Source organism: Pseudophryne corroboree, chromosome 1 (assembly GCF_028390025.1).
Source record: "Pseudophryne corroboree isolate aPseCor3 chromosome 1, aPseCor3.hap2, whole genome shotgun sequence".
Classification (NCBI taxonomy): domain Eukaryota; kingdom Metazoa; phylum Chordata; class Amphibia; order Anura; family Myobatrachidae; genus Pseudophryne; species Pseudophryne corroboree.
In genome coordinates, this window is record NC_086444.1 from 913,522,622 (window position 1) to 913,594,710 (window position 72,089).

A 72,089-nucleotide genomic window follows, 5' to 3' on the forward strand; every position below is an offset into this window, starting at 1 on the left:
GAAATTGACAAGGAGGATTCTGATGGTGAGGTGGTTTGTTTAAGTCAGGCACCCGGGGAGACACCTGTTGTCCGTGGGAGGAATAGGGCCGTTGACATGCCTGGTGAAAATACCAAAAAAATCAGCTCTTCGGTGTGGAAGTATTTCAACAGAAATGCGGACAACATTTGTCAAGCCGTGTGTTGCCTTTGTCAAGCTGTAATAAGTAGGGGTAAGGACGTTAACCACCTCGGAACATCCTCCCTTATACGTCACCTGCAGCGCATTCATAATAAGTCAGTGACAAGTTCAAAAACTTTGGGCGACAGCGGAAGCAGTCCACTGACCAGTAAATCCCTTCCTCTTGTTACCAAGCTCACGCAAACCACCCCACCAACTCCCTCAGTGTCAATTTCCTCCTTCCCCAGGAATGCCAATAGTCCTGCAGGCCATGTCACTGGCAATTCTGACGAGTCCTCTCCTGCCTGGGATTCCTCCGATGCATCCTTGCGTGTAACGCCTACTGCTGCTGGCGCTGCTGTTGTTGCTGCTGGGAGTCGATGGTCATCCCAGAGGGGAAGTCGTAAGCCCACTTTTACTACTTCCACCAAGCAATTGACTGTCCAACAGTCCTTTGCGAGGAAGATGAAATATCACAGCAGTCATCCTGTTGCAAAGTGGATAACTGAGGCCTTGACAACTATGTTGGTGTTAGACGTGCGTCCGGTATCCGCCGTTAGTTCACAGGGAACTAGACAATTTCTTGAGGTAGTGTGCCCCCGTTACCAAATACCATCTAGGTTCCACTTCTCTAGGCAGGCGATACCGATAATGTACACGGACGTCAGAAAAAGACTCACCAGTGTCCTAAAAAATGCAGTTGTACCCAATGTCCACTTAACCACGGACATGTGGACAAGTGGAGCAGGGCAGGGTCAGGACTATATGACTGTGACAGCCCACTGGGTAGATGTATGGACTCCCGCCGCAAGAACAGCAGCGGCGGCACCAGTAGCAGCATCTCGCAAACGCCAACTCTTTCCTAGGCAGGCTACGCTTTGTATCACCGGTTTCCAGAATACGCACACAGCTGAAAACCTCTTATGGCAACTGAGGAAGATCATCGCGGAATCGCTTACCCCAATTGGACTCTCCTGTGGATTTGTGGCATCGGACAACGACAGCAATATTGTGTGTGCATTAAATATGGGCAAATTCCAGCACGTCCCATGTTTTGCACATACCTTGAATTTGGTGGTGCAGAATTTTTTTAAAAATGACAGGGGCGTGCAAGAGATGCTGTCGGTGGCCAGAAGAATTGCGGGACACTTTCGGCGTACAGGCACCACGTACAGAAGACTGGAGCACCACCAAAAACGCCTGAACCTGCCCTGCCATCATCTGAAGCAAGAAGTGGTAACGAGGTGGAATTCAACCCTATATATGCTTCAGAGGTTGGAGGAGCAGCAAAAGGCCATTCAAGCCTATACAATTGAGCACGATATAAGAGGTGGAATGTACCTGTCTCAAGCGCAGTGGAGATTTCAACATTGTGCAAGGTTCTGCAACCTTTTGAACTTGCCACACGTGAAGTCAGTTCAGACACTGCCAGCCTGAGTCAGGTCATTCCCCTCATCAGGCTTTTGCAGAAGAAGCTGGAGGCATTGAAGGAGGAGCTAAAAGGGAGCGATTCCGCTAGGCTTGTGGGACTTGTGGATGGAGCCCTTAATTCGCTTAACAAGGATTCACGGGTGGTCAATCTGTTGAAATCAGAGCACTACATTTTGGCCACCGTGCTCGATCCTAGATTTAAAACCTACCTTGGATCTCTCTTTCCGGCAGACACAAGTCTGCTGGGGTTCAAAGACCTGCTGGTGACAAAATTGTCAAGTCAAGCGGAACGCGACCTGTCAACATCTCCTCCTTCACATTCTCCCGCAACTGGGGGTGCGAGGAAAAGGCTCAGAATTCCGAGCCCACCCGCTGGCGGTGATGCAGGGCAGTCTGGAGCGACTGCTGATGCTGACATCTGGTCCGGACTGAAGGACCTGACAACTATTACGGACATGTCGTCTACTGTCACTGCATATGATTCTCTCCCCATTGAAAGAATGGTTGAGGATTATATGAGTGACCGCATCCAAGTAGGCACGTCAGACAGTCCGTACTTATACTGGCAGGAAAAAGAGGCAATTTGGAGGCCCTTGCACAAACTGGCTTTATTCTACCTAAGTTGCCCTCCCACAAGTGTGTACTCCGAAAGAGTGTTTAGTGCCGCCGCTCACCTTGTCAGCAATCGGCGTACGAGGTTACTTCCAGAAAATGTGGAGAAGATGATGTTCATTAAAATGAATTATAATCAATTCCTCCGTGGAGACATTGACCAGCAGCAATTGCCTCCACAAAGTACACAGGGAGCTGAGATGGTGGATTCCAGTGGGGACGAATTGATAATCTGTGAGAAGCGGGATGTACACGGTGATATATCGGAGGATGATGATGAGGTGGACATCTTGCCTCTGTAGAGCCAGTTTGTGCAAGGAGAGATTAATTGCTTCTTTTTTGGTGGGGGTCCAAACCAACCCGTCATTTCAGTCACAGTCGTGTGGCAGACCCTGTCACTGAAATGATGGGTTGGTTAAAGTGTGCATGTCCTGTTTATACAACATAAGGGTGGGTGGGAGGGCCCAAGGACAATTCCATCTTGCACCTCTTTTTTCTTTCATTTTTATTTGCGTCATGTGCTGTTTGGGGAGTGTTTTTTGGAAGGGCCATCCTGCGTGACACTGCAGTGCCACTCCTAGATGGGCCAGGTGTTTGTGTCGGCCGCTAGGGTCGCTTATCTTACTCACACAGCTACCTCATTGCGCCTCTTTTTTTCTTCTTTGCGTCATGTGCTGTTTGGGGAGTGTTTTTTGGAAGGGCCATCCTGCGTGACACTGCAGTGCCACTCCTAGATGGGCCAGGTGTTTGTGTCGGCCACTAGGGTCACTTAGCTTACTCACACAGCTACCTCATTGCGCCTCTTTTTTTCTTCTTTGCGTCATGTGCTGTTTGGGGAGTGTTTTTTGGAAGGGCCATCCTGCGTGACACTGCAGTGCCACTCAAAGATGGGCCAGGTGTTTGTGTCGGCCACTAGGGTCGCTTATCTTACTCACACAGCTACCTCATTGCGACTCTTTTTTTCTTCTTTGCGTCATGTGCTGTTTGGGGAGTGTTTTTTGGAAGGGCCATCCTGCGTGACACTGCAGTGCCACTCCTAGATGGGCCAGGTGTTTGTGTCGGCCACTAGGGTCGCTTATCTTACTCACACAGCTACCTCATTGCGCCTCTTTTTTTCTTCTTTGCGTCATGTGCTGTTTGGGGAGTGTTTTTTGGAAGGGCCATCCTGCGTGACACTGCAGTGCCACTCCTAGATGGGCCAGGTGTTTGTGTCGGCCACTAGGGTCGCTTATCTTACTCACACAGCTACCTCATTGCGCCTCTTTTTTTCTTCTTTGCGTCATGTGCTGTTTGGGGAGTGTTTTTTGGAAGGGCCATCCTGCGTGACACTGCAGTGCCACTCCTAGATGGGCCAGGTGTTTGTGTCGGCCACTAGGGTCGCTTAGCTTACTCACACAGCTTCCTCATTGCGCCTCTTTTTTTCTTCTTTGCGTCATGTGCTGTTTGGGGAGTGTTTTTTGGAAGGGCCATCCTGCGTGACACTGCAGTGCCACTCCTAGATGGGCCAGGTGTTTGTGTCGGCCACTAGGGTCGCTTATCTTACTCACACAGCTACCTCATTGCGCCTCTTTTTTTCTTCTTTGCGTCATGTGCTGTTTGGGGAGTGTTTTTTGGAAGGGCCATCCTGCGTGACACTGCAGTGCCACTCCTAGATGGGCCAGGTGTTTGTGTCGGCCACTAGGGTCGCTTATCTTACTCACACAGCTACCTCATTGCGCCTCTTTTTTTCTTCTTTGCGTCATGTGCTGTTTGGGGAGTGTTTTTTGGAAGGGCCATCCTGCGTGACACTGCAGTGCCACTCCTAGATGGGCCAGGTGTTTGTGTCGGCCACTAGGGTCGCTTAGCTTACTCACACAGCTACCTCATTGCGCCTCTTTTTTTCTTCTTTGCGTCATGTGCTGTTTGGGGAGTGTTTTTTGGAAGGGCCATCCTGCGTGACACTGCAGTGCCACTCCTAGATGGGCCAGGTGTTTGTGTCGGCCACTAGGGTCGCTTATCTTACTCACACAGCTACCTCATTGCGCCTCTTTTTTTCTTCTTTGCGTCATGTGCTGTTTGGGGAGTGTTTTTTGGAAGGGCCATCCTGCGTGACACTGCAGTGCCACTCCTAGATGGGCCAGGTGTTTGTGTCGGCCACTAGGGTCGCTTAGCTTAATCACACAGCTACCTCATTGCGCCTCTTTTTTTCTTCTTTGCGTCATGTGCTGTTTGGGGAGTGTTTTTTGGAAGGGCCATCCTGCGTGACACTGCAGTGCCACTCCTAGATGGGCCAGGTGTTTGTGTCGGCCACTAGGGTCGCTTATCTTACTCACACAGCTACCTCATTGCGCCTCTTTTCTTCTTCTTTGCGTCATGTGCTGTTTGGGGAGTGTTTTTTGGAAGGGCCATCCTGCGTGATACTGCAGTGCCACTCCTGGATGGGCCAGGTGTTTGTGTCGGCCACTAGGGTCGCTTAGCTTAGTCATCCAGCGACCTCAGTGCAAATTTTAGGACTAAAAATAATATTGTGAGGTGTGAGGTATTCAGAATAGACTGAAAATGAGTGGAAATTATGGTTTTTGAGGTTAATAATACTTTGGGATCAAAATGACCCCCAAATTCTATGATTTAAGCTGTTTTTTAGTGTTTTTTGAAAAAAACACCCGAATCCAAAACACACCCGAATCCGACAAAAAAAATTTGGTGAGGTTTTGCCAAAACGCGGTCGAACCCAAAACACGGCCGCGGAACCGAACACAAAACCAAAACACAAAACCCGAAAAATTTCAAGTGCACATCTCTAATAATTACAGTGGTACTGCCGTATAAGTCCAGGAGTACTGCCGTATATGTCCTGTCCAGTGGTGCTGTCTTGTGCTGCATCAGTCCAGTGGTGGTGTCTTGTGCTGCCATAAGTCCAGTGGTGGTGTGCTGTGCTGTATATTATTTACTCCAAATAAAAGGGTTATAGGCATTACTTATATTATTATCCAAATAATTTTTACAGGGTTTGCTCTGTGTGGTGTAGGGGTACACTCGCCTGTGCTGCATATTATTATAATAGCTTCAAATAAAAGGGTTATTATTATCCAAATTAATTTTACAGGCTTTGCCATGTGTGTTTGGTTTAGGGGTATGCTATCCTGTGCCACCAATATTGTGCATGTATTACATCTGGGCAAATTCCAGCATGTCCCATATTGTTTGTGCCACACACTTGTGTCGCTTAGCTTAGTCATACAGCTACTCATTGCACTTTTTTTTCTTCTTTGCATGATGTGCTGTTTGGGGCCTAGTTTTTAAAAGTGCCATCCTGTCTGACACTGCAGCGCCACTCCTAGATGGGCCAGGTGTTTGTGCCGCACACTTGTGTCGCTTAACTTAGTCATCCAGCTACCTCATTGCACCTCTTTTTCTTCTTTGCATCATGTGCTGTTTGGGGCCTATTTTTTAAATCTGCCATCCTGTCTGCCACTGCAGTGCCACTCCTAGATGGGCCAGGTGTTTGTGCCGCACACTTGTGTCACTTAGCTTAGTCATATAACTTTTAGGCCTAAAAACAATATTGTGAAGTGTGAGGTGTTCAGAATAGAGTGGAACTGAGTGGAAATTAATGTTATTGAGGTTAATAATACCGTAGGATCAAAATTACCACCAAATTCTGTTATTTTAGCTGTTTTTATGTTTTTTTCAAAAATCATCCAGATCCAAAACCAAAACCCGAAAGGGTGGTTTTGGCAAAATCAAGCTAAAACCAAAACACGAGCGGGGAATTAGAACCAAAACCAAAACATAAAACATGAAAAGTGCCCGCCGCACATATCTATAAATAACCTTCTTCTTCTTCTTCTTCTTCTTCTTCTTCTTCTTCTTCTGCTTCTTCTTTTTCTTCTTCTTATTTTTATTATTTGGGACAATCAACCAGTACACTAAGATACGTAAGACTAAGCCAAGTTTGCTGGCATTTTAAAGAAAAAAATAATACAATTTTTTTGATCAACTTAGCATTAGTCTCTCAATGTTAAGTTATGTAGAACAAGATGATGTGGTGATTTAAATAAAAAATGTTTTATCTGCTCTTTTAAAAATTTTTTTTCTATATAACATGTGATAAAGATGTATAGCATATTCATTAAATACATAAAAAGAGAAGCATGTTTGCAGCAGTCTTAAACAGACTCAAGATGTTTATATTTGCCTTAAGGTCAAGTGATACCGTCTGTTCAAGTCTAGAACATGGAACGTAGTAAACTACATTATCACTTGCTCCTTATGCTTCACATATTTTTTAGCAATTCTTTAAGCATATAATCTAACATTTAATTCCCTTCGAGTATACGTTTTGTCTGTCAGTATTGACGTCATTCTCCTTGCATTTACGAACATTTTTGTGATAATATATATCTTCTTATTCTCCTGTTCAGCTCGTTTCAATTTGCTCTTGCCTGCAATGGTGTATTAGTTTAAAATATAGTTTCTTTTTTTTTCCTTTTTCTGTCACTATTAATGATAATTTAGTTTGGAAACTTTGACATGCGAGAATTCCACTTTACTTGTCATATTGCCTGGGTATCTGTTTCTCATTGATGATTTGGGTTTGGTGATGTCATCTTTTATTGGACACGTGATACCGCTCTTAGAAAAACAGCCTGATTTCTAGACCTGGCTTTTAGAATTTCCAAAGGGATTGATGATGGAAATGGAACTTTCCATTAGTCTCCTTGAGTAAAAAAATAAAATAAACAGTGCAAAGCAACCCTTAACCTATCACTAATTTAAGTCAATTTAACAAAACATTTAAAAATTGATTACAACTGAAACGTTAGCTGTTGGAAAAGAAGTACTGTATCTAGAGATTTGTCCAAGATTTACACAATGTTTATAGAGTCTAAAGATAAAACTTGGAGTTAGACGTAGCGGAGAGAAAGAAGTATTGTGCATATCATGTAAAGCCGCAAACGCTAATGTCACAAACAATTAGGATCATGTTTTCTCTAAACAAAACCAGTAGGACTGATCATATAAGTGGTTTATTTTCTATTGGACACCAGATGACTACTGAATTTTATGCTTGAACTTTTAACCCATCTGTAAACGTGACTTGAGTCCTCCGGTGATGTTCTGTCATTTGATAGCTTTTTGCTTTCAGGGACTGCCAAGTTCAATGTAACCCTTTACCCCATAATAGGACTGTAACAAGTTAATATTTTGTAACATACTATATTTAATTGCAATCACATGATCAATAGAGCCACAGAGAAAGAAATGAAACAAAATCATATACAGTGTATTATGGTGTAATTATATGAAACATACTGTCTTTCTTCTTAATCATTATCCTTGCGGTGAAATCATGGTCTGCTTGTCAATAGATGTTTCTCAAAAAATGAACCCAGCTTGCTTAGAATGTTGTGATGCGACCTAAGTTTCCATCTACTTTATATAATTTGAAGTGAACTTGTGTGTGCAGAGGCTAAATATTCTCCTATGACTCATTCTTAAAAAGTGCTGACATAACATTAAAGTACAATCTCTGAAGTTTGAACAACACTTTCAATAACATAAACTTTTCAATTGTTCTTCTAAAATTTTGCTCAGTTTAGCCTGGTTTATGGCTTCAATTAATCATAAATATTTAAATATAGATAGACTGAGAAATAAAGCCTTAAGCCAACTTCTGACCAACCACAACTAATGTGGTTGGTCAGAAGATGGTTCCTATGTATTTTCTCACCTCTGTTTGAGATTACTATGGCCAATTTATTTCCTTCTCCCTACCCAAATATAATGGGTAAATCCTCTTCCCAATGAGCTCAAACACTATTATTCAAAGTTTTGTGCCACTGCAAGAAGAGTGGGATGTAAGCTTTTGGGGAGAAGAAGTCAATCTATGTCTTTTCCATGGAGATTTATGGCAGGCCATACCGAGTGCCCGTCAACTGACACTGGCCCTCAGGGTATGAGGATGAGTAGGTGCCATTGCTGAATATTGCTTGTTCCAGTGGCTGTGGTCCCTGGTTCATTAAGTGGCTCTCTGCTTTAAGTTCTGCACATGTGAAGTCATGATTCCAAGATGCTGTCCTCAAAGAGTAGTGAGAGAAGAATAGTAACTGAGTAAAACCATAAGGTATGCACAACCCGGTGGTTGCCTAGGTTTTTTTTTTTTTGTTATATGGGTGCAGGGAACTGGGTGAAGGGATGGTGATGCATGGTCTGCCCAGGGAACACAAATGTACAGATACAGTACTAAGCAGAGCGATTAGCAGATAGCATCTGAACAGCTTGTTCAAGCTGGACTTCGAATAATGTGCAGTGTTTCCCAGAACAGGGGGATTGATATGCAGTGCAGTTGTTGTTGTTGTTGTGTGTGAATAAAATAGGCAGGACAGTGGACATGTAGGTTAATGAGTATCTTAACAGATGTGTATTTTTACAGTTTTTCAACCTTTACCTTTACAATGAATCATAACAAAGAATAGCAAAATGCATAAGGTAAACACTGTGGCGCTTGGAGTTGAAGCAAAAAACATCCTTGCACATGGACACCATGATCCTCATTCCGAGTTGTTCGCTCGTTCTTTTTCTTCGCATCGGTGCGATTTTCCGCTAGCTGCGCATGCGCAATGTTCGCACTGCGGCTGCGCCAAGTAAATTTGCTAAGAAGTTTGGTATTTTACTCACGGCATTACAAGGTTTTTTCTTCGTTCTGCTGATCGTAGTGTGATTGACAGGAAGTGGGTGTTTCTGGGCGGAAAATGGCCGTTTTATGGGAGTGTGTGAAAAAACGCTGCCGTTTCTGGGAAAAACGCGGGAGTGGCTGGAGAAACGGGGGAGTGTCTGGGCGAACGCTGGGTGTGTTTGTGACGTCAAACCAGGAACGACAAGCACTGAACTGATCGCACTGGAAGAGTAAGCCTCGAGCTACTCAGAAACTGCAAAGAAAAATCTTTTCGCAATATTGCGAATACTTCGTTTGCAATTCTGCTAAGCTAAGATTCACTCCCAGAGGGCGGCGGCTTAGCGTGTGCACTGCTGCGAAAAGCGGCTAGCGAGCGAACAACTCGGAATGAGGGCCTATGTTTCAATACAAGGGGTGTATATACTTTGTTTTGTTTTTTGCATGCAGGTTAAATACTGGCTGCTTTTGCATTTAGGGCCTTCTGTAATTCAGATTTGATCACAGCAGCAAATTTGTTAGCATTTTTGCAAAACCATGTGCACTGCAGGTAAAAAAAACTGAAATCTAAACTGCAGTGTAAAAATAAAGCAGCCAGTATTTACCATGTACAAAAACAATATAACCCACCAAAATCTAAATCTCTCTGCACATGTTACATCTGACCCCCCTGCAGTGCTACATGGTATTGCCCAATTGTTAACTTGCTAGCAAACCTGTCCATAAATAACTTTTTTCTGTACTGAAATTTAGAGTTCGGCTAGGACTCCAACCTCCCAATTCTAAATCTTTCTGCACAGTTTAAATCTGACCCTCTTGCAGTGCAACATTTTTTTCTCCAAGGTGCAGATGTGCTTCTTTTTGCTTTGCTCCCATCCCTGACTTAGCCCCTGTATGTAAAAAATCTGTTTAAAATAATTTTGATCTCATTACATAATCCTGTTTAAACATAAAATAACCTGTCACAAAGTAAAATCATATTGATCTTATAACATGATAATAATTGGACATGAGATCACCTGTCACAATAAGCAGGTTAGTATGCTATTTAAGGACCATCACTACTATTTTTGTAAGCCTATGAAGTAAACTATGCTTCTAAGAAAATATTCAGATTGGCTGATATCATTAACTCTTATATTTCAGATTATCCTTTCACTTTATAGAAATGTGAGTTCCCCGGATTTCTTAAGCATTCTGTTTATCCAAAATGTACTGTATAGTTGTATAGGTGACATGTTCAGACATATTTAAAGGGGTTATCCACTGTTTACAATATTTGTCAGTATTTATGTAACACAAAAAAAAAAGACGTTAGGAGGATGACATAAAAAAAAGCCGCCATGTGATAGGTCAAAATACATGTTTTTTGAAGATGTACTTTTTTAATCATTTAGTTGAAATCACAATAACTTCAAATCATCCTTCCACCCTCAGAATGATAAATGTATGCATTATTTTAATCATTGTACGCAACTGTCAAGGCATGGCAGCATTGTAATTCCTGGTGAAGCAAAAATTATTGTTACAAATAGAAATTTATGGGACTAATTTTGAATCACATGTAATGGGAATGCAGCTCCGGATGCTTGCTGCAAATGGAATGTTAATAAAATGATATGCATGTTCCAAACCGTATGCATCTACAGTATGTGAACAGACCGCAGACCCTTCCATCTTCAACAGTAGTCATCATCACTATGGCTAGCACTTACACCTACCCCATGCTACTGTAGGTGCAGGAGATGCAAATGAATTTGGCCTCCACATTGCATACATCCAACTTAGAATAGCATGGAACTATAGGTAGATGCCAACACCACACACATGAAGCGGTTCTTTTGCATGCATTCCTATTTTTGCCATCCAGAAAAGCTCATTTAGAGGCAGCAGAGAAATTGATCAGACTTGTACGTCTATAGAGTATATCATAGGTACAGTCAAAAAGAGGCATATTCAGCGTAGCTTGTAAAAAAATTGCTTGATGTAGATGTATTCGGTCTCTTATGTAACTCAGAATCAGGGTATATCTATGGCTCACTCACACCAATTTTGTTTAAAAAATTATACTTTTCCATGTTTTCTATGTGAATTTATCTGCAGTTTGAGACTATGTTACTAGATGATGACATAATACTAGGGGCTGTAACAAATCTGCATCCCCTTGTCTTTTCATTATGGCCTGGGACCCTGTTAGTGGACATTATTCAGTAGCGCCAGAATTGCTACACCCAGCACGAAGGACCATACTTTCAAAAATCCAGCTGACTTTCTGTGAACCAGGACTCCGACAGTGTTGGTTGCCATTGCCATATGAACCACTTTTCCATCTGGATTGGAACACAGACCTGGTAAAAAACTATATCTAGCTGGATGATTTGATATGAACTGCTTTATTTAAAAGGTCCAAATGATTATCCATATGCCTACTTAATAAGTGATGCCATTTCATCATCTGGACGCTATATACTAATATCCACACCGGGTCCCCGTCCCTTGTTTTTATTAAGACTGCCACATACAACTATGTTTGTTGGTATTGATGAAATTTCTATTAATGCGTTTTCAATGAATTTTAATTGCATGATATTAAATGTATGAATTTTTATGCCAGTCTGTATCATAGCGCTGTATATACATTTCTCGTGTGTTTACAATTTCTGCAGAGGGACTAACTATCCCTCAATTATTACAGCTGCTGGGAGAAACCGCAAATCAATAGCGCCTGAATATATACTTTGCATATTCCCTTCCTCTGCTCTTTTCATTATGTATTTAATATGAATTAGCATTGCTGTACTGTATGTAACATTTCTTTTAGCAATGCTGCATTGTCAGCACTGATAAGTGCATGGGTCAGAATGAACACCATTGAGTTTGATAAATTTTAAAAATAATGCAATCTTAATATACTGAGCTTGCATTGTTCTGATCATGCCCTTATTTTTATGAACCAATATAAAGTTATAGTATGCGTCCAAAGAACAAAAACAAACAGAACCATCTTAGTACAGCATGTATTTTTTATTTTTTTTAAACATTGCACAATTACTACACCTGACTGCACAACACCTGTAGGGTTATTACATACTGTATCATCATCTTCAAAAGATTAAAGGAAGCATCATGACAGAGTAAAGGGGGGTACGCTAGGCCGCCGCCCTTGACAGAGTAAAGGGCGGCGGCCTAGCGTGTGCAATGCTGCTAAAAGCAGCTAGCGAGCGAACAACTCGGAATGAGGGCCAATGTGCAATACTGTACCACAAATATTCTAATACTGCAGCAGAGCTGAAGATGCAGCATTGGATCACAATCGAGATTGTCGCAGCCTTCGGTCAGCCCCAGTGTTTGTAACTGAGTTAAGAGTTGTGAAATTCCAACCTATTTTACCCCAACAGCACAAGCTCCAGAGTTCCTGCTAAATAAACAGTAATATCTTTTGAAGGCTATCCAGTCTCTTGGTCAACCACACTTAGGTTGACAATGTCTATGTAGACCATTATTGGTCGACAGTAACTAGGTCGACAGGGTCTCTAAGTCACCATGTTCTAGGTCGACAGGTCAAAAGGTCGACGTGAGTTTTTAATTTTTTCTTTTTTTTGAACTTTTGCATACTTTACGATCCATGTGGACTATGATTGGGAATAGTAACCTGAGAAGTGAGCCATGCGAGGGGACACAGTGCACTAATTGGGGTTCCCGGTCACTGTACGGAGAAAACTACACCAATATTTTTTTTAAACGTGTCGACCTTTTGACCTGTCAACATAGACCATGTCGACCTAGACACCCTCTCGACCTAGTTACTGTCGACCGATAGTGGTCGACCAAGACACTGTCGACTTAAGTGTGGTCAACCCTCCATACCACACCCCTTTTGAAGGGTATGTATCAATTTAATGCTATTGTGAAGGTTTAGCTTTTGAAAATTTTGTAAATGGAAAAGTTGATTACATGTACTGTATTTGCCGACTTTGCTTATCAATGAGATATTTTTTTTTAATGAAGAAAATGATGTTATAAAAAGGTATAATTATTCATGTCCTTTCCTCTCTGGTGGAATAAGATGATAAAGTGAACTGAAACAACATGGAGGAAAACCAACCAACCCAGTAAAATGTGTGAACAATTCATATGCACTTTTACATTGCCAGTCGGGCTACAATAGAGGGATCTTCTGATCCCTTTCCTGTAGCCTCTATGTGGCACACTGTTAGATTCCCCAGAGGAATTCACAAATTTAAAATGGGTGCAGAGTGCACAATGTACTTCTCTAAAGTCCCTAGTCATAGAGCAGCAGAAATGACAGGGAAAATGTTGCGGCAACCATTTTCACAGTGATTTTCACATATGCAATAGAGACATCTCTATGTTTCTGGAGACCTGCACATGTGCAGTAGACTCTTGTACACAGCTTGAGTCTACTGCGCTGTCAGAGAGGGAGCCTTCATAGAGGCAGCACACAGGCCATCTCTTCTCTTGAGCCATCTCTGTCTCAAGCGAAGAGATTAAACACTTTTGATATTAAAGGCAAAAGACATTTGTATCAAAAGTGTTAGGAAAAACACAAGGAAAAGGAAGCCAGTGTGGTTTGAAAAAAAGAAATAGCAGGTATTGTGACAGCAAAAAAGATGGTGTCACGATCCGGGTAATTAGTCACCACTTCTTACCTTCGAAGTGTCCCCCGAGTCTGGCCAAGCGCTCCAAGCCTGCGGTTGCCTCAGTCTTCTCTCCGTGATCCCGGCAGCACTATCATGGCAGCTACACAGTTAATCCCATCTATTATAGTGAATGGCATCTCCTGTTCCCCGCGGCCTCCGCCGCCATCTCCACTGATTTCCACATGCTAAAGTTCAAACAGACTTTCCCTCCAGATTCAAACATGGGCGCAGCTATGTTTTATTTCATCACATGTCATTCTACAGCCTATCCACTGCACTTTGGACTCTGCCTGATTGCCCACCCAATACCTGTTTCCCAACTGGTATCAATATCCTGCATCAAGGCTGCCTAATCATCAGTGCTTTGATTGTCTAACCCAGTTACACATGTCTCTTCTGTTTGTGGATTCTACAGCTTGTGTTTCCAGGTATTCCAGCTCCTGTGATCTCGCTCCACTAAGAGACCCGCACCAGTTACCATCCTGTTGTGCAGCCTGACTTCTGCAGTGTTCCAGCATTGCCTCTGATCATCTGCAGTGATCCAGCTTCCAGCGTTGGTCCTGCATCGCCCCCAGTTCCCACAGTGTTCAGATAAAACTCCCAGCTTACATTGCCTACAGCATCGCTGTTTGTGCTCCATAGTGAATTCGTCACTGGCTTCCAGCGTTGCTCCAACATCGCTTCCTGCAGTGCTCCTGTGTCACTATCAGCCTACAGCGGTGTTCTTCATCATCACCAGTACCACTCTCCATTTCCAGCAGTATTCCAGTATCGCTCTGCATCATCTACCACACAACATCGAACCACAGTCCCCATCGATACTCACCATCGGACTCTAAACTTCAGCGGTGAGTTCAGCACACCTTCCGTTTGCACCGGTTCCATCTGGTAGTCTCTGGCAGTTCTTCCAAGTACCACTTCAACCTCTGTGCCCTGTGCCTATCCCAGCTTCCTGTTTATCACCTGCTGGGTAGTACCAGCTCGTTCCTCATTACAATGGTTAGCTGTGGCCTACGGACTTTCCTACTCCGGGTCTTTCAAGGACTTTGTCATCTTGTTCTGCATAGCTACAGCACTCATTACCATTGTGCTCCTAGGAACTGTGCTGTTATATCATTCTGCACATCTACAGTTGAAGTAATTGAATAACCAAGGTGTCAATACTGTGTGTTCAATGAACTGACTTTGTTTTTACATACTCCATTGTTGTGGGCACGCCTTCGGGCAGATGGTGCTTAGATCTCCTGTATGCCCAGGAACCCTATCCTACATTCACAGTTCACATACACATCAGCCCCCACATCTGAGGCTTCCCCAGGTCAGCCTCAGCCCTCAGTTGTGACAGATGGCTCTTAGGATATATAAACAGATACAAAATAATTGTCACGACAAGCTGTTTTTGTGAATCCGTTGGACTCAGACCAACCGAAGAAGCAAGAGCTCTGGAAGGAAGGAAACAAGGAGGATGAAGGAACTAACTTTTCATATATTTATTAATGGTAACAGAGCAAAATTAAACTGTAGGGATACTGGGACTGACCAGTTCTGGGTTGAAAACTGTAGAGAATGTCCACTGACTGATACAAGGCCAAAACAGGAGTATTGTGAAGAATAAGCTTTAGATGGTACAAAGATGTGGCAGAAGGGCTGGGAAGACTGTTTGGTGGATGATGTGAAGACATGAATGAAGAACTGTGAAGACTGTTTGCTGGATGATGCGAAGACGTGAATGAAAGGTACACACTGCAGCTGTCGAACCGCCATGGGAATCCCCCTGAACTCGCGGACATCGGAGAGGGAGCGGTTAACCGTGACCACGCACTGGGGAGCTGGCGAGCGTAATGCAGTGAGGACTGGCTGAAACTCGGTGAGAAAGGTAGGACCAATAATAAGAGACGCACAGACAAAGCTGCGGGAGCACAGAGCTAGGGTACTGAGAAACTGCAACAAAGCACTGGCACAGAATACCACAGTCCCAGCCTATTTATAGGCAGCAGGGACACAGGATTGGCTGTACTCACCCATCCAGCTCATTGGTGCTGCTCCTGGTCTCCAACATGGCCTCCCCCTGCATCGCAGACACACTCGGAAGCTGCGGCCACTATGTCCTCCCCTCTGGCTCCAGGAAGCCGTCACCCCCACCGCCGACTGCGCTGCATCCCCACATGGCCACCGAGCACTGCTGGCTGCTGCACCGGAAGCACCCGAATCCCGGGACCGCCGTGGTAAGAGCACGCCGCATGAGAGTACCCTCTCCTTTGAGGGTGGATGCCAAACACCTTCGAACTTTGTTAGGATTTTTGGAGTGGAAATTTTGTATCAACTTCGGAGCACGGACATCCTCAGCGAAAACCCAAGACCTCTCTTCTGGTCCATACCCTTTCCAGTCGAGAAGATATTGAAGACGTTCATAACGACGACGAGAGTCTAGAATGTCCTTAACCTCAAATTCTTCTTCTTGCAAATTGCGGATTTTAGGAGGTTTTGGCAAGGCTGCATGAAATTTGTTGAGGATTAAAGGCTTCAAAAGTGATATGTGAAAAGCATTAGGTATCTTGAAGAATGACGGCGGTTTGATTTTATAAACCACAGGATTAAGCACAGATAAGAAGACCCTGTGTGTGATCATGTGCTGCTGTCTCTTTCCTGTCAGGGGTTCCCACAAAGGGGCATAATGGGAGTCATCAGCATTGACTCTTGAGCAGCTCAAGCAAATCACTGTTCTTGCAAAGAAACCCCTTAGTGTCACTGCTGGCAAAATCTGAAGAATCTGGGAGATTTGTCCTACAAAGTATGGCAGCAGGAGAACCAGGGTTTGGGAGACAGACACTGGAATCCAGATAGCCGGTACTTTATCGACAAATGGAATCTAGACACCCACCTGGTATTCCCACTCGGTTGGTGGGTCAACGCCACCAACTGAGTGGAAATAGACCATGTGGTGAACGCAGTGAGCCAACAGGCCCAATGCGTGGCGAGCGCAGCGAGCCCGAGAGGGTACTCACTGCCGGGATTCCGGCAGACGGTATGCCACTGTCGGTATAGTGACAGCCGGCATTCTGTCTGCCGGGATATCATATGTATCCTACACAAAGTAGCATTGCAAGAGCACAGATGTGCAGTATTTTCCACTGCTTTGTAATAACACAATTATTTAGCACTGCTTCTCCTTTAAGCTATATGGTACATGGAACAGATTTACTATTGTGGCACAAAACTACATCAGTTAAAATTAGGAAAGGAGTTGTTCATAGAATTTATACTGCTTTATGTAAAGCACACTTTCATTATTGTATAGTCTTGTGCTCCAATCCACATTACTTTCAGTTTACACTACTGTATATAATTATTCCCAGAACTACAAGAAAATGAAAACATGTCTAAAAATGACAAAGATATATCATTAAAATGTTATTTTAATTGTGTTATACCATAAAATCAGACTGAACCTCCCTGATTATGGCATTTATTTTACAGGCTGTTTGGGGCAATATATAAAGGATGAGTGTCACATGAGAAAACTAAGTGGGAGAGATGTCAAAATATGGAAATAGATACGAGTGCCAGCATGAAACATAAACACAATTGTACTTTTATATAAACTATATTTATTGTTGTCTCCATGGCAACGAAAGCACAGAGGAGTTCTGGATTAATTATGCAGCCACACTGTTGGTTTTCAAGTTAAGGTACATATCTTTAAAAGAATATAACATTTTAGTTTAGTATACTGCTAAGAAATTGTCTATTATTCTATAAAAATAGGTTTCTGTAGACTGTCAATTTTACTTTCCAATAGACTTATTTACATTTTGCTGTCAACTACAAGTAAGTGTGAGAACTACTGGAATTAAAGTTCTACTGTTGATAATGTTTATTTCACACACAGCAAAATATAACATGTTTTGGCTTGTAGAACGTAGTTTAATTGGTTTCTGGTGTTACTAACTTACTACATACAAAATTCAGCAAGCATATAACACGCATATACTGTAGCCACAGTCTCTGAGCCATATTTCCATTATCTGCCTCCATTCCATTTTGCCAGTGTAGTCCTGAAAGACAGAGCCATAACTAGACTTTTTAGTGCCATGTGCCAGAAAGAAAATCTCCCCTCCCCCATTTTTCCAATAGGAACATAAGGCATATGCCCTTGTGGGGAAGGGGCATGACAATAGTGATCCCAGAGAAAGCCCATGCTGATACCCCGTCCCACATTTTATATATATGTTATTTAAAATTTATAGAACACTAAAAGAAAATGGATTTGGACACAAATCCTCTTTAAACCACACACATGCACTTAACTTGAGAGCACACTGTTATTCAGTTACAATACCCTTTATTAAAGAACACATTTCAATATACTGCCATACCCAGGATTTAAACCCATAACCTGTTGCATTCCAGTAAAAAACCCTACTCATTGAGCTATTTTATCCTGCATAAAAACATTTGAGATTTCTAACTATATGAAGCTACTTTCACTTTGTTTAAAAAAAAAAAAAATTGCTATTGAGCAGATCTATGTAGTGTGCTGCTATACATTCAATCCCTTGCAGCCAAACATAACAAATCTCTGCTCAGCAGCAATGCTGATAATGTTTTTTTACAAAGTACAAGATAAGCTTCAAATACTGTAGTTAGATTTCTCTAGCTTTCTACTGTTTGTCAGGGCAATTAGTTAAATGAATAGATTGTCTGACTGCAATGCTACAGGCGATGGGTTTGATTCCCAGGTATGTCAGCATCTTGAAATGTGATAAAGAAGAGTGTGACTGAATAACAAAGAGCTCTCAAGTTAAGTTCATGAATGTTGTTTAGGTTTTAGTGATGGGAGGGGTGAGGGAAGGAAGCAGAGGTGGTCAGGAGATGGGTTTTAAAAAAAGGGGAAGCTACAAGTGAAATTAATTAAAACAGATAATTAACAAGTGCTGCCAACAGTGCCCCCTACCCTACAGTGCCATGTGCGGTGATAAACTCTGCACATATCTAGTTATGGCCCTGCTGAAATATAACCTCACACTACAAGCATTTGGATGCATGGTCTAAAAAGAGGGACCTGTCCGACACTGGAGTGATTTTGAAGAAGTCCAAAATTCTGGCAGCAAAATGCTCTAATGTACATTCACAGACCCTCCAACATGACCCGCCCCACTTGGTACAAAATGCTCTGTTTCTGGACTTCCCTCTTAATTTATGATTTCCATCACCTGTGTTGAACTAGTTAAATGATAAGAAAGCTGTTTCTTCACAGATGATTGCAATAATAAATGAAGAGGAAAGTCCAGAAACAGAGCATTTTGTACCTAGTGGGGTGGGTCATGTTGGAGGGTATGCATTCATATTCAAGCCTCATAAAAATAGATTTAAGTAGGGTCTTGATTCCACATAATATTAGAAACATAACTATTATCAATTGGTGACAATGTATGATGCCATGGTGGGCATGGCCATATCAGCATTCCAATAATAAAACAGGCAGCCAGCATATTAGAGAATCATCAACCAAGCAGAGTGTCATAGTGGTAAGAATTGCCATGATAAGATTGTAAGTTTAAATGGGTCCTATATCTATGTTCTCACTGTGTATGCATGGGTTTCCTTCTTGTGTTTTGGTTTCCTCCCACAGTTCTGGGCATGATAGGTTAGTTGACTTCTGACAAAAATACATATCTGTCTGTCTGCGGTAGGTACCTCAGACTGTAGACTCCACTGGGGCTGGGATTGATGTGAGTGAATATATATGCTGTGTAATATTATTATCACTATACTGTATGAATAAATAATAATAATAATAATAATAATAATAATAGACACAATATTTATGTATATCACATACAGAGGGATAGCATAACACCAATCAAAATACATTTTAAAACTATAGTTATGAAGTGTGTCCATCAGCAATGGATACACCACAGCAGAGGCTAATTTTTGTATACTTAATCAATATTCAGAATAAGGGCACAAATCAATTCACTAGGAAGAGTTACCATCCATCCGAGATTCCTTTGAAGAGTCTGGATATCAGCAGCACTCTTTGGAGTCTGGAGGCTGCCTAATCTTGAATGGGTGGTGTAAAGGAGATCCAGTGACAGGATGCAGCGCAGGTGAAGTCAGCAGCAGGCTCTCTCTGCTGCTCCAACCAGTCCCATGATCCATGGCCTCATCTTCCTCTGTATGCAGACCATGGGTGGGCACAGAGGCGTAATTCGGGGCTTCAGCGCCAAGGGCAAGATGAAGGATGGTGTCTTCCCCACCACACATAAAGTAAACTATCATAATGGAAGGACTGTAGCCACTGAAAATGGGGCATGCCAACATGACACGCCACCCATTTCTCACACTCTGGGGCATTCCTTTCCATTGCATATGCACCTTACCTATATGATGGTTTCTTACAATGTGGAACCTCTTAAGAAATGCATCCTCACTGGGAAGACGGCATCTTCAGTCAGTATTCACTATTCATGAAGGTCACAATGTCTGGAAGATGCCTGATTGTGTAGGAATATTAACAAGATCATCATCATACAACAGCGGTTCAAACAGACTTGTGCCACCTGTGTCACTTGTATTTCTCAGCACGTCATCACCTCCACTTTTTCATCTCTCAGCACACCTTCACCTCCGCCTTTGTCATCTCTCAGCACACCATCACCTCTCCTTGCCTCATCTCTCAGCACACCATCACCTCCCCCTGCATTATCTCACAGCACTCAACTACCTCCCCCTGCTTCATCTCTCAGAACACCATCACCTCCCCCTGCATCGTCTCACAGCACACCATCACCTCCCTAGCTTCATCTCTCAGTACATCATCACCTCCCCCTGCGTCATCTCTCAGCACACCATCATCTCCCCCTTTCATCATCTCTCAGCTCACCATCACCTACAACTGTATAGTCTTTCAGCACACCATCATCTCCCCCTTGCATCATCTCTCAGCACACCAGCATCTACCCCTGCATCATCTCTCAGCCACATCATTATCTCCCCCTGTGTCATCTCTCAGCACATCATCACCACCCCCCTGCCTCATCTCCCCCTTCATTATGTGTTTCTCTGTGACCCTCTACCCCATCATTGTCTGCCTCTCTGTGTCCCCCCCTTCATTCTATGCCTCTCTGTGCCCCACTCACCCTTATTCTGTGCCTCTGTTTGTTGCAATGGTGGTGGCCGGTGGGTGCGGTGTGGTATAATACCCTGGCCAGCATCGGTGCCTTACTCTACTGCCATAGTTATGCCATTGGGTGGGTATGATCATGGCCAGCTTGGGCAAGGTGGGGGCAGAAGACAGAGCTCCATATCCCCTTGGTATGGCTAGGCATGGTCACATTCCAACTCTGACTGCCAGTGTATGCCTTTCCTTCCTGTCTCTGTCACAGGCAGTTCCATCTTTGTTCTCTTCTCCCCCAGACCAACTAAGAGGCTCATTTATCGAGTGATACAACTTGTTGTGAATGATAAAACTTGTTGCGTGTGATAAATGGTGCTCCTAAATATTATGTGTTTTGAAAAATGACAGTTGGGAGCTGATTAACTGGATCACTATTTATCATAAGCATCTGGCTGCCATATGGTGTTACTTGTCCCCAGTGCTTGGTGTCTTAGGAGTCCTCAGTGGGCAACCTGCTCATCCTCATACATTCAGTATGCGCATCACTGGAGACAAGCCCAACAAGGTTATAAGTTACTGCTATGGCTGCCATTCTTCCTAGGGCAGCTGAGCAGCCCCCAGAATAAAGCTCCACTATCTTGTGATTTATTTATTTTATGGATAGTGGCGATGATTTATTTTTGCTTGCCAATTTAATAATGTAAATACTGTAGGCTCCATGGTGTTTAACCTTTTTTTTTGCAGAATAATATACAGGTGTCAGCTACTTCCACTGCCCACAACAAGGTACAAGGGAGTAAGTATCAGTTGAAGTACAGTATAGCAAATTTCTTAGTGGCACATAAATAGGGTCCCTGGTGGAGCCACATAATGCATTGCATCAGTTCAGTCTGTTTAAGAGTCACAGGAGAATTTATAACTCAGTAGTGTCTCTTCCAAGTGCTGCTTGGACTTCTAAGTGTGAGTTTTAAACAGCAAAAAGGTGTGTTAGAATACAGAAAAAGGTGAGTTTTATAATACACAATCAGGAACACACATTTGCACTACCATTAAACTTCTGGTGAGGCTGCAAGGGGCTGACCTTGTGAGTGAGTGAGTGAGAGGGTCTCTTACTTGGAGTAGCAGAGGGGCTGTGATTGTGCGTGTGTGAGGGGCTTTTTATTTTTTTTCTTTATTTTTTTCTCTTTTTTTTATTAGCAGGAGCTGGAAGCCGAGTGAAAAGGAGGTGCAGTGAGCTGGAACAACTGCAACTGCTAAGTGGAGTATAGGTGCCGCAGGAGAGAGTACTACGGCTGCATAAAAGTGAAGGACCAAGAACCGCACAAAGATAGATAAGTATAAGCCAGCTTAATTTATTGTATAAGTGAGATTGCTTGTCTTCTACTTTTTATTTTTGCTGCTTTTTCTGTGAGAGTAACAGGGAGTTAGACCTTACAAACAATATGGGAGGGGCTGTGATTGAGGACCTCACTCAGTGCATGTCGTGCAAGATGTATGCACACCTGTAGCTACCGGCCCAGTGTGATTACATCTGCACGAGGTGTGTGCGAACTGTTGCCCTGGAAGCCCAGGTAACTGATCTAGAGCAAACCGTTACGCAACTGAGGGAGATTCACAATCTCGAGCGTAGTTTAGACAGACGGTGGAGGAGTTGCGGGAGGGGTCACTGGTAGAAGAGGATGATGATCAGGTAGCCAGTTGGGTCACACTTAGAAGGAAGAAAAAGAGGGGGAGGCACGACATCTCCGAACTATCAAACCCAAACAAATTTGCCCGTTTGGACGAGGAATCGGAGGATGATAGTGAAGAAATGACGGTGCCGGAGGAGACTGCTCCCTCTAGCATCCAGAGGTGCGGTCCCTCTGGCGCGGTTGGGATAAAAGATAGAGAGGTACCTAGTCAGATGGTGGTGGTAGGGGATTCTATCATCAGGAAGGCAGATAGGGCAATCTGCTACCGGGACCGTGATCGCCGTACAGTCTGTTGTCTCCCGGGTGCTCGGGTACGGCACATCGCGGACCGGGTAGATAGATTGTTGGGAGGGGCTGGCAAAGACCCGGCGGTCTTGGTGCACGTTGGCACCAATGACAAAGTTAGCGGAAGGTGGGATGTCCTTAAGAAAGACTATAGGGACTTAGGAAAGAAACTGAAGGCAAGGACATCTAAGGTAATATTCTCGGAATTATTACCCGTGCCACGCGCTAGTCCAGGGAGGCAGAGGGAGATTAGGGAGGTAAATGTGTGGCTTAGGGATTGGTGCAGGAAAGAGAGGTTTGTGTTCCTGGAACACTGGGCGGACTTCTCAGTCAGGCGCCATCTCTTTTGTCGTGACGGATTGCACCTGACTGAGGAGGGGACAGCGGTGCTGGGGGGAAGGATGGTTAGAAGGTTGGAGGAGTTTTTAAACTAGAAGCATGGGGGGAGGGTTTAGCTAGAAACTACGGGTCATGCAGTGAGAATAGTGGGGATGGCGGTAGTAAACGAAATGGGGGAGAAGTTGGGGGGAGGGTAAGAGCAGGCAGTAAGGTTACTAACATGGGTACTAAAAGGGATTTTACCAAAGCACTAACCAATGATGATTACAGGTCATCCTTGATGAAAGATGTCCCTAATGCAAGGGAAAATACTTATCTTAGTTGTATGTATGTAAACGCCAGAAGCATTACTGGTAAAAAGGGTGAACTAGAAATACTTGCAGCAAGCAAACAGTATGATATTATAGGCATTACTGAAACTTGGTGGGATGAATCTCATGATTGGACAGTCAATCTAGAGGGCTATACACTGTTTAGGAGAGACAGACTAAATAAAAAGGGTGGAGGGGTGGGTTTTTACGTAAAGCCGTTTTTAAAACCTAATATATGGGAAGATATTCAGGAGGGGACTGTAGACACTGTCGAGACATTATGGGTAGAAATTGCATGCGGGGAAAAAGGAATAAAAAAGTTAGTATTGGGTGTATGCTATAGGCCGCCTGGTATCAACGCATCTGATGATGAATTGTTACTAAAGCAAATTGAAAGAGCAGCAGGAGTAGGAGACATAGTAGTGATGGGAGATTTTAACTATCCAGAGATAAACTGGAAAAACGATTCATGTGATACTGCTAGGGGCAATATGTTTTTAAACACACTTAATGATAACTACTTAGTCCAACTAATTGAGGAACCAACTAGGTACAATGCAATCTTAGACCTGGTATTAACAAACAATGGGGATTTGGTATCAGTTATTATAGTAGGGGAACCCATAGGAAACAGCGACCACAATATGGTCACATTCAATATCAGTTTCTATAAACAGCCCTATACTGGCTCAACTAGGACTTTAAACTTTAGCAAAGCAAATTTTGAAAAGATGAGGGTATTTTTCAGGGATATTGAATGGGAAGGTTTGTTTTTAGGAAAAAATACTACGGAGAAATGGGAGGTACTAAAATTCCTGCTAGCTAAAAATACACTCAAATGTATTCCTATGAGTAGCAAAAAAAGGAATAAAAATCACAAACCGATGTGGCTTAACAAAAAGATTAAGGAACTTATGGGCAAGAAAAGGCGAGCATTTAAAAAATACAAATCTGACGGGGAAGCAGAGTCATTTCAGCACTATAAGGAATGTAACAAAATTTGCAAAAAGGAAATAAGAGCTGCTAAAGTAGAAACTGAAAAACTAGTAGCAAAGGAAAGCAAAGCGAATCCCAAAAAATTATTTAAATACATTAATAGCAAGAGATTAAAGAAGGAGAGTATAGGCCCTTTAAAAGACAAGTTGGGAGTCTTAAGCAAAAATGATAATGACATAGCGGACACACTAAATGAGTTTTTTTCAACAGTATTCACTCGTGAGGACCCAATTCAGGGACTAACGCACAATCTCAATAATGAGAATATCACACTGATAGGTACTTATTTAAGCGAGGAAGTAGTCTGTGACCGATTAAAACATTTAAAGATTAATAAATCACCAGGGCCCGATGGTATTCATCCAAGGGTTCTAATGGAGCTTCACTCTGAACTGGCAAAACCGCTATCTTTGATCTTTAAGGATTCAGTTATATCAGGTATGGTTCCCAAAGACTGGCGTATAGCGGAAGTAGTGCCTATATTCAAAAAGGGAAGTAAAGCTGAACCAGGTAATTATAGACCAGTTAGTCTTACATCTATAGTGGGGAAAGTATTGGAAGGTATTCTAAGAGATAGTATTCAGAAGTTCCTTGAAACCAATAAGGTCATTAAAAGGAATCAACATGGGTTTATGAAGGACAGATTCTGTCAAACCAACTTACTTGGCTTTTATGAAACAGTAAGCGCAAACCTAGATCAGGGTAAAGACGTGGATGTAATCTTTTTAGGCTTTGCCAAAGCGTTTGATACTGTACCACACATGAGACTTATCTACAAGCTACAAGAATCAGGGCTAGGAAGCACAATATGCACTTGGGTCAAAAACTGGTTAGATAATAGGAAGCAGCGCGTTGTGGTTAATGGATCTTTTTCAACTTGGACTGAAGTGCTAAGTGGTGTGCCGCAAGGCTCAGTATTAGGACCGCTATTGTTCAATATTTTCATTAACGACCTAACAGAAGGTCTAGAGAGCATGGTGTCAATTTTTGCAGATGATACCAAATTGTGTAAGGCTATAAATACAGAGGAGGATGCCGAGTCTCTTCAGAATGACTTAGTTAAATTAGAAGCATGGGCAGCCAAATGGAGAATGCGCTTCAACACAGACAAGTGTAAGGTAATGCACTGTGGTAACAAGAACATAAATTACACCTACCTACTAAATGGGGTAAAATTAGGGGATTCTGTACTGGAAAAGGACTTAGGTGTCCTCATAGATAGCAAGCTAAGCAGTAGTACCCAAAGTAGGACTGCAGCAAAGAAGGCTAATAAGATATTAGCATGCATAAAACGGGGTATTGATGCTAGGGACGAGAGTATTATACTCCCGTTATATAAATCACTAGTGAGGCCACACCTTAAATACTGTGTACAATTCTGGGCACCGTACTACAAAAAGGATATCCTGGAGCTTGAAAAGGTACAGAGGAGGGCGACCAAACTAATTAAGGGCATGGAGACGATGGAATACAAGGAAAGGCTTGAAAGACTAGGCATGTTTACATTGGAAAAGCGGAGACTAAGAGGGGATATGATCAACATCTACAAATATATAAGGGGACAATACACAGAGCTTGCGCAGGACCTGTTTTTGGTTAGATCAACACAGAGGACTCGTGGACACTCGCTCAGGTTAGAGGAGAGGAGATTCCGCACAATACGGCGTAAAGGCTTTTTCACGGTAAGGACAATACATGTTTGGAATTCCCTGCCCGAGGGAGTTGTAATGGCGGAATCTGTCAACACCTTTAAGAATGGGTTAGATAAATTCCTAATGGATAAGGATATCCAGGGGTATGGGGTATAGTCATGCATTATAGTTACTATAAATAGGGATAAAATGTAACGGCTGACAGCAGCATCAGTCAGAAATTTTAGTCAAATCATCATGCATAGGAGACCACAAATAGGTTGAACTCGATGGACAATTGTCTTTTTTCAACCTCAGATACTATGTTATGTTACTATGTTACATTCCCAAATGATTATAGGTTTGCAAAGTCTATTCTGTCTGCAGTCACATAGAACTTCTAGTCCTTCTAGTATCACATAGAACCTACTGAGTAAGGATGAAAAGTGTGGTTATACAATATGTTGAGGTGACCTTTTAGAGGCTCTGTGGCATATAAAGGGTCATGAAGGGACTCTAGGTTGGTGTATAAGGGTGTGATAGGGCACTGACACATATATAAGGGCATGATCGGGCTCTGCAGCATTAGGGGACTCTATATTAGAGTGGATAGATAATTGAAATCTGACAAACAAAATGGCTGTAACCTTACACCTTACTGTGATTTTCCCCATGCCTCAGACCACTCCTCTTGATCATGCTATATGTCCAGGAATCTGAAAATGTAAAGGTGTTTACTCTACAACAAGGACGTAGCTATCATAGTTGCAGGGAGTGCAGCTGCTATGGGGCCCAGAGCTGAGAAAGGCCCACCTTCCTTGTCATGTGTTAAATACAGTTGTCTCCATTGGTAGATACATGGAGCACTTACAAACTTTTTCCATGGATCCTACAATATATCTAGTTACGCCCCTGGACCTTGTCATTGTAATGTGATTTGAAATTAACTGAGGGGCACTATAATGTTAAAGAATATGAACTGGGACACTGTAATGTGCAATTATATGAACTCAGTACACTGTTATAATGTGTACTGGCAGCCCTACATTTTGACATAATGTGAACTAGGGCACTACTGTGGTTCATACCATAAACTAGAGCACTACTATGGTGCATAACAATAACTAAGGTACTACTATGGTTCAGAAAATGAACTTGGGCATTATTATGGGGTATAAAATTACCTAGGTCACTACTATGGGTCATAAAATGAACTAGGGCACAACTATGGGGCATAACATTAACTACTACTACATAGAGGTGTCTCCCTAGAAGCATTGGGACAAAGGTCCCTTCAAAATGTTGCTATGGGGCCCACAAAACTTTTTATCTATGCCCCTGCTATACACTACTGATGCATGAGGCATTCTACACCAACAGTTATAGTGCATATTCAGTATATAGAGCGTTGGCATGTTTCTACAAAATAATACAATAAGCATATGGGGAAAGATGTAAGCAGAAAGATTATTTTTCATAACTAACTAAACACAGTATTCTGTGAATAATCTGTTTAAAAAAAATTAAGTATACACACTACAGTAGAAACAGTAAGGTTCTAAAATATGTAACTTCTAGGTTAAGATTCACTAGCTTTCTTAGATAACATTGTTGAGGTATGCTAACAGATGCATTCAGCATACTTTAATTTATAAAATAAAATTCATCCCAGTGTTTACCTTTCTTTCCACACTTAAGTGGAAATAGCTGATGTAAAACAAAACAGCTACTTCTGCTTTGGTTCAAATTTTATTAGGGGCTGAAATTTCACAGGTTTTCTATTTGGAAAAAAAATTAGGTTTCAGGTGGCGACTGGTTTTCCTAGCAGATTTGTTTCTTAAATCTATTTTCCAGTGACTTCGAAATCTCTGGTCAAGTATTAAATTTCTTTTCTTTAAGAAGCTATGGTCTATTACTGAAGTTTCCCAATACACTGTTTCCCTAGTAAATCCCATTTTTACATCCCTTTTGATTCTCTGACACTGAAGTAATCACAATGGCATTTCAGGAAATACACCAATCAAGGACAAGTTGAATTTGTGTCCCACTTTAGTTTCAACTTTGCTTTATATCTTTTTAATGTTCAACAACCTTGAATACACCCAGATTCAGCCATTACAATGTTCAGGCCCATGTTCAGTGCAAGCTCCACATAGTACTACAGCATATGCACTTTACTGCATATTAAAACTACATTGCACACAATAAAAAAGTAATAAATTAAAAGTGACAGATGACACCAATGGGTCCCAAACTTTCTTGAGCCACAACACCCTATAGTATCATAATTGTTTTTAGTGGCACCAATAGATCAAGAGTTTCTTATTGAGAAACTCAGCAGAATTATTACATTAAATAAATTGTGTTTATCTGTGATCTTCAGCTTCAGTTACTGTATGTGGTTATGGCCACAGTTGTGCTTCTGTTTGTCCACATATTTCTGATGGGCAGAAGTGACAGCTGCAGCCCCTGAGCTGACTACCTTGATCAGGGGGGAATACTAAGCACCTATACTGTACAATTAATGTTACATTATATGTAATGCCCCCAATTCACATTATATAATACATATATAGAGCTAAACAATTCACATGCCACACAAAAGTGCCCCTAATTCACAATACGCCACACTGTATTGTATTTTATTCACATTATGGGGGTAAATCAGACCTGATAGCTAGGGTGCATTTTTTTCATCCCTGCGATCAGATAATCACTGCCTACAGGGGGAGGGCATATGGTGCGTGCAGGTGTGCAATCGCATTTGTAGCAGTGCATCAGTTTGTGCAGTCTCTGCTCAGCCCATGACTTAGTCACACGCTGCGATGGATTGCTGGTGATCGGGGCCGGAGCTGACATCAGACACCCTCCCTCCAAACACCTGAGCCCATCTGCGTTTTTCCGGACACTCATTTAAAATGGTCAGTTGCCACCCACAAACGGCCTCTTCCTGTCAATCACCTTGTAATCGCCCGTGTGATCGCTTTTTTCGCACCATCCCGTCGCTATGCACCAATGCCCAGTGCAGTTGTCCGATGCGCCGGCGCAATGCGGTGCATACGCATGTGCAATTCAGACTTGATCGGCCACTGTGTGAAATGCACAGCAGCGGTCAGGTCTGAATTCCCACAATTCACATGGTGCTACACCATAGTGTCCCTTATTCACATTATGCTGCACAGTAGTGCAGTAGTGCCTCTTAGTTACATTATATAACACAGTAGTATCCTTTACTCACATTATTCCACATAGTAGTGGCCACAATTCATGTTATGCCACATAGTAGTGCCCCTTATTCACATTATGCCACACCATAGTGCCCACAATTCATGTTATGCCACAGAGTTGTTCCCCTTATTCACATTATGCCACATAGTAGTGCCCCTTATTCATGTTATACCACACAGTGTGCCCACAATTCATGTTATGCCACACAGTGGTGTCCCTTATTCACATCATGCAGTGTCCCCCTTTCATATTTTCCACACTGTAGTGTCTTTTATTCACATTATGCCATACATTAGTTCCCCTTATTCACATTAGAGTTGTGCAGGTGCGGTGTTTAAAAAGCCAAACCAACCCAAATTTGTAATTTCTGAGTTAATCCAAGCCCAGGCTTGGGTTTTCCTGTGAGGCTTGGATTTCAAAATGAGGCAAAATGTAATTTCCCACCATCAGATCTCATGTGTTTTGGATTCTATAAAAGTTCCCCCCTTGGTGATTTTGGTACCATTTCACACAGGATGCTGGAGGGTTAGGGTGTTGGGCTGTAGGCTGCAGCACTTTGTGTCAGTGAGGGGCTGTGGGCTGCAGCAATGTCAGTCACAGTGTGTAATAAAAAGCATATATAAAATGTGTATGTTGTTCATGTTCAGGCAATGTGTTGTAAAATAATTTTGCACATTATATGACAGTGTGCCGTTGGGTCGGCCCTGCACAGGAGGCTACAGTACTTCCTAAAAAGGTGAAAAAGCTAATGTTCATAAAAATTTAAAAAAAAAAATTCCTGCCGTTTACATCAAAGTACAGATACTTCTGTAATGGTGGATTCCAGTTGGGATGAGCTTATATTGTGTGTTGATAATATTAATACTGATGAGAGTAAGGAATCAGATGAGGAGAATGATATCTTTCAACACTGTTAGCTGTCTTAAGCCCATTGGTACAGTATCTTCTTTTGTGGTGACCAGAACAAACCAAGCACTTCAGCCACAAATGTGTCAGTCCTTGTCGCTGAAGTGTTTAGTTTGTTAAACTGTGCATGTCCTTTTTAATAAACAATATAAGGGTGGATGGCAGGGTCTAACAAGGACAATTCGATCTTGCACCACTTTTCTTTTCATTAAGTGCTGTATTTTGGAGAGCATTAGTGGCAATCTGTTTTGCACAGACAAACATTTTTATTGGTTATTGCTAATACCTTACTAATTTACAACACATTTTTAAAGATAAATAACTGTTGTGTGTTTGTGCCACTGCTCGGTTGCTTAATTTAGCCAGCCTTTGGCCAAAATTGGTAAACAATATTGTGAGCTTTGAGGTGCTTAAAATTGACCGAAGATGATTGGAAATTAACTTTATTGATGTTAATAATCCTGTGTTGAATATAACAGCCCCAAGTTATATGGTCAGCGTGCACTCGCTTTAAGGCAGCACAGAACCTTTTTTTTTTACATTTCTAATGCTGAGGGACTGGCCACTCCTCCATGCATTGACCATACCCCCTCTGAGTACCTGTGCCCAGGACAGCTGTCGCGACCCTGACTTTACATTCTGTATTATAATAGACTGCTTACTAGATTGCAGAGACACTTATCAAACCCTCAGTGTCTGCAATCAGTCTGATCTTAATCACCACTGAGCATCCTATTGTACAGCAAGTACAGACCCCTCCATTGCAGTAAGCACAGACCCCGCCATTAACCACAGTATGCATAGAGTGCATTCTAACCTGTTGCAGCCAGGGAGCATTGACAAAGTAACATTTCAGCAGTAACGACACCCTGCCGAGCTATATCATATCTAGATCATACAGTATCTTACAGTTGTTTGCTAGACCAGGAGTTACAGGACCGCCCAGTGTAACTATTTAGAGAGCCACTCAGTCAATACTGAACCTTCTAACATGCAATTGCCTGCTCTCCCCCACTTTTTCTGCCTATTCTTACAGGACTTATTGCCCTTGCAGATTTACTGTGAATACTGTTTGCTTTACATTGCATTACTTATATTTTGTGAATTTACTGCACCCTCAGGTATTTTAGCTTATTACACATGTATCCAAATTTGTGTATTACAGCCACAGTGTAACTTACTGTTGAGCTTTTGGACATGTTCAGGAGTGGATTTAGGAGCCAGGCCACCCCTAGGCACATTATAGTCCACCCCCCCCCCATCACATCACTGCTCCCTTCATTTTAGGGCCAGCCTGGATGCCTTGAGAGTGCCAAAGCAGCCCAAACCTCACCCTACTGCCACCTCTTGGATCACAATTTTCTGCCCATTTTACACTCCTGTCAGTTGCAAAATAAAATATTAAAACATTAAGTCGTAATGACAAAAACAAAGAATCAGCTGACCTCATCATCTTGGTGTGCCTCCCCCCAGCAAGTACTGCCCTTACGCATGTGCCTCACATGCCTAGTGGAAAATCTATCACTGGTCACATTGTAATCTACTGAAGTACCAGAAGTACTGTGAAGTATAACAGCACTGAGATCAAGTAGTAATACAGTGAAGTGTTACAAGAGGTGTTGTTGTGATTGCATAGTTTAGCTAAAGAAGGACCCAAGAATGCTACCTACAACAACTGCCAAGTTTGAAATTATTCTTGTGATATAAAGATGGAAATTCATATTGCATGCAGTAATTAGAAGCTCATTTTGTATTACACCTGTTGGTGATCATTTTGCCTTAAAATAGATCTACAGTGACGTAGTGTTCCAGCTTAATAAATCTAAACATCACTTTATTTCTTGGTGTCTGTCTTACCTCTGTTCCTTTGCCATTCCACAGCAGGAAGAATAGTAAGAAGAGCCTTCCGAGACCAGGTACAATCCACCCCACACTTATCACCTACCACTAGGGGTGTCACACACCTACACTGCTACATACACTAACTGTTTTGCTTATAATATAGAGTTTTTTCATAAATGTATTTTTTATTATTATTATTATTATTATTATTATTATTATTATTACAACAACCTCTTGTTAGAAGCAAACTGTAATCAAGAGAGGTTGCCATTTTTTAATATTTTACAAAGATAGCTTTAAAATAGCAATTTTATTTTAAGAATAGCTACATTATTTTACCATTGAATGTTGCACAATTATATGTGGTCTACATATTAGAAAAAATAGTGTTTATTATATAACACATTGGGCCTGATTCAGAGGTCTATGTAGTTGCATGCAGTGGACTTGCGAAAATTTGCTAATGACTCAGCCGTCGGTTTGTGCACCAACTCTGGACTTCTGACAGCCAACGCTTACCTTCAAAAGCAGAAACATCGGACACACATCGTTCACACCATCAGACAGCTGAGCAACCCCAGCATAGTCTCAGAACAAGCATCTTACCTTAGTTGGCGGGGCTTCTCCTGCTGTGAACGTAGGGATCGCGCAGGAAAAGATCCGAACATGCATGCATTATTTTAACCATCTCCTGGTACCCCCCATGCTGAATACCTGTAACGCACACAAAAATTCGATCTGTGTCTGACGTTGATATTGCTTACACCTTTGAATTAGACACATTGTTGTTAGTTTCAAATAGTCACCAATCTCTATGTGTCTTTCATTTCTCTGGAGATATGACTTAATGCCTGGGAACTTATATTAAAGATATTAAAATCCAGTAAATTTCGATCCATTGTTAAACTTTCCCATAATCACACATTTAAGAAAACAAATATTTTGGCATATGCTGCCACCCAGTTTCATAAGGTTTTTTTTTTTAAATCAATAGATACCAAATTAGGCTTAGTAGTAATAATGTATACAAGTCTATTTCTGTGTGGATGCTTCAAATGTAATTATTTATGTCTCTGGGAGAGATCTGATGATTAACATACACAAAATTACATTATCCTCAGCTAACCCAAATACTATTTTCTTCATGGTTTGACAGATTTCAAAACAGGCCATCATTACAAAATCCAGTGTCTATACAGCTGGAAATGGTACCTATTTTTTTCTAACTGTACAAACTTATTCTTGATCAGGTCAAAACTATAATAGAAAACATACTAATTGGTTTACACTTCAGACAGTATTGACTTTAGTAAAAGGGTACAAGATAGAACAGGAATTATTATCTACATTCTGGTGTTTGATTCTAATATGCTGTAAAATCAATAATGCAATCATAAATTGGCAGAAAATGAAAATTGGACATTTAGGAGGACACACCTTTAATATATAGTATGAGTTAGTTTATATAGCAAAGGGAAACAAATCTAAATAATGGCACCAAAACAAGTGTAAAAGAGCATGAAATAAAAATATAGTGGCTTGCAAAGAATTTTAACCCCCTAAGTTGTGTCAACAGATTTGACTGATTTAAATTACATTTACAGAGATTTTTCCAGACAGAACCAGTGGTCTCTTAAAATAAATATTTAAACTCCTAATTCATTATTTGTCTGCACATTTTTTTTTAAATTTAAACTGAAAAAAGCTTCCTGCAAAAGAATTCAATCCCCACAAACTAATACTTGGTAGAGCCACCTTTTTATGCAATAACAATTTTAACTCTGTTGGGGTAAGTTTCTACCTAATCTAATTTTATTTCAAATAAGAGATATTGTATCCATAAAAGATGACCTCTTTGACTCAAAGGTAGAAGCTAGTTCAAAAGCAATTGTTTAGGCAATATAATCTTTCATCAGTATGAACTGAAGATTGGTACACACTAGGCGATATACTAAATGATATACATGTTGACTCTTCTGAGTGATAGTATTTGTAATATTGTCCAGTGTGTTTGTACAATATCGTTAACTATGCATGATCCCATGCGTCATTACCAAAGTGTTTTGTTGTCTGCACATGCAGGTCAATTTTGGCTATATCATCCAAAACTGGGTGTTCACCCCAGGCCAGGTGACGTCACTGATATCGCTAGCAATAATATTCAATGTGTATGCATTATATCATCTACCCGAGAGTTCAAGGGAAAGCACTGATGATATTGCTCATGGAGCATATCATCTAGAGTTTCCACAGGACAAGGGTTGAGTACTTATGCAAGTAGCATTATTCTGTTTTTCTTTAATCTGTAGACAAATAATTAATGCTTTATGAGCTTCATTTACTTTAAGAAGCTACTTTTTCACAATAAAAATTTCAACAATCTATGTAAGAGTAAATTCTAATACAGACAAATCTGTTGACTGTTTAAGGTGATGAATAGTTTTGCAATCCTTGGTTCTCTGGTGTTTACTGCTCAGGGTAAGAGTACTGACAACTGGAGAACAAGGGTAAGGTAAAAAAAAAATCTAGTTCAGAAATCAGGGCAGACATCTTAATACAAACTCGTCAGGCAAAGTCACAGTCAGGTCATATGCGAGCAATCAACATCAAGGGCAGTCAAATTAAATGCAAACATCCATGTATTAATAATTTAAATCTGTATCAGGTAATAATTAACTGGGAAAGCATCCATTAAATAAGCATTGTGCCCATGGGCGTAAGTTCATCCCAGTCGCTGGAGGCAAGGTTTAGTTTGGTGCCCCAATCACCAAACAAATATGGTGTGTGTGTGTGTGTGTGTGTGTGTGTAAACATACAGATGGAGCCACGCTAATCATGGCTCTGTCTGGGCCTGGGCGTGCCTGCCTAGGTGCACGTATTGCAGCATCTGGGCCGCGCCGTCCCATTCACTACAATGGGAGCATTCTGTGCACTCCCATAGTGGGGCTAGGTGCCGGATCACCTAGTCCTACTGGGAGTGCACGTTTGCAATGGAACCACACTAGATGAACATGGCTCCATCTGTAATTTTGTAGATAGCGCTCTCAGCCGGTCTACAGCAACCGGAGCCCGCAGTGAATTGTCAGGGCTCCTGATATGCTGTGATTCTTTCTCTGCAGTATGCAGAGTCAGCATTCTCCGGCATGTCCCATCTCACAGTACAGCAGCAGGAGTTGCTTGCTGCAGCACAGGATGAGCGGTACCAGGCAGGGGCCATCCTGTCCCCTATTACATGTATTAGCATGGCTCCTGGGACAGAGCCGATTAACTCTGCAAAGCGGGATCCATACTTGGATCGTCTGTGAACCACACAGGTGCTGCTGTACATGCAGGTGCCCATTTAGGGTTTGGAGCCCGGTGGCAGGCTTCTCCATTGCCTCTGGGAATTACGCCCCTGATTGTACATCCTTATCAAAATACACAAAAGAAAATGTTACTAAACATCAAAACAGACACAACCACCCAACCAACAACTTGTCCATTCCCACCTTGATACAATGCAAGAAGATGTGCATAAATAGTGGCCAAATAGGAGATCATGTGGCTGAACAGCTGTGCAGGTAGAAACGTCACATTACAGTATTTATGTTAAATACTTATCCAGGGGACAGCGCCAGTAACCTCTTACAGAAGCACTGTTTGTTACTGCTTTACTTAACTGTGAGCCATTGGCAGTGCATTAAAGTAACAAAGAGTTAGGAGTTAAAGGTAAGGATGAGTGCCCTCACATTATTCATTTCTGTTAACTACTCCCTTTAGTTGAAAAAACATGTTGCTTTTGTTTTTATTAGAATGTTCACTCAAGCTATAGACTATTGTCTGGAAACTTCTAAATAAGGCTTACTAAGAGGAAGGTTTGACATCAATTCATCTAAAACACTATAAATAGAGCTGCCAGGAAATCCTCAGTACACACTTTTGGCATGTTTGTGTTGAGGGTAGACTTTAATAAGATTATTCACCTACATAATTGAATGCTGGAAAAGCAGGTATTAAAGTTCCTTCTTTATGTCAACAACTGGCACATGACTAAGGGGCCTACAATAACATTGCCTGAGTGCATTTTCTATAACTCCATCCAAAACCAAAATGTCAGTTTTAGGTAGAGTTCCATCAGTTATATGTGGCCACAGAATTTTTCTTACATGGGGTTTGGAACTGTCTGCCATGTACTGTTGACGCTCTCCTCTTTTCCTCCGGTAGTGGATTGTAAATTTACTATACTGTATACTGATAGTAGGAAATAAAAGACGAACACTACAGGAGCAAGTAAGCACCGAAGAATATATCTGGGAACTCACTGGATCTCATGGACCTCAGGTATGTAATATTCTGTGACATTCCATAGTGAGGGGAATCCATTGTAACAGTATTTTAATTTTTTTGTAGAATTAGGCATTAAACTAACTGGGTAAATATACATTGAAAATGAATGGCACTTAGAAATGGCACCACAAAGTGTTGTATTTTCATGGAGTTTTCTATATAATTTAAATTTTCCCTAGAAGACTGGTGGCCTTAGACTCGTACCCTTCTCATTTCCTTTTATGTATGGCTAATGTACAGTTTAAAGCAAAGTTTTCAGTGTAGGTGCAAAACTAAGATATTGTTTCCACTGCAGCTGCCACTAGATGGCATTTGATGGAGCAATTGAATTGTTGCTCTGTCTGGGAGCAAGCGTCATGGGTTGGACATATTTCTACTCGTAGCCTCCAGAGCTGACGGGAAGAAATGTGTGAAAACTTTGTGGTTTGGGCTCCTTAAAAACACTTTGGGCACCCTATCCAGGAGTTTAAATGGGTTAAGCACTATGGGGTATATTCAGTTGAAGTCGAAAGCTGCCGTCTCTCGAAAACACATCAGTTTTCGACTTTTTTAGGTCGGAAGGGGTTCCGACCTATTCAATATAACCCCAAATTATTCAACAAATCGAGGAATTCGACTTGTCAAAAAGCACGTGGATCGGCAGCTATTCTGTCGAAAACGGGGCCAAAATTGACAGGTTTTGGACCCCTTTTCGACCATCTCAAGCTGACTTTAAAAAAAAGTTGTATTGAGGACATGAGATGGGGGAATGGGGCAATGGGCTGCAGGTCACTACCTCTGATGGGCGCCCCCCCCAGCCAGGCTCCCGGCAGCGCACCCTGGCTGCCGCTGACAGGTCCTCCGCCGCTGCTGATGTGTCCCCTACCGCCGCTGATAGGTCCCCTGCACGCCACTGATGTGTCCCCCGCTGACAGTTCCTCCGCCACCGCTGATGTGTCCCCCGCCACCACTGACAGTGTCCCCTACCACCTGACAGGTACCCCCGGCCACTGCAGTTAACTCTCCCTGGCCGCCGCTGACAGGTGTCCCTACAGCTACACCGGGCAGCCGCTAGCAGCAGCAAGACGGGACATCGTGAGCGGACAAATCCGACAGTCGGATTCGGCCGCTCATTTGAATAGGGCTTGTCGGATCCATTCCGACAAATGCATGTCGGAATGGATCCGACTTTAATTGAACATGTAGCTAAACCCAGCCTAATTGTGCACAACAAGCGCAATAATTAATGGGCACCAAGAACAATTGAATTGCTCTGTAGGGTCTCCATTAATTATAACAGCATCCATAGCAATTGAATATCCCCCAAAGTGTGCCTTGAGAACTGAGGTTTGGAAAACACTCCATTAAAGTGCTATCCATTTATGTAAAAAAAGTGATGTTTGTTGTGCCAAACAACCACTGTTTGCAGTAGCATTATAATATTTTTACATCATAATATGAATAAATATGAAAATGTAGGACATATTAAAAGGGTTCTAGATATTTGCTATTTCATTATATGAGTTTTGATGCTTCCAACCAATTAAATAGTCAAATTTATGACAATAGGTTATGAAGACCAAATTAAAATTTCTAGATATTAAAAAATAATTTATTGAATGATGTAGAATAATTGTAGTTTATAAAGCACTAATAATCTTAAAAAAAATCTTGTAATTGAAGTAATATATTGCACATGGGTATTGAATCTTTGTAATGTAAACTGTTGCCAAATACTATAACACGAAATCCTTTCACTTAAATGTAAGGTCATTGCAAGACCATAATGTTTTACTATTCGATTAATCTAAGAGATGCTCTTTACTGCAATATACTACTCTTTACTGCAATATATTAAATATGTCTAGTTAATTATTACAGAACAAAAAATAAATGCTATATAATAATTTTTAAAACATATTTCAACATATGAACAGTTGATTTTCTGATTTTTGTTTTAACTTTAAATATTGGCGTTTAGTTCTGGCAAATCACAGGTGTTCAGATATTTGATTCTTGTAAAAAGTAACTTTTTTCCCTCTACAAAAGCATGCAATGCTAATAATTTTTGCGGCTTGTGCAATAAATGTAGTGTAAGTTACATGTCATTTAGTAAAATCCTGATCCAAGTCAATTGCTAAAAAATTTAAGAGGCTGTAGAGATGGCAATTTGAATTTAAAATTAAACTAATTTTGGCAGCAGTGATGTCTAAATTATTATATGCTGATATTAAAACTGGGTGGAGGTAGTATTAGATATTTGACTGACTTGTGCAAAAATAAAATAATTCATATTTCTTTGGATATAAGTAACTTTTATCCGACAGTATTTACCCTATAGCCATCATACAGTATGGGAGCCTTCCATTTGAAATTATAGGCTAAGATATTGTAAAGATCATTTAGTCAAAGGAAAATATGCATTCATATTTGTTTGCAGGGGTGTAGTATATTATGCCGGCGATCAGGATCCTGACCACCGGCATGCCGGCAACTGGGCGAGCGCAAATGAGCCACTTGCAGGCACGTTTTGCTTGCCACGCTGCGCTCGCCATGCTGCGGGCACGGTGGCACGCTATGCGCACCGCGCTATTTGTTCTCCCTCCAGGGGGGGTTGGAATAGTTGGTATACTGAGCGCCGGAATCTCAACAGCTGGCATACTGAATACCACCCGTTTGCAGAACTAGCTCTATTTTTCCCTTATACATGCTGCAAACAAAAGGCACACTTTAAATTTGGGTTTAAGTTCATTTTCACCACAAAAAATATGCATAGTGCATATGTCACAGCTTACGCAAGTATTTAGAGTGCAACATAGCCAATACAAGCAACTTCCTATACTTGGATTTATCAGGCATTTGTGCACAGGGATTCAAGTCACTAGGATTTATAGAGGTAAATATGATGTTCTCGGAATCTAGTAGCAGGAATGCACAGCAACAGTTTTTAGTGAAAAGTGGTACTGCATCTTTAAATTCAGAGGGTCAGCCTAAGGACTTGGGTAGTAACAAGTCATAGAATTAGCCAGGGATCAAGAGATGGTAGTTGTCTGAGCCAGGGGACAAAACCAGGGAGGGCAGTCTTCTGAGAGCAAAGATTGTAGCTAGAGAGGGCAGTTGTCCAAAAGCCAAGGGTCAAACACAGAAACGCAGCCAGACTACTGGTTCAAGGACAGAAGCCCATTAAACTGCTGGCAGTGTTGTGTTGAATGAAGCTGCCTATATGAACCTGAAATATGACTCGGGTGCTGGCAATTTATTTCTAGTAGCAGGTCATTAGTTCATCCTCTGATAAAACTTGACACAGATTTGAAGAAAATGGATACTTTAACTTATTAACTGAGCTTATGGCTCAACGCACCAGGCATGGCAACAGGGGGTACAATGGGGATGTACACATTGGTGGGCACCAGCCACTCATTAGCCCACAGACTGCAGTCCGTATAAATTGGTTCATTGTGAGTAGCACACTGTGTCTCAACAGCATTCACAGTTTAAGAAGAATCTTTAAGAAGGATCCCTGGAGTAGGACTGAGATCAGTGGATGTCATTAGGAATAGGACAGCATGTTTTTTATTGCATTTGCTGCAAGAGTCAACCTGCTGCATATGATGAGGCACCATGCAGAACCTTATCCCTGGCAAGAGATAGGTGCAGGCAGCACAGGGAGAAGAGCACGGTGGTAAAAGCACAGACCTACTATGTAATCCTGAAATCATACAGGCAGGGAGGAGTCCAGAACATCGAAAACAACACTGCTCACGAGTATGAAATCCTGCCCTATGATATTGTATTCTATGTGCTCTCCAAAATAGACATACATTAAAAACAATGCCCACAAACCTTGTATATGTTTTAAATGTCTATGTTGGAGAGCTCCACAACTGTACCAAGTGCTTTTATGCCTTTAATTTGTCACTGTACATTAGTTACATTAAAACCAGACGATATGTATATTCTACCTTCTTCATTTGTGTAGCCCAGTCCCCAGACCCCAGCCAATCTCTTCAGATTTCCATTTCTTAATACTGTGTGTTTATGAACATGATATTCTTTGCTGATGAACTGATGTTTGGCCATCCAGCATGATGATGTTTCACTACTGTAATTTGTGTTTCCAGTGAGTGTGTGTGTGTGTGTGTGTGTGTGTGTGTGTGTGTGTGTGTGTGTGTTGTGTGTGTGTGTGTGTGTGTGTGTATGTGTGTGACAGCACAAATATTAGAATTCAGCCTGTTTTAAAAGAACAGTTTTCAAAGGGCACCATTTCTTTTATTTCCCTAGGTTCTATCAACCCTATTTACATCTCTGACTGTATTTCTGAACTTTGAGTAAAGCTTAAAGATTTAAGGATTGAAATTGAAAATGTTTTCATAAAATGACATTTTGGAAAATAAAGAAATTCTTCATTCATTATTTCTTGCCATCCCCTTCCTGACTTACTGAAATAAGCATTGTTGCTATTAAGGGCCTGCACAGCACAAATGTTGCACTATTGTTTACCAGTAGTGGTGGTAAGTGGTGTGATAACCCTGCGTCATAGAGCAACTGCATGTTGGAAAAGAGGCATGATCAGAAATGGTGACCCAGCACTCATACAAAGAAGATCTCAAAGTATATGAGAAGTCAAATTCTCTTATTTAATTAAGTGGGAAAAAAATGTTTCAGGGGTGTTTAAATCATTGATTCTAACACTTTGTGCGCATCTTTTTTTCAACTGTTGTAGAACAACATCTTCCACAATAGAAAAAAGAAAGAAATATACAATGTGTCGGGCGCCAATAATATAATATATTGGTGATTAATAGATAAATAAATATATTAATGAACAAGACATTAAGAGGGAGAGGCGGACTGTGTCTGCGCACACAAGAAGCACACTGGGCAGTGGGTTGGATCAGTAACATTCTCTGCATGTTTGCATGGGTTTCCTCCCATAGTCTAAAAACACACTGAATGGTTAATTGGCTGCTGACAAATAAACTGTAGTTTATATGGCACAGAATTGAGGGGGAGATTTATCAAAACTCGGAGAGAAATAAAGTGTCAACCAATCAGCTCATTACTGTCATTTTAAAAACACAACCTGTAAAATTACCGTCAGACACTGATTGACTGGTACTTTGTCTCTCTCTACTTTATCTCTTTCCAAGCTTTGATTAATCTCCCCCTGTGCCTGCAAACAATAAAGATTGTAACTGCACTATCCAGACTCAGGTAATCTGTTTTATGCAGTAAACAGGGTGGGTGCACCCACCACCATATATTCAGTGGTTCCAGTCAGAAGGTCTACAGTAACCACAATGTTGACATAGTTCAAACTGGCCCAGAAAGTAGGTAAAGGGGGCATCACATTTTTTCGGGTATATCATTGAAAGGAGAAAAACAAAAGGAGGAATAATATGACTAAAGACAGAGAGTGGGAGTCTTGTTGATGGAGACAATGTCATATAGATGACGTGTCCTTATACAGTGTTGGTGTGATGCATACGCATTGCAGAACACATGTTGTAGCACAGTGGGAGCCATGTGTACACATGCTCCCGATCCCTGTAGGATTTGCATTACAGACTCACGGAAGTGAGTAGTCACAGCCTTGTGGGTCATAGCACTGGTTCGATGCATGTGCCAATGTGTAAGCATTGCGGAAATGCTGTGTAAGGACGCATCTGTAGCAGATCACCTTAACAATTATTTTTGCTCAGTTTTCACGACTGAATGAGAGGGAAAAGGGCCGCAATTAATTTGCACGTATATTCATAAAAATGAGGTACAAACAAGTACATTTACAGAGAAGAAAGTCCTAACAAAACTCTGAAAACTGAATGTGGATAAATCAGTGGAGCCAGATGGGATACATCCAACGATACTAAAAGAGCTTCAAGGGGTTCTGGTAGCACCATTAACAGAATTATTTAACTGGTCACCAGATACAGGAGTAAATCCAGAGGACTGGAATAGAGTGAACTTAGGGAGTGATTCAGACATGATCGCTGCTGTGTGTTTCACACAGCGAGCAATCAGCAATAGACTGTGCATGCATATGAACCGCAATGCGCACACGCATCGGCAAACAACAACAGGCATCACCGTAACGCGACAGGATGGTACGTAAATTTCGATTGCATGGGCGTTCGTGAGGTGATTGACATGAAGGTGCTGTTTGTGGGTGGTAACTGACTGTTTTCTGGGAGTGTCAGGAAAAACACAGGCGTGCCCAAGTGTTTTCAGGGAGGTTATGTGACGTCAGCTCCGGACCCAATCAGCCTGTTCTCATCGCACTGTAGGAGTAAGTCCTGGGCTGCGCACAGACTGCACGCACTAGAAAAATTATTCAATTGTGAGTAAGGTGCGAACAGATTTGCAGCTGTCTGCTGACTGAGGTTTTTTTTGCAGCTCGGTGTACATATGCAATCGCACACTTGCATTGTGAATATACACTCCCCTTGGGCGGCGACTATCTGAATGCAGCACAACAAATTTAGCAGCCCAGCGATCGGATCTGCATCATCCCCTTAGCCCCACAGCACAAAAGTGGAAGAAACAGGTATAGGTAGAAACAGGTATAGAAAGTAACTACTGACCAGCAGGGCCGGATCAAGGTTGGTGGGGGCCCAGGACAACGGAGGTTGTGAGGGCCCCCACCAGTAAAGTTACTGGCAAAGCCTCCCCCCCACACACACACACACACACACACACACACACTTACACACACACACACACACACACACACACACACACTTACACACACACACACACACACACACACACACTTACTTGCCTGGCTGCAGATACAAGTACAGAACCCAGTGTCCGGGGGCACCGCAATACAGTGGAGGAGCTCCAAATAAAACTACAGCTCCCAGCATCCCTTGCTTCTGACAGCAAGGGCTGCTGGGAGCTGTAGTTTTATTTAGAGATGATCCACCGTGTAGTGCTGTGCCACTGGACACCGGCGCTACCCCAGGACACTAGCGCTAACCCCCCTGTTCTGGCGGCGCTGTCCCTTAACCAGCAGGGGACAGCGCCGCAAGAGCTCGTACTGTCTTGTGGGATCGTGAAGCGATCCCGCAAGACTGTGTATGGAAGAGCTCTTTGGCAACCGCTGTTAATTAACAGCTGAGCTGCCGGAGGGAGACTCATCTGAAGCAGTGTATGGGTGCCCCTGATGTGTGGGGGCCCAGGGACGGCCACCCCTGTTGCCCCTAGCTTAATCTAGCTCTGCTGACCAGTGAACATTACATCAGTAGTAGGGAAATTGATGGAAACAATGTTAAAAGAAAGAATATAAAAAAAATTGATTAATCCTAAAATGTATGCAGAGCAGCCTTAATAAGTATCTATCAGTTGAATGGAAATCACCACACCCAAAAGTATTTAAGTGTAACATATTAATATGAGACTGAAAAACACAAATCTAGGCACTATAACCAAGATAGGAGTACACGGAAAATAAATACAATATGTTCCTTTTCCTAAAGGTGTGGATAATAGACTTTTGTAGTCTTATTTTTGTGCTTCTTGACTCCGTTTGGTTGTTGTGTCCATAGAACATGTGAAAAAATGAAAAGATACAATAAATAATATTGTCTCTCAAATGTCCATTAATATAAAGGAGAATTCTAGGTATAGGAATTCAATGTAGAGCTTGAGTTAACACACAGATGATGGTATATCGTATCCAAACTCACAGTTAGCCAATTGATGTGAAGCTCATAATGTTTTTTTTTATTGTTTTTACATCATGTGCAGCCTCCTCCCAGAAGAAATATAATAGAAGGTAGCGCACCCTGACTCACACATTAACAGGTAGAAACAGGTATAGAAAGGCTGATTTAGGTTATAAAAGGATGAAATTATGGTGTACCTCACTCCCAGTTAAAATTGTGTGAATCTCCTACCTCGGTTTCATTTAAATCTAGTTGGTGTTAATTATGTTTTTCAACAATATTTAGTTTGAAATATAAAAGCAAACCAAGAAACATGGGGGTGTAATCCAATGTGTAAAAAAAAAAAGGTTTATTTTACCTCAACTATAGGGGGAATATGTACAGATGTAGCTGTAACGGGCCCGGACCGTGGTACGGTGCCTGCTGCCGTGCAGGTGTCGTCACTTTACCCACCTGTGGCAGCTCCAGTCACCTACGATACCCAGAAGCGTCAGGGAACTCCGCCTTCCGAGTCGATCACCGACATGAACACTCCTCTGCAGCGGTCGACGAAGAACCCAGAAGGAAGGAACGTACCGGTTGAGATGTGCGTGCCAACCTCCATCGGAGAGCAGGGCGCGTCAGGGGTAGCCGCGACCTTCACCGGCTGGGCGGAAGGTCATCACTGGCCCAAAGGCCTCATCTACCCAATTCTCATACACTCGCACTCTCGCACGTTGTGTGGTGAGAGGGGTTCTCACGTCCGTGAGCACAACCTCTGACCGGTATATGGGGACGATGATAGACAGACACAGAGTAATACTTACTTCCACTCGCTGGTCACCTTGATGGTCGCACCTCTCTGCTTCTGTTGGGGCAAGAAGAGCAGCCTCCCTAACTGCAGGCTACACTAACGGCAAACAACAAGTTACAGCCAACTACGCCTACCTGAGCAAACTAACTTCAGCAACTGGGGCTACTGGTTCTATTCCAAACTAGCAGAGACCGGACCAACTAAACACAATCGCTGACCAACAAGTCAGTAGAATAATTCCCCGGCACAACAAGTTAACCCCGAATAACCAATTCCACTTACTGAATGCTGGTCACTAGCTACTTCCTTCCGCTCCTAACTGAGGACGCGGGCGGGAGTCCAGAGCGGATGGCCGTCCGCTCTAGATTACCGGGAAATAGAGGAGCGTGGGACGGGAACATTACTCCACACTCTCTAATCCCCTGTATTGTACACCGCGGCCGGTCTGTACAATACCACCCCGAGTCCTGTAAAATGCAGTAGGTGACGCAGACAGAGGCCTGAGTGGAGGCACAGGTCGAGAAGCCTGGGTGAGGGCGAAGGCCTGGGAGCCTGGGTGAGGGCACAGGCCTGGGAGCCTGGGTGAGGGCACATGCCTGGGAGCCTGGCTGAGGGCACAGGCCTGGGAGCCTGGGTGAGGGCACAGGCCTGGCAGCCTGGGTGGGAGCACAGGCCTGGAGGGCCTGAAGTGTGGGCGCAGGCCTGGAGGGCCTGAAGTGTGGGCACAGGCCTAGAAGGGCCTGAAGTGTGGGCACAGGCCTGGAGGGCCTAAAGTGTGGGCACAGGCCTAGAAGGCCTGAAATGGAGGGCACAGGCCGGAGGCCTGAAGTGGGCACAGGCCGGAGGCCTTGAAACAGGGCGCAGGCTGGAGGCCTGGAGGGCACAGGCTGGAAGGCCTGAACTGGGGGCACAGGCCGGAGGCCTGAAGTGGGCACAGGCCGGAGGCCTGGAAATGGGGCACAGGCCCGAGGCCTGGAGGGCACAGGCCGGAAGGCCTGAACCAGGGCACAGGCCAGAGGGCCTGAACTGGGGCACAGGCCAGAAAGCCTGAACTGGGGCACAGGCTGGGAGGCCTGACTAAGTGGCCACAGGCCGGGAGGGCCTGGTTATGCCCACAGGCCTAGCGCCTGTCCCTGGTGCTCTAGGGTGGATTATAAGTAGGTGGAAGTGGCCCAAGGCCGCCTACCCGTCTCGGTGGGAGAGGCCGCAGCGGGGAGCTTTGTTAGCTCTTTTGCTTCCCTCGTGCCGCGGCACTCTCTGCCGGACTTCCGTCGCTGGGCGTCTTCTTCCGTCGTCTTGCTCGTCTTGCTCTTCTTCTTCTTAGTCGTCGCCGCTGTCTCCGCCGTCGCCGCTGCTTGGTCTTCTTCCTTCTTCTGGAGCTCCTCTTCTCACCGCGTCCGACACTCGACTGAGCTCTCCCGCTCCGCAGCGTCTCTTATATGACGCCGGGAGTGGGCATCTTCCTATTGGCTGTCAAGGCGCAAGCTCCGATTGGCTCGCGCTTGGCGCACGCCATTCAAAATGCGGCGGCGTGATTGGAGTGGCTTGAATCCCTACGGATGCAAGTCCCTCCAAGCTAGGGCCGCGCCGAAGAGCAACGGGGGACAACCCCCTTCACATAGCCACTCTCGTTGTGGCTACATCTAGGTACATTTGCGCCTCGCTAGCTATGACCACATGCACTTCTAAGACGTGCACACATCTTAGACACGCACATGCCTCATTCACAGTAAATAGAGCTGCAAAAGATGCAGCCCATCGTGGCAAGGTGCAGTCACGCCTAGTCACACCATGAGTGCAAATCCCGACAGGATGTAGCCACAATGAGCAAGCCTGTATGCAATAAACATTTCTATTATACACATTGGATTACACCTCTGTTTTTCTTGGTTTGCTTTTATATATCAAACTGATATTGTGCTTTGCAAATGGAACAACTGTAATAGAACGAAATGGATGGTGTAATGGTTAGCATTACTGCCTCACAACTCTGAGGTCATGGGTTTTGATTAACACCATGACCCTAACTCTGTGGAGTTTGTATATTCTCCCCATGCTTGCGTGGGTTTCCTCTGGGCACTCCGATTTCCTCCCACAATCCAAAAATATACTGGTAGGTTAATTAGATCCCAACAAAAATTAACCCTAGTGTGAATGTGTGCATGTGTTAGGGAATATAGATTGTAAACTCTACTGAGGCACGGACTGATGTGAATGGCCAAATTTTCTCTGTAAAGTGCTGTGGAATATGTGTGCGCTATATAAATAACCGGTAATAAATAAATAAGTAACAACAGATAAACATAGATACACAAGGATAGGTGCTACCTATTACATAATGGTCCAACAGATTGCAAAGGTTCTTAATGAGCTGTATGATATGGTCACCCAGCAATGTTGGCCTGGGGTCAGGAGGATGGGAAAGTGAAGAAAGACAAAACATGTGAGGTTATTGGGGTGTATTCAATTAGGTAAGTTTTTTTGCCAAGGCAAAAAAAAGTTACTTTTTGCTATTTTTAGGGTGAATGGGGATTCACCCTAATCAATAGCAGGGACATTTTTTCGCCTAGGCGAAAAATTCAGCAAAAGCAAAAAACATGTGGATTGGCGAATCCAAATGTTTCCTCATCTGCGCTAGTGAAAATGCGGTTCGTTTCACTAAAAAATAAAAGATGAAAAGGCACTGGCAAAAATGCCTTAAAAACTGGCAAAAATGGCCCACAAATGAATAGGCAAGGGGGCGAATTCAACAGCTCCGAGATTACCAGAGCTAACTGAATGCCCACTATGTGTGAACTGTACAGTGAGGATGTAATTAGATAGGGAAGCATTGAAGGTCTCAGGCATTACCAACCTTGGTTCTCAAGGCACACTAATAGTGCAAGTTTTAGTGATATTCTGGCACAGGTGGTTAAATCAAAATAAGTGAGGTCTAAAGTCACCTGTGCTCAAGCCTGATTGTAGCTTGTGAGCAGGGCCCTCCTACCTCTATGACTGTTTGTTATTACCCAATTTTGTCTTATCATTGTGTCCAGTTGTAAAGTGCAATGGAATTTGCTGAGCTATATAAGAAACTGTTAATAAATAATAAATAAGCCTGGATATCACTAAAACCTGGAAAGTTAGTGAGCCTTGAGGACCGAGGTTTGGAATGCCTGGTCTATATGATCACTGTCAACATGCTGCACATGCCAACATGCTGCATGTTGACAGGTTGACCATGTCAACATTGTCGTGTCCATATGATACTTGTCGACCATCTGTACTTAACCCTTTACAATAATGTAATTATTTTTATTTGTTGATGGGGGTTTTGTCATTTGGCTAATTTAACTACAAATACAAAGAAGAATAAATAAGCAAGCCAATCCGAGGTGGTGCACTGGTGTTATAGGTTACTACGCATAAAATGTAACTTTTAATAAATGTTTTGTGCTTAAAAGTTGTAAGCATTTAGACTGTAAGCTACAGTTGGTGCAGTGACTGATGTGAATGATTATATTCTCTATGAAGCATTTTATACTATAAATAATAAAAGTTATTAATTAAACAAATTTGCTATGATTTCGCCTGATTTGATTTCACGTTAAAGAATTATGAGGTAAGTTGATCGTAGATGTGCTAAATTTAGAACATCTACTATCAGTTACTCTGACATGCGAGGGACGCCCAAAACAGGGCTAGTCCGCCCCGCATGTCAGGCGCTACCTCTCCCCGCACAGGTACAAAAGTGCTTTTGTACCTGACGAGTAGCTACCTGCCAGCGCAGCTCCTGTGCGCTGGCAGGGAGCTACTGGCCGCGTCCCGGGTCACAGCGGCTGCGTGTGACATCACGCAGCCGCTGCGGCCCACCCCACCAACGGTCAGAACACTCCTCCATTGTCCGGACCACGCCCCACCAAGGGCGTTCTAACGCCGTTGGAATGCCCCGCGACCACCTCTGCCTGTCAATCAGGCAGAGGTGATCGCAGCCAGTGAGATGCTGATAGCACGCGCAGTGCAGCCGCTGCGCGTGCGCACTCCACACAGTAATTCAGACTGCGATCGCTGCCGCTGCAGTGATTTAGTCTGAATTACCCCCAATGTTCAATGAATGCACCCTAATTGTGTCAAACTGTTTCTATCATCTCTAGCAGTGCCTTAAAGCTCACTTTACTAAAATCACTGGATTCTACTTAGAGTTAATCAATTCACTCTGTGCCATTCATTGAATGTTTATAGATTCACTTTTATTTATTAACAACTAAGCTGTCTTCAGAGAAATTCTAAGACAAAAATTGTAATAGAAAGTAAATATTTCACCAGCAACATCACATGGCCTAAACAGTCCTTTTTTTACTACTTGAAACATTTTGATGTGTACCATGAACGAGCACATCAGTATCTCCCATTTTTCATTGGACAGTTCTGTCTCGTGAGATGTGAAAGGCTCTTCTGTGTTTTGACCAAAAGTGGGTGTTTTTGGGCTAATTCTGGCAGCGTTTGTTCAGACTGGAGGTGTGGTCTATTTTGTCCTTGTTTGGCATGTGTTGATTTTGGGAGGTATGCTATCCATAGCCTTTCTACAATTTCATTGAAGCATTATACTGCATGTACACATTCTGAAGGAAGGCTATTACCATATTAATTGATGCAAGACTAAATTAAACACTACTTCAGGAATGATTTATGTATTTTACACATCTGTGAGTATACTTTGGAACATGACGACACTGTAGTTACCATTAGTACATAAACCCCTTCAGCTGTTATTATAGAAAGTGCCTTATTTATGAAGCTATAATGAATTATGGGTACGTCAAGTAGAATTAAAAAGAGGAAGTGAAAACAATGGCTTAAACATGCTGACTATAATAAATGTAAATACTGTATTTCACACTATAGACCTAATTGCTCCTTAGACGACATTTTCAGCACCAAAAATTCAAATCCATAGGGCAGACAATGATTTGTTTGTTATGCTTCCGTACTGCCCTAAGGCCAGTGTTGCTTCAGTCTTTGCATTGCAATTTAACAGGCAGCTAAGAAACAAATAATTAGAAGCATCTGTGTTTAATGACAGACTTATGAAGAAAGTGAGCCAGGCTCAGCTGGATTGGTTTGTGTTAGAGAATATTCCACATTGTTACATGACTGTAGAAACTCCATATAAAGAAAAGCAGATAAAAAAAGAACTCTGGCCATTGTTTTGGTAAGAAAAAAATCAATTGATTCAATGACCTCCAGATGTTACCATAACTGTAGCGAAATATGGTTTTCTTTTGGCATAGAATAAAGTACTTTGATATAAATATGTTGAACTAAAAAGGCCTCAAGCAAAGGCAAATTATTTGGGTTCATGCACCCTTTTTACTTTTAACAATTCTTGCTATTAACGCTTTTAGATTATAATAGATTAATAAAACACTTTAACACATTGCAAAAGGAAACCATTCATGTTTTGTATGCATAAAATTTAAGGCTTATGCTACAACACATATGTGTACACTAATCAGTTAAAAACAAAATTAGGTTTATTTAGGAAAACATCAATAACAATATCATGAAAATAGTTTACAGTATAATCTGTCTTCTGCTTCTTTTTCTTTTTCTTCTTCTTCTTCTTCTTCTTCTTCTTCTTCTTCTTCTTCTTCTTCTTTCCATAAAGGTAAACATATTTTTTCTTTAAACTTTTTTTTGCTACGTATTTATTAATGTTTATTAATATTTACTTATGTAGTGCCAGTATACTGGATTCCATTGTGCTTTCACTATACAAATAAATTGTTCTGTATTTTACGTAGTTGCCTTTTCATTGGACTTTGAGTCTGACTCAGAGTTGAACGCTAATCTATTCACCGCTGCAGTCACATGCGCAGCAGATGTGTGAAAATATGCAAATTAAACAAATGTCTGGAATTCTTTTGAGATGCCCACCGGTGACTGGGAAAATCCTTCCGAGTAATACTATGGTTGCAGGAATTGAGATGCTGGTGCCATGTTTTGTGCATACAAGATTGCAGTTTTAGGCTGAGATAGGTCCAAAAACCAGTTGTGATATGTGTATGTTTTTGCCACTAACGTCACTTTGCGAACAAGTCCTCACTGCAGTCTACATTGCTATGGCTGCCTGGCCATTGTTCAGGACGATAGGCATGCACAGGAACGACACGGGGGTGCCACTCTGGGACTCCCCCCCCTTCCGTCGGGTAATGGATTACCTCCTCGACCCCTTGCTCTGGGACATTGATTGCCCACCTGGGCCACCTAGGTAAACATTCCATGTCCTGGATGGGGAGGGGGGGGGGAGTTTACCATAATGTGGTTGAGGGGGGAAGTCCTAGAGCAGCACCCACATGTCAGCTCCCGTGAACGCCTATGGCTAGGAATATAAGTCGTGGGTCCTAGCAGCCTAGTCCCAGACAAATGGACACAGATGCTACACTAAAAGAACAACACTTGTCTATGTACAGGGCGCTACACAGCAAATGTACTGACAATAGTAAATACAGTAATTTAATATGATACGTCCCTTATGACCTTCGAGTCAATGATGAAGAAAAGTCCTTAATCGGCAGTTTGACAGATGGTTAGATCATCATCTTTCAAGCTCAAAGTGATCCGAAAAGGTTCTTACAAACTCAGAAAAAAACAAAAGAACAAACAAGGAGGGTCATTCTGACCCGTTCGCTCGCTGCATTTTAATGCAGCAGAGCGAATGGGTCCCTGCTGCGCATGCGCAGATGCCATAGTGCGCCTGCGCATGCGGGACGGCTGAGGGCCGTAGCAGGATAGTGATCACATCTGCCTGATTGACAGGCAGAGGCAATCGATGGGCTGGAGGGGGCGAAACGGCGGCGTTTGGCCGCCATTTCGTAGGCGCGGTCCAGCCAACGCAGGTGTGGCCGGACCGAATCGGGGGAGGGCCGCAGTCGCTGCGTGATGTCATACGCAGCCGCTGCAGGCCAGGGAGCGAGGAGTAGCTCCCGGCCAGCTTGCTAAAGCTGCGCTGGCCGGGAGTTACTCCTACAGTGCAAAAGTATCGCCGTTGTGCGATGCCTTTGCACTTCTGCAAGGGGGGCAGGACTGACATGCGGGGCAGACTAGCCCCGTGCTGGGCGTCCCCCCGCATGTCAGGAAAGATGATCGTAGCTGTGCAAAATTTTGCACAGCTACGATCAACTCGGAATGACCCCCAATGTGTAGTCCAGCTTTAAAGGGCAATGAAGATATGGCAGTCTTATATATCCTATCCAGAAAAGAAAGATGAGCATACCCCATTCACACTATGAGTTGACCTCTGTACCGTGAGTAGCTAAAAGGATATCTGTAATCATTTTAAAGAACCTTTTCCTGTTTTGCACTGGATCTTATTTATTTTATTTTTTTAATGTATTATTTATCCTGAATTTTTTTTCTATTGTATTTGGTACTGTGGAAGAACTATGTTTTTCTTGCTTGTAAAGTGTGTGATGTGATTAAAGAAAATTCCTCTATGGATATATGGAATTTTGATCACTCATTTTTTAAGTCCATTGAGATGTGATGTCCCTATCAAGTGGAAAGGTGGATTCTTTATGTTGATCTGACACCCAAAGATACCTTTACAGGAATCTACACCATATGTTTAGTGTGAGTTTAGGGTACGCAACCCATTTACCTGCCATCATTTTAAAGATACCTTTGTAGGAGTTTTCCATCTAAATCCCATGTGAGTCTTGGTACGCATATGTGATCTCAGCCACCCAAATTTTCCTAAGCCTGAATGTTCACTGGCAGTAGATACGACAATATGAAGCAACATTATATTCAGATGTGATATAAAAGATACCTTGATATGTTTTGATCTATCTGTCTTAGTGTTAGTGGGGTACGCCCATCTTTCCATTCTGGATAGGATATATAAGACTGCCATATCTTCATTGCCCTTTAAAGCTGGACTACACCTCGTTTGTTCTTTTTTTTTTATTGAGCTTGAAAGAACCTTTACGGATCACTTTGAGTTTGAAAGATGATGATCTATCCATCTATCAAACTGCCGATTAAGGACTTTTCTTCATCATTGACTCGAAGGTCATAAGGGACGTATCATATTAAATTACTGTATGTCTATTGTCATTACATTTGCTGTGTAGTGCCCTGTACATAGACAAGTGTCATTCTTTTAGTATTGCTTCGATTCCTAAATGTGGTAACATTTATTTTTTGATACTTGTTAGTGTACGGGCAGCTTTGCGCCAAATAGGTGAACCTGTCTGATTTTCCTGTTCCACAGATGACACCGATCTGCACACATTCAAACTGGACAAGGCATTGTAAATCATAACACAATAATCAATGTACCTCACTGATTCACTGATAAGCACAAAACCATATGTAACAAAAGAGACTACTGCCCACAGTAGGGTTTATATGTTGCATACTGTATGGTTAAATGACAGGTTCCAATTCAACATGATTGTGTCCTATTAATGTCCAACACACAGTTCCATAGACACACTGGCAGTGCATCAGCTGTGCACTTTGCTCTTATCTGTTCATCCAGCATTTACATACTGAGAAGTAGAAAACAGGCTGGGAAAAAGTATGCTGTCAGGGTCATCACCCTGTGACGAGCCAGGCTGGGGCGACTCAGCACAATGAATGTTTGGTGAAAGTTATGTGCAAGAAGACTATTTGATATTGGTACTGTAGATTAAGCATGCTGAATGGCACAGAATGTGATTTGCAATAAGGATGTACATGGATTATGTTTGACACAGTATCTAATATGTAGTTTTTCCAAAACGTTTTTCCTGAATCATTGAGCATTGCTAGAGTGTTAAAACTTAATAGGCATTATTATTACTATTATTAATAATAATAATAATAATAGTGATCTGTGACACCTTTAATAGAATACATTTAAATGTTCCCCTTTAAAACTAATAAATGTAATTTCTGCAAAGATTTTGGTCTACTAAGAATAATCTGTGCCTATTTAGTTGAATAACAATTTGTGTCCCCTTAAATTAAATAAAATAATCTATGCCTCTTTTAGATAATAATAATAATAATAATAATAATAATAATCATATTTTTTTTTAGAAAAGATTTCTTAAAACATATAATTCGGGCTTGTTTTGTTCCTATAGTATTATTAACCTTGATAACATTAATTCATTAATTTCCAATCAGTTAAGTTTAACCACCTTACAGCTCACAATATTGTTCACCAGTACTGGCCATATGCTGGCTATTTTAACAAACAGAGCAGTGGCACAATCACACAGACATTATTTCTGTCTAAAAATGTGTTGCAAATTAGTAATGTAGTACTAATAACCAATAAATATGTTTGTCTATGCAAAAAAGACTGTCACCAAAGCCTCCCAAAATACAGCCCACAATGGAAAGTGGTGCAAAATAGAAATGTCATTGGGCCCTCCTACCCACCCTGTTTTTTTTTTTAAATGGACATGCACAGTTTAACAAACCAAGCACATAGGGCCACTTTTGTAGCTGAAGTGCTTGATTTGTTTGGGCCCCACAAAACATGCTACCAGTTGGCCTAAAGCAGCTAACAGTGTTGTTATTTCTCTCTACAGTTGGATGATGTCATTATCCTCATCTGAATCCTCACCCTCATCAGTGTTAATATTATCATCATCATCATCACCACCACACAATATTAGCTCATCCCCACTGAAATCCACCATTACAGAAGTCTTAACTTTGATATAATTGGTGGGAAAGTTTTTTCTCATGAATTTTGTAGTTCATTTTTATGAACATCAGCTTTTTCTCATTTTTGTGAAGTAGCCTCCTATGCTGATAGCTCGCAAGGTTCCTTACTGTGCTTAAGACTCTTTCCAAGTACCCATTGGAGGGTGGGCAACTTAAGTAAAGCAAAGCTACTTTGTAGTGTTTCAATTTCAAGATGTTGATAACTATTTAGTCCTGGCAAAGCAAACAAAGAACTTGATCTACAGTACCAACATACTTTGTGGAATCTCTTCATTTCATATCCTCCTTAAGTTTCTCAAGCTGCTTTTCCAGTAGATTAATTGAGGTAATCACCTGACTCACTACATAGGTTACTACTTCAAATGGTTTCAGTAGCTTGTATTACAAACAAAGGCCATGGCCTGAGCCTTTATTTTGCTGCTGCTTGTTGCCAATTTTATGTTTTTTGTCTTAATGTTCCCTTTATTATTAGAGATGATTTTGTTTAACATTGTGAAATATTGCTTATATTTCAGGTTCCCTTTCTTAAACTTTGTGTCCCCTCGACCACCTTTAGTAGAGGTTGAATAACTTTCATGACTAGCAGCAGCCACAGCACTAATACTGGGTTGCTGCTCCTGCTCTAAGACCCTGCATCCTGTGTGAAATGGCTTCTGAATCAGGGAGGGAGGGTCTTTTATGGAATCTAAAACATGTGAGATGTAAATCCGGGAATATGATGTTTTGCCTCATTTTGAAATCCAAGCCTGGTGGGAAAACCTGAGCAGGGGCTCGGTTTCACTCGGAAAAGGAAAGTTCAAGTGGTATTGGTTTTCAGAAAACCAAACCTGTACATCTCTACTTTAATTAGCAATCATGCTATATAAAATAATACAACTGCTGACTTCACTATTGAACATGTCAATTAATTATGATACACACAGGATAGTATTGCAATCTGAGTTGACTGGAGAAATAAATATAAATCCATATTTAGCTTAAAAGGAATCCTTTAGTAAAAAAAATGTAGGTGAAGTTTCCTTAGGAAATTGGCAATTTTATCAGAAGTGAGTGAATACTGGGGGTAATTCTGAGTTGATCACAGCAGCAAGTTTGTTAGCAATTGGGCAAAACCATGTGCACTGCAGGGGGGGCAGATGTAACATGTGCAGAGAGAGTTAGATTTGGGTGGGTTATATTGTTTCTGTGCAGAGTAAATACTGGCTGCTTTATTTTTACACTGCAATTTAGATTTCAGTTTGAATACACCCCACCCAAATCTAACTCTCTCTGCACATGTAATATCTGCCCCTCCTGCAGTGCACATGGTTGCGATCAACTCAGAATTAGGCCCTCTGTGCTTCTGATTTATGTTAAACTTCCAGGTGCATGTGCAATAAAACAATGATTAATTAGTGTAATTAAAGTTATTGCACTAGTGCAAAATGCACAGAAATGAGAATTAGAGACCTGAAAGCACAACTTTGCATACAGTAAGTGTGTATATGCAAAAGTGGCATTCTGTCTCAAGATGGGATCTGTTTTGACTGAGCTGTAGCTCCAGATACACCTACATCTCTTAGGATTAGAGATGTGCATGGACCCCTGCGTTTTGGTTTTGGTTTTGTCAAATTTCAGTTTGGTTGAAAAATGGATAAAAACATTGATACTAATTGATAAAAATAGATAAAAACTGCAAAATCGTGTTTGGATTTAAGATTAGAACTGGGTCTCGGTTCAGATCTGATCTCCATGGAGGATTCGAACCAAGTTTTGGTTTGGTTCAGATTAAAAACATTTGTGGGATTTGGATTTCTTGGAGAACTGAACTGTTCCTCTCTAATTAGGATGTACAAATATATTAGAGATGAGCGGGCCCGGGTCTGAGAAATCCAATTTCTGGATTCTGAGGGCATCTGAGAGCTGGCTTAGATTTTAACGCCTGCCTCGGATTCCAAAGCGAGGCAAAATTTAATTTTCCCGTCGTTTTGGATTTAATATAAGTACCTCCCACAGTGATTTGGGTACCATTTCATGCTGGAAATTTGATGGTATGGGTATAGACAGACATAAAACCAACTTCAGTTATTTAGTTTAGCAGCAGCTAAACTACTGCAGATTCTCACTTTTCTGCATAAGTCTTTTTAAAAGGCAGGGTCACTGTGTGTGTGTGTGTGTGTGTGTGTGTGTGTGTGTGTGTGTGTGTGTGTGTATAGAGTGGACTAAGGGAGAGAGGGAGCTGTGTTCATGGCTCAAACAGGGGCAGTGGACACTTTGTATCAAACTCTCGGTAACATAAAAGCCATCTACTGTTTGTGGTGGTCACTGGTGTTACTGGTCACTTGTTTAAAAAAAAAAACTACTAGAAAAAAAAGCCATCTACTGTTTATGGTGGTCATTTCTGAACTGGTCACTTGATTAACAAAAAAAGAAAAAAAATCTACTGTTTGCTGTGGTCACTGGTGTCACTGGTCACTTAAAAAAACATAAAAAAAGCCATATACTGTTTGTGGTAGTCACTGGTGTAACTGGTCACTTGTTTAAAAACACAACTAGAAAAAAATCCATCTACTGTTTGTGGTGGTCACTGGTGATCACTTGTTAAAAAAAACAAAATAAAAACAAACCTGTTTTTTAATTTTTATTTTTCACCTGTGTGTTTTTACTACTGTGAAATCCAGACAGACTAGGCCCATGATATGACAACACTAATGCTCAGTAGGTTCAGGGCGATGTGTTAATAATATATGTGCAGTGAGTCAATAAGGATCACAATGATCAATCGATAGAACCGCAGAAGCAGCAACCAAGCACTAACACTGCAGCTGCTGCCACCAATCATGGCAATACTAGTCCTTCAACATCATCTACTAAAGCCAGTGCTCAAGTGCGTAGAGGGTTTAAGAAAGGGCATCTGAAATCAAAACAATATTTCAAAATACAGGGAAAGTTTACTGCTGAAAACCAAAATTGCTAGCATGCCATTCACCAAACACAGTGGTAAGGAAAGGCTCAGGCCTGTGCTTTTATTTGCAATTAGTGGCATCTTCTTTTATAATCTCACATGATGATGCAACACCTTCTCACTCAGAGTCTAGAAGAGGTGTCAAATGTAAAACAGATAAATTAGTCCAGAAAAAACACTAGCAGCGAGATGTAATGCAGTCCGAGATCGCTGGATGTGCGTGTTGCCGGTCGATCTCGGACATTTTCTTAAAGGGGCAGTCACTTACAAGGCATGGTTTTTGCCTTGTAAGTGATTGACCCTTTAGAAAAATGTCAGAGATTGACCAGCAACCCACACCTCTGGCGATCTTAGACTGCATTACATCTTACCGTAAGACTGAAGAACAAACTGTGTGTTCAGAAACATCACAAATCTCTGAGATGAGTCTAAGGGCATCCTATGTGTGTGTCTGACATTCTAATACTGTAGTCATAGGTAAGCCTCCTTCCACCATTTCTGCACCCTTTGCAAATGTGGGGATGAGCAGCACAAGTATAGTTGGTGACAAAGAAATTGAGGCTGTCACTGTAAAAGTGCAACAGGATGAGGGGGATATGAGTCTAGTTGATGCCGGTAATGAGAATGTTGATGATGTTGTTTGTGTAAGGCAGGCACCGGTGGCAGTAGTTCTTGCCCATGAGAAATAGAAGACCATTGTCATGCCTGGGCATAAAACCAAAAGATCCACCACATATGTGAAATAATTTTTACCCAAATCCTGAAAACAATTGTCAAGCAATCTGTAGTGTTTGTAAAGCCAAAGGAAGTAAAGGTAGGCATGTTAACCATATTTGAACCTCCTCCCTTTTACGTCATTTGAAGCAAATTCATGAACAGATCTGTCAACATCTGAAAGTTCAGCTAAAATAATACCATGCATTCTGGATTCAGCTAGTTCCCAGCTCTCATCTAGATCCCAGCACATGCAATATCCTTGCTGATGCTGCTGATGGGGGGTGAATCTTCATTCCAGAAGGGGACCAAGAAGACTACTAGTAGTTTCAAACAACTATTGACTGTGGAACATTCTTTTGCAAGAGGAAGTAAGTATGAAAGCTACCATCCAATTACACAGCAGATCACTGAAGCCATGATGGCTATGCTAGTATTAGATCTGTGTCCAATATATGCCATTAATACATCTGGTTTTAGACAGTTAATTGAGGGCCTCCACTACTAAATTCCATCTGGATACCATTTTACCCAAAAAGTAATTCCTTGTCTGCACCAGGAAGCTATGAAAAACTAATTATTGGCCTACAAAATACCACTGTACCCACTGTCCACTTAACAACAGATATGTAGATAAGTGGTACTGGTCAAACTAAAGATTACATGAGTATGACGGGCCACTGGGTGGGTGTACTACTTTTAGTAGCAGCAGTAGCAGCAGCAATATGTAACACAAAATGCCAGCTTATTCACAGGCAGACTACTCTCTGCATCACCAGCTTCTCTAAGAGGTATACCAGTGGCAACTTGTGAGAAAAGCTAAGGAATGTCATAGCAAAATGGATTACCCTGCTAGAACTCTCCCTAGGATTTGTAATTTCTAATAACACCAGTTATATTGTGAAACCATTACAACAGGGTAAATTCGAACATATCCCATGTTTTGTGCACCATCAACTTGGTGGTACATAATTTTTTTTTAAATGACAGAGGCTTGCAAGAGATGCTGTCTGTGTCCCGAAACATTTCGGGACATTTTTGACATTCAGCAACAGCATGTAGAAGCTTGTAGTGGCTACAAGAACAGTTCAGTTTGCAATGCCACCAACTGAAGAAATAGGTAGTAACAAGGGGGAACTTCCACACTTTATGTGCATCAGCAAATGGAGGAACAGCAGCAATTCATCTAAGCATACACAAAAATCCATGACATAGGGAGAGAAGGGGGAATGTACCTTAGTCCAGTACAGTGGATAATTCTTTCCATTTTTTGCAAGGTACTGAAACCATTTTAAGTAGTAATCTATGAAATCAGTTAAGACACTGCCATATTAAATCAGGTTGTTCTCTTAATTAGACTAATGGGAAGGCAGCTTGAGAAACTGAAGGAGGAGAAGAAACAAAGTGACTCTGCAAAGTATGTTGGACCTGTAGATCTAGTTCTTTATACACTTCACCAGGACCAAAGGGTTGTCAACATCTTAAAATCATATCCCTACATTTTGGGGACCATACTTGGTCATAGGTTTAAGTCATATGTAATGTCTTTCTTTCCAACTGTCAAAAATCTTAAGAGGTGCAAAGAGCTCCTTGTGAGCAAGTTGGTAGCTCAAGTGGCACAGGACATAATGACATAATGGCTTTAATTTCTCCTACAAGTACTGCTGCGAGGAAAAACCTTAGGTTTTCCAAGAGATGCACTGGTGATGAGGATAAGTCAACTCACTGCACCAGAGTGACACAGCATTTTGATATTTGGTCAGGTCTTAAAGAATTGCTCAACAGTAGTGACACCTCTACCGTGACTCAATCTGATATGGTAACCATCCATAGAATAGTGGAGGATTATTTTAAAGACATTGTACAAATGAGTATGGCAGATAGTCCCTTTGACTACTGGGAGGAAAAAGAGGCTATTTGTAGCCCATAGTACAAACTTACTTTTGCGTATTTAAGCTGCCCATCCTCTGGTGTACTCAGAAAGATTTTTTAGCATATCTGGGAACCTTGTGATTGTTCGGCGTATGAGGCTACTTCCTCAAAATGTGTAAAAGCTGATGTTCATAAAATGATCTACAGATTCCATGAGGAAGACCTTTCCTGACAATTATTTCAAAGGACTGTACAGAAACTTCTGTAATAATGGATTGCAGTGGTAATTAGCTAAAATTGTGATGATGATGATGATGATGTTAACACTGATGAGTGTGAGGATGAGAATTACCTCTTTAAACTGTAAAGATGATTACCTACATGCCTGGCACTCGATTATGTGATGTGACCACAGCCAGGAGTCTGTCACCTGGCTTGGGCACATCACATATGACCAGCAAGTCCAGATATGTGCCCCCTGTGTATAGAGAAAATCCATTCTGCACAAGTGCAGGACAGACTTCCTCCTGCTGCTGTGGCCCCCTGGAAGTGAAGTCGCAGTCCGTGACCACAATCATCACATCCAAAATAGCACCCCAGATTGCCTTGCCCATGGCATTCCTGGGCGCATGCTCTGGAACGAAAAGTGCTGGGAGGGGAACATCATTCCTCTCCCCAGCACATCTTTGCTAATCTCTGCATATGCAGAGTTTAGCTTCAGCAGTTGGGACTGATGATTATTCCACTCTGCCCCATGCTTCGTTGTCTCTGCAATAAGATGAGGGGCAGGGCTATATCGGAAGTGGGTGGTCCTGTTAATGGAGGGTGCCATCAGGACTAGGAGGATTTATGCTACCCTATAAAAGTTTTTTAGTGCAGTGGGTTATATTAATAATGATATAAAAAACATATATAATCACACACAGGTAGGGTGTACTTAATTGGGAGCGATTGACACTGGGGTAAGGGTATGGGTTCTGCCAGGGGATGTGTTACTACCAAAAGGTGTGGGAGGTTACATTTCATGGGATCTTATTCCACAAGTGAGAATAGTTGTGATAAGGGGTGGGTAGTAAAATTACAATAGGGCCTAGGGCTATGGAGTTTAAATATATCTATAAAATTACTTTTTAAACATTAGTGGTTTGGGGGAAACATTGTCAGGTAAGTGGTTAACAACACTGTTAGCTGCTTTAAGCCCATTGGTAACTTATTTTGAGGGAGCCCAGGTAAATCAAGTACTTCAGTCCCTGTTGCTGAAGTGCTTGGTTTGTTAAACTCTGCATTTCCTTTTAATATCCAACATAAGAGCGGGTGGGAGGTCTTAAGGACAATTCCATCTTGCACCACTTATTTTTTCTGTGTCATAGATGAGTTATAAACTGCTGTGTGTTTGTGCTGCTGCTCTGTTGCTAAGAAACCAGCCAGCTCACTGCAGCCTTTGGCCAATATTGGTGAAAACAATATTATGAGCTGTGAGGTGGTAAAAATTGACTGGAAATTATTGGAAATTAATGCTATTGGGGTTAATAATACTTTAGGAACAAACAGAAGCCCAAACTACATGATTTAGCCATTTTTAGCATTTAAAAATAAATACAGGCATAAAAAAAAAATCAAACACTTGAGGGTAGTTTTTTTCAAATTAGAACCAAAACCAAAACACAAAATTAATACAGGTCCAAAACCAAAACTAAAACATGGGGGTCGGCGCACATCTCTAATATATTGCAAGTCCCTGAGTTGTGGAGTAACAATGCTATATTTTCTAGGGGAATAAAAAAAACAACAACAACAAAATGTGTGTGCTATTGCATAGAGAAGACAGCCTCCTTCTGAATAGCAATGGACTCCTCTTGAAACCTCTGGGAGGTGTTAGTCAAGGTCATGTATAAAAGTTTAGTTAAATTTTAAATATTATTTAAGTGTGAAACTTAAAATTCCAGTGAGACCTACCATCACTGAAATATATTGCCAGGTTCAAAACTAGAACCACAATCATGTTTTGACAGACAAGGCCAACTTGATTCTATAGTTCACCATGCTTAAGTAATATTAAATGCAACAACATATACTATAATAAAAATTAGAAACACCCAACCCCTCACTTCTGGCTTTATTGCTCTCTTCTATCCTGTAGAAATCCAGGATAATTCAATTGATTAAAAAAACTAAATGACACACAACCTGCTCCTATAAATTAATTTTACCAATGCACTAATTTAAATTAATATTTCATATTTTATAATTGTTGGTGAAATGGTATCCGTTCAGATGGTCAACAATGTTAAGGTCGACACTCATTAGGTCGACCACTATTGGTCGACATTGACATGGTCGACATGGACATATAGCCAACACGTGAAAATGGTCAACACATGAAAAGGTCGACATGGCTTTTTTTTTTATAGATTTTTTTACTTTTTCATACTTTACCATTCATGTTGACTACGATTGGGAATAATAACCTGTGCCGAACAGAGGGAAGCACCTTGCCCACAGCATGGCGAGCGAAGCGAGCCATGCAAGGGGACATGGTACTCTAATTGGGGTTCCTGGTCATGTTATGGAAAAAATGACACCAAAAACAGTTAAAAAACCCATGTCAACCTTTTCATGAGTCGACCATTTGTCCAAGCCGACCATGTCAATGTCGACCAATAGTGGTCGACCTAATGACTGTCGAGCTTAACATTTTGACCATTCATACCGGAACTGGTGAAACATAGGCGCTCTTTGCTCTTTACATTTTGAACATGTACAAATATGTGATTATAGATGTGGGTGGAGTCAAATATATATTAATATTACAGATCACCGTCCTTTTTTACATAATAGGTCACTAAATTAGGCTGCAATTTAAAATTTTAAAGGAAAATATACTGAATGTACTAAGTTTGAAAAAAAAAAGGAATTGAAATGACACATATTTTGTGGAAAAAGAATTGTCAGGAGGATACAACCATTTACAGCTTCTGTGGTTTCAGTCAAGGACTAAAGATTTAGTGTGATAAATGGTCTGTCTTAAAGAAGAGATTATAGAATGCAGAACAGTCATAGATTTTCCCAGAAAGCACAATGGAAGCTATGTTTCAGACTCAGGAAATGTGTGTCTTACAGCGCATCAAGAAAATTCTTATTACATCAGTTAATGTTTGCATCAACTGTAAGAAAGCTGTAAATCGTTTTTTGTTTTCCTTACATTTGATACAGATGTATTTGCCAGATCATCCCAACACACTATTTTGTTCCAGCCATGAGAAATTGAATCGAAAAGCAAACATTCATTCATATCTATGTATCTATACTGTATCAATTAAATAGTTCATTTATATTATGCTTCTAAATTCAATGTCAGACATCCTCTCCAATACCAGAGCTAACAATAGTGCAACCAGGGATATTGCACTGTAACCAATAGTGCTTTAAGGGTCCTATCAGCAGGAGCATGTTCATATTTTGTGTATTTTTTTTCTCTTGGTTCTCTACAAGACATGAGGGTGCTTGCTTTCTACTACTGCACAGGCAGGTGCAGTTAATTACTATTGGATTTGATGTCCCAAATACTGTCCTGCATCCAATCCACACCTCCTCTGGTGACTAAGTTCCCAACAGTGCACACAGTAATATTTCTAGATCTTTTTAGGTGTTTTTTTCTTGCCAGTTTTTTCACTATGTACTGCAAACATTCTAACACTCTAAGGGGCAGATGATAAGCAGTGATAAAGAAGTGATAAGTGGAAGGTGCTAACGCACCAGCCAATTATTACGGGTTTGAAAAATGACAGTTAGTAGCTGATTGGCTGGTGTGTTATCACCTTAAACTTATCACTTCTTTATCACTTCTCCAGACTTAATACTGTACATCTTCACCTAATTTTGTTTCTAATAGTATCCATTGACCAAGTACTGTATCATCGACAATGCAAAAATGGAGAGCAATCACACCACAGTGGAAGTACAGTACCTAAAAAAAAGTGGGATTCATGGAAGAGAAATTTTTAATTATTTCCCTTTTTTTTTCTCTACACATTAGAAATATGAGTTATCAAACATCTTCCTGGTGGTGGCTGGCAACTTACAACAGGGGGGGCAGACACAAGCAAGTGGCCCGGCTTTCTACAACCACGTTATTTCGGAAAAATGGGTATGACAAAATCCCGTATGCATGGCTTCTCTAATGGGGTTGTGGTTTAAATGTAAAGTGTAGTATGTGGAAAACTGTTATATCCAGTGGCAGATTTTACCTATGGGCTGCAGGACTGCAATCCACCAGGTAAAATTCCCCACCCCTCTCAGTGACAGTGAAGCCATATGCAGTCTTTGAGAGCAGAAGCATTACAGAAACTGTTGACCACATACTACTTTGCAGTATATAACAATATGCCTCAAGGCAATAATAATGATTAAACAGAACCTGCTTTTCTGACTGTTGGCAAAGTGAAAAGGAGGTGGAACGGTGCACACAGGGACTGCTGATGCTGTGAATTGTAGATGCTGCCAATCTGGGTTTGCTATACTTCCAGACATTGGACAGATGACCTGACTCCCAGAGCAAACATGGATGGGTGGCAACACTGTATAGGGGAAGGAGTGACAAGTCTTTCTACAGGCATATGGGGGAATGTGTTACTACAGAGGTGTGGGTGTGTGTGTTTCTATAGAGTTAAGAGGGGGTGTTATGGTGGAGGGGTGTGGTTCGTTAATATCATGCTCACTCTCAAGATGGGATGGTAAACCATCAATGTACTGTATACGACACTCATCCCACTGGAATCTTTTTAAACAGTGTTTGAAGATGTTTTTCTTATTTTAAATTCTATACATTCTACATGTATAAGAAAATTAAGATTTATTCAAATGACTACTACTGTATTTCTCAATACGTCCTTAGACCTAAAAAAAAAAAAACAAAATATGTTGTTATACTCAAATAGATCTAGCATTTGCTTTAAAACATCTAAATACTTATTGCTTCCATTACCTATAAGAACTATTAATCATAAAATGTAAATAAATACTGTACAATGCCATGTGTTTGTGCTGCTGCACTGCTCGGTCGCTTAGTAACCAGCCAGCTTGCAGCAGCCTTTGGCCAATATTAGTGAAAACATTATTATGAGCTGTGATGTGATAAAAATTGACTGGAAATGACTGGAAATTAATGTTATTGAGGTTCATAATACTGTAGGAATAAAAACAGGCCCAAATGACATAAATTTTGGCAGTTTTTAGCATTGAAAAAAAAAATTCAGATCCAAAACCAAAACCAAACACTTGAGGGTGGTTTTGTCAAATTAGAAGCAAAACTAAAACACAAAATGAATACAGATCCAAAACCAAAACCCGGGGGTCAGCTACACTTAAAAAAATCTATCCTTAGCTTTAGAACATCTAAATACTTATTGCTTCAGTTACCTATGAAACACTATTAATCATAAAATTAAAATAAATGCTGTACAGTGAGCAGGGGTAAAAGATGGACCGTTTTCCATTCACATGTTCCAGATTGTGAGTGCGGATTGAACAAGGGAGTCTGGAAGCAAAAGAGCCTTGTGGGAAGAAGAAGGTACAGTCTAAGGGAAGAGATTGGATTGCCAGACATGCTGAGTGAAGATTGAAGCAGGAGTGGAAAAATGGATGCAAACCGTGTGGTCATGCTGGGTGGTGAGAGCAGTGGTGGCTCTAGCTGTGGGCTAGCAAGGTGGGTGTTAAAAATTGCGGGTGCAATGTGTATCTAGGCACTACCTGGTGCAATGTGTATAAGGGTCTCTTCCTGGCATAACGTGTATAAGGTAGAGATGAGCGGGTTCGGTTCCTCGGAATCCGAACCCGCCCGAACTTCATGTTTTTTTTCACGGGTCCGAGCGACTCGGATCTTCCCGCCTTGCTCGGTTAACCCGAGCGCGCCCGAACGTCATCATGACGCTGTCGGATTCTCGCGAGACTCGGATTCTATATAAGGAGCCGCGCGTCGCCGCCATTTTCACACGTGCATTGAGATTGATAGGGAGAGGACGTGGCTGGCGTCCTCTCCATTTAGATTAGAAGAGAGAGAGTGAGATTGATTTGAGACAGAGACACTTGATTTACTGGAGCTTAGGAGTACTGTAGAGAGTGCAGAGTTTAGTAGTGACTGACCACAGTGACCACCAGACAGTGCAGTTTTATTTAATATAATCCGTTCTCTGCCTGAAAAAAACGATACACAGTGACTCAGTCACATACCATATCTGTGTGCACTGCTCAGCCCAGTGTGCTGCATCATCTATGTATATATCTGACTGTGCTCACACAGCTTATAATTGTGGGGGAGACTGGGGAGCAGTGCCAGTTATAGGTTATAGCAGGAGCCAGGAGTACATATTATTAAAATTAAACAGTGCACACTTTTGCTGCAGGAGTGCCACTGCCAGTGTGACTGACCAGTGACCTGACCACACTGACCACCAGTATAGTTAGTAGTATACTATATTGTGATTGCCTGAAAAAGTTAAACACTCGTCGTGTGACTTGTGTGGTGTTTTTTTTTTTATTCTATAAAAAACTCATTCTGCTGACAGACAGTGTCCAGCAGGTCCGTCATTATATAATATATACCTGTCCGGCTGCAGTAGTGATATATATATATTTTTTATATCATTATTTATCATCCAGTCGCAGCAGACACAGTACGGTAGTTCACGGCTGTAGCTACCTCTGTGTCGGCACTCGGCAGTCCGTCCATAATTGTATACCACCTACCCGTGGTTTTTTTTTCTTTCTTCTTTATACATACATACTACATCTCTTTATCAACCAGTCTATATTAGCAGCAGACACAGTACAGTAGTCCACGGCTGTAGCTACCTCTGTGTCGGCACTCGGCAGTCCATCCATAATTGTATACCACCTACCCGTGGTTTTTTTTCTTTCTTCTTTATACATACATACTACATCTCTTTATCAACCAGTCTATATTAGCAGCAGACACAGTACAGTACGGTAGTCCACGGCTGTAGCTACCTCTGTGTCGGCACTCGGCAGTCCGTCCATAATTGTATACCACCTACCCGTGGTTTTTTTTTCTTTCTTCTTTATACATACATACTACATCTCTTTATCAACCAGTCTATATTAGCAGCAGACACAGTACGGTAGTCCACGGCTGTAGCTACCTCTGTGTCGGCACTCGGCAGTCCGTCCATAATTGTATACCACCTACCCGTGGTTTTTTTTTCTTTCTTCTTTATACATACTACATCTCATTATCATCCAGTCTATATTAGCAGCAGACACAGTACAGTACGGTAGTCCACGGCTGTAGCTACCTCTGTGTCAGCACTCGGCAGTCCGTCCATAATTGTATACCACCTACCCGTGGTTTTTTTTTTTCTTTCTTCTTTATACATACTACATCTCATTATCAACCAGTCTATATTAGCAGCAGACACAGTACGGTAGTCCACGGCTGTAGCTACCTCTGTGTCGGCACTCGGCAGTCCATCCATAATTGTATACCACCTACCCGTGGTTTTTTTTTCTTTCTTCTTTATACATACATACTACATCTCATTATCATCCGGTCTATATTAGCAGCAGACACAGTACAGTACAATAGTCCACGGCTGTAGCTACCTCTGTGTCGGCACTCGGCAGTCCATCCATAATTGTATACTAGTATCCATCCATCTCCATTGTTTACCTGAGGTGCCTTTTAGTTGTGCCTATTAAAATATGGAGAACAAAAATGTTGAGGTTCCAAAATTAGGGAAAGATCAAGATCCACTTCCACCTCGTGCTGAAGCTGCTGCCACTAGTCATGGCCGAGACGATGAAATGCCAGCAACGTCGTCTGCCAAGGCCGATGCCCAATGTCATAGTACAGAGCATGTCAAATCCAAAACACCAAATATCAGTAAAAAAAGGACTCCAAAACCTAAAATAAAATTGTCGGAGGAGAAGCGTAAACTTGCCAATATGCCATTTACCACACGGAGTGGCAAGGAACGGCTGAGGCCCTGGCCTATGTTCATGGCTAGTGGTTCAGCTTCACATGAGGATGGAAGCACTCAGCCTCTCGCTAGAAAACTGAAAAGACTCAAGCTGGCAAAAGCACCGCAAAGAACTGTGCGTTCTTCGAAATCCCAAATCCACAAGGAGAGTCCAATTGTGTCGGTTGCGATGCCTGACCTTCCCAACACTGGACGTGAAGAGCATGCGCCTTCCACCATTTGCACGCCCCCTGCAAGTGCTGGAAGGAGCACCCGCAGTCCAGTTCCTGATAGTCAGATTGAAGATGTCAGTGTTGAAGTACACCAGGATGAGGAGGATATGGGTGTTGCTGGCGCTGGGGAGGAAATTGACCAGGAGGATTCTGATGGTGAGGTGGTTTGTTTAAGTCAGGCACCCGGGGAGACACCTGTTGTCCGTGGGAGGAATATGGCCGTTGACATGCCTGGTGAAAATACCAAAAAAATCAGCTCTTCGGTGTGGAAGTATTTCACCAGAAATGCGGACAACATTTGTCAAGCCGTGTGTTCCCTTTGTCAAGCTGTAATAAGTAGGGGTAAGGACGTTAACCACCTCGGAACATCCTCCCTTATACGTCACCTGCAGCGCATTCATAATAAGTCAGTGACAAGTTCAAAAACTTTGGGCGACAGCGGAAGCAGTCCACTGACCAGTAAATCCCTTCCTCTTGTAACCAAGCTCACGCAAACCACCCCACCAACTCCCTCAGTGTCAATTTCCTCCTTCCCCAGGAATGCCAATAGTCCTGCAGGCCATGTCACTGGCAATTCTGACGAGTCCTCTCCTGCCTGGGATTCCTCCGATGCATCCTTGCGTGTAACGCCTACTGCTGCTGGCGCTGCTGTTGTTGCTGCTGGGAGTCGATGGTCATCCCAGAGGGGAAGTCGTAAGCCCACTTGTACTACTTCCAGTAAGCAATTGACTGTCCAACAGTCCTTTGCGAGGAAGATGAAATATCACAGCAGTCATCCTGCTGCAAAGCGGATAACTGAGGCCTTGACAACTATGTTGGTGTTAGACGTGCGTCCGGTATCCGCCGTTAGTTCACAGGGAACTAGACAATTTATTGAGGCAGTGTGCCCCCGTTACCAAATACCATCTAGGTTCCACTTCTGTAGGCAGGCGATACCGAGAATGTACACGGACGTCAGAAAAAGACTCACCAGTGTCCTAAAAAATGCAGTTGTACCCAATGTCCACTTAACCACGGACATGTGGACAAGTGGAGCAGGGCAGGGTCAGGACTATATGACTGTGACAGCCCACTGGGTAGATGTATGGACTCCCGCCGCAAGAACAGCAGCGGCGGCACCAGTAGCAGCATCTCGCAAACGCCAACTCTTTCCTAGGCAGGCTACGCTTTGTATCACCGCTTTCCAGAATACGCACACAGCTAAAAACCTCTTACGGCAACTGAGGAAGATCATCGCAGAATGGCTTACCCCAATTGGACTCTCCTGTGGATTTGTGGCATCGGACAACGCCAGCAATATTGTGTGTGCATTAAATATGGGCAAATTCCAGCACGTCCCATGTTTTGCACATACCTTGAATTTGGTGGTGCAGAATTTTTTTAAAAACGACAGGGGCGTGCAAGAGATGCTGTCGGTGGCCAGAAGAATTGCGGGACACTTTCGGCGTACAGGCACCACGTACAGAAGACTGGAGCACCACCAAAAACTACTGAACCTGCCCTGCCATCATCTGAAGCAAGAAGTGGTAACGAGGTGGAATTCAACCCTCTATATGCTTCAGAGGTTGGAGGAGCAGCAAAAGGCCATTCAAGCCTATACAATTGAGCACGATATAGGAGGTGGAATGCACCTGTCTCAAGTGCAGTGGAGAATGATTTCAACGTTGTGCAAGGTTCTGATGCCCTTTGAACTTGCCACACGTGAAGTCAGTTCAGACACTGCCAGCCTGAGTCAGGTCATTCCCCTTATCAGGCTTTTGCAGAAGAAGCTGGAGACATTGAAGGAGGAGCTAACACGGAGCGATTCCGCTAGGCATGTGGGACTTGTGGATGGAGCCCTTAATTCGCTTAACAAGGATTCACGGTTGGTCAATCTGTTGAAATCAGAGCACTACATTTTGGCCACCGTGCTCGATCCTAGATTTAAAACCTACCTTGGATCTCTCTTTCCGGCAGACACAAGTCTGCTGGGGTTGAAAGACCTGCTGGTGAGAAAATTGTCAAGTCAAGCGGAACGCGACCTGTCAACATCTCCTCCTTCACATTCTCCCGCAACTGGGGGTGCGAGGAAAAGGCTCAGAATTCCGAGCCCACCCGCTGGCGGTGATGCAGGGCAGTCTGGAGCGACTGCTGATGCTGACATCTGGTCCGGACTGAAGGACCTGACAACGATTACGGACATGTCGTCTACTGTCACTGCATATGATTCTCTCAACATTGAAAGAATGGTGGAGGATTATATGAGTGACCGCATCCAAGTAGGCACGTCACACAGTCCGTACTTATACTGGCAGGAAAAAGAGGCAATTTGGAGGCCCTTGCACAAACTGGCTTTATTCTACCTAAGTTGCCCTCCCACAAGTGTGTACTCCGAAAGAGTGTTTAGTGCCGCCGCTCACCTTGTCAGCAATCGGCGTACGAGGTTACATCCAGAAAATGTGGAGAAGATGATGTTCATTAAAATGAATTATAATCAATTCCTCCGCGGAGACATTGACCAGCAGCAATTGCCTCCACAAAGTACACAGGGAGCTGAGATGGTGGATTCCAGTGGGGACGAATTGATAATCTGTGAGGAGGGGGATGTACACGGTGATATATCGGAGGATGATGATGAGGTGGACATCTTGCCTCTGTAGAGCCAGTTTGTGCAAGGAGAGATTAATTGCTTCTTTTTTGGGGGGGGTCCAAACCAACCCGTCATTTCAGTCACAGTCGTGTGGCAGACCCTGTCACTGAAATGATGGGTTGGTTAAAGTGTGCATGTCCTGTTTATACAACATAAGGGTGGGTGGGAGGGCCCAAGGACAATTCCATCTTGCACCTCTTTTTTCTTTTCTTTTTCTTTGCGTCATGTGCTGTTTGGGGAGGGTTTTTTGGAAGGGCCATCCTGCGTGACACTGCAGTGCCACTCCTAGATGGGCCCGGTGTTTGTGTCGGCCACTAGGGTCGCTTATCTTACTCACACAGTCAGCTACCTCATTGCGCCTCTTTTTTTCTTTGCGTCATGTGCTGTTTGGGGAGGGTTTTTTGGAAGGGCCATCCTGCGTGACACTGCAGTGCCACTCCTAGATGGGCCCGGTGTTTGTGTCGGCCACTAGGGTCGCTTATCTTACTCACACAGTCAGCTACCTCATTGCGCCTCTTTTTTTCTTTGCGTCATGTGCTGTTTGGGGAGGGTTTTTTGGAAGGGCCATTCTGCGTGACACTGCAGTGCCACTCCTAGATGGGCCCGGTGTTTGTGTCGGCCACTAGGGTCGCTTATCTTACTCACACAGTCAGCTACCTCATTGCGCCTCTTTATTTCTTTGCGTCATGTGCTGTTTGGGGAGGGTTTTTTGGAAGGGACATCCTGCGTGACACTGCAGTGCCACTCCTAGATGGGCCCGGTGTTTGTGTCGGCCACTAGGGTCGCTTATCTTACTCACACAGTCAGCTACCTCATTGCGCCTCTTTTTTTCTTTGCGTCATGTGCTGTTTGGGGAGGGTTTTTTGGAAGGGACATCCTGCGTGACACTGCAGTGCCACTCCTAGATGGGCCCGGTGTTTGTGTCGGCCACTAGGGTCGCTTATCTTACTCACACAGCGACCTCGGTGCAAATTTTAGGACTAAAAATAATATTGTGAGGTGTGAGGTATTCAGAATAGACTGAAAATGAGTGGAAATTATGGTTATTGAGGTTAATAATACTTTGGGATCAAAATGACCCCCAAATTCTATGATTTAAGCTGTTTTTTAGGGTTTTTTGAAAAAAACACCCGAATCCAAAACACACCCGAATCCGACAAAAAAAATTCGGTGAGGTTTTGCCAAAACGCGGTCGAACCCAAAACACGGCCGCGGAACCGAACCCAAAACCAAAACACAAAACCCGAAAAATTTCCGGCGCTCATCTCTAGTATAAGGTGCTCTACCTGTTGCAACGTGTATAAGAGGCTCTACTTGGTGCAATGTGTATAAGAGGCTCTACCAGGTGCAATGTGTATAAGGGGCTACCTGGTGCAATGTGTAT